Here is a 72,089-nt window from a genome sequence, read left to right on the forward strand (position 1 = left end):
GAGATCAATGTCTCCATCGATGGAGTGAGCCTTGAAATAGTAAACTCCTTCCCTTACTTTGGCAGCATCCTCTCATCTAGCGCAAATATAGATTCGGAAATCCAATTTAGAATCAACCGTGCTGTAGTAGGTATCTTTTGCCAAACTACGATCCCAAGTATTTGACAATCGTGATGTCAATGCTGCAACGAAGATCCTCGTATACAATTCAGTTATAGTTCCCAGCTTACTGCATGAATCTGAATCCTAGACATGCTACAGGCAGCATATTAAGAAGTTGAAACAATATCACCAGCGATGTTTAAGGAGAATTTGCATATTATCTGGCAAGATAGACGCACAAATGTCAGCGTACTTGAAGAGGCACATACCACCAGTATAGAAGCCATGGCTTTAAGACGTCATTTAAAATGGACAGGGCATGTAACACGCATGCCCGACAATTGCATTCCCAAGCAAGTGTTTTACTCTGAGTTAACAGTGGGTAAACGTTGTTTGGAAGGTCAGAGGAAGCGATTTAAGGATGCAATTAAGGCTAACATGAAGATGTGCCACACTGATGTCAACAACTGGGAGACCTTAGCCCTCAATCGCTCATCCTGGAGACCTTTAGTTCATCGCGGCACACCACTTTTCGAAGAAAACCGTAGGCAAATAGTGAACGATAAGAGGCAACGAAGAAAGGAAAAAGAACAAAAAAGGAGAACAATGGCTGCTCCACCTGGGACTATTTGCCAACTCTGCGGAAAATTCTTTGCCTCCTATATTGTGCTGTTCAGTCACTTATGAACTCACAGATGAAGAGGAATTCTGATTAGAAAACCAACCTACTCATTTTTGAGTGTTTGCTATTGATTGATTGAAATTATTTGAAACATTAAATGTCACCTAAAGAATGATAGGAAGAGATCATTTTGAAAGTTTCAAGGTATCATGTTTTGTCTCAGCTAGTAATGATAGGCAAATGTCTTTATGCTAAAAAAGAAAATCAAAATGAAGTCATTTATTTCTTCCTTGCAAACTTTTGTATTATTTCAGACACATGCGGAAAGAGAAGTGTCAGTTAAATCCTTAAGAGAGGCATTCTGTGAAGTAAAATTGTAATTTCACTGATTACTTTCTGAAAAGGTAATTCGTACTTCTCAAATAACTGTAATCCAGCCCAGTTACTTTTTTCTTGTACCTTTCCCATCACTGATTATCATTAACCTTCAGTTAGTCACGAAAAAAAATTATGTAGTTAGTCACGCACAGAAAAACTCCCAGGTTTAAGAAATGGATAGAAAATTTGTTTAAAACAAATTTTATTAGTACAACTGACTACAAAGGTTAATCAAATATAAACGGGACTTTTGTTCCTGAACATCAACAGTTGGTACGACTGGCCCCGCACTTCTGCTATGCATAGGCGGCACCATTAGCAGTGGGGAGAGCGTGCTGTTAGAAATTTCCCGTTGTTTCATCAGTAACGCTCACGATGTCAAAGCATCAGGTGCACTCCTCCACTGCGCAATGCATAATTATAAAATTTCTTGCTCGTGAAGGAGTTGTAGTGGCAGAAATTTGCCAGAGATTGACTTCACAGTTTGGTGATCAAACATTGTCAAGGACGCATGAGTGTGCCTGGCATAAAAAGTTCAAGAAAGGACGAGAACGTACGGAAAATCAGCAGCACGATTGTCGTCCTCGCACCAGCATTACAGACGAAAACATTTGTGCGGTTAAAGACATTATTGACGAAGATCGACATGCATGAGCAACGCACAATCAATGCTGCTTACTACTGCAAACTGTTGAAGGTGAGGGTAGCATATTGCCGCAAAAGAGGAGACCAACCAATTCGACAGATCATCCTCCTCCACGACATTGCGCAACCCCATACTGCAGCTCTAACTGTCTCCAAGCTACAGGAAATGCACTGGATTACACTTGATCATCCTCCTTACAGCCCGGACCTATCGCCATGCGATTTTGATTTCTTTGGACCGCTTAAAGAAGCTCTAGGAGGGCAACGATTTTTATGATGAGGGCATCAAAAAGCTGCCCATATGCTGGGACAAATTAATTTCCAAAGCAGGAAACTATGTAGAAAAATAAATTGTAATTGCCTTGTGTTTTTCAATAAATAGATTTAAATAAAAAATAAAATCCCGTTTATATTTTATCCGCATTTGTATTTTAAACACATTAAAATTCTATAATTATTATTTCTAAGTAAAAAATGTTTTGTACATTGTATATTTGTTTGGAAAAGTAAAATTTAAAATAATATGTAGGTCAGAAACAAATTATAAAAAGTTTTTAACTACAAAACTTAAGGAAAGTATAGTTTAGTTCTACAGTTACAAACCTACTAATATTTACAAAAATAAACCATGAAATAAAAAGAACAAAAAACCTGAAATCAGTCTCTATGCTTCCTCATCACTGCTGTCTTGGTTGCCATCTACCGCACAGTTGGTACAGAGGGAAGTTGTATGCCACTTAGAGATGTATCTTGAGCACTTTGAGCATGTCACAACAGATTTACTGTCTTCCCTTCAAGTACAATATGCACAGCACCCGGCTGCTCCAGCTGCACGTGGTCTTTTCGTATCTTCATCTTCAATATCAATGATTTCTCTTGCTTGTTGTTTCACTTGCCAAGGCAGATTGTCTGATATGATCTATAGACAGATCTTTCACAAGAGTTTTTAAAATGTTTCTACAGACAATACTTACCTGTGTGTTGGCTAAATATATTATGTTAGCATTCACTGCACCAATGTTCATAAGAGCAAAAAACAGAGCCAAGGGCCACCTGTTTGTTTTTCTTCCCACATTGTAGGTTGCCTTCAACTTGTCCAGGGTGTCAACTCCCCCTTCTGTTGTGTTATAATAAGTCAGCATTTCTGGCTTCAATGCACCACCGCTTTGAATGTCAATATTATCTGAATCATGCAATGATGAAAGCAGCAAAACAACTTTTTCTTTGCTTTGTAAGAAAGTAGAGTTTTGTCATAACCATTAAAAAAAAAAACCCTACTATTTACTGGTCAGTTAGTATGCTCTTGTACTATTGGTGGTAATTCAACCTTGTTTTTATGCAAGGTTCCAACGAGAGCTGATGGTCACTTGCTGATTTATCACAGAGCGGTATAGAGCAGAAGTGACTGTCTACAGTCACATTCCTACCTGACTGGTAAATAGGCCGTGTTAATCTAATCACAACATCCTTTGCTCTATTGCTTACATTGAATGGTCCTTGTTGTTGCTTCCCAGAGTAAACTTCCATTTTGCTGGCATAAAATGTCTTAGAATCAGTCAGGGCGTATACTTTTATGCTGGTTTTATGCAGGTTTTATTTTCATGCCCTGCCTAAATGGACACGGGCCTCTAAAGTTCTAACATTTCACCTATAGTGAAGTTTTCTCCAAGGGTGTAGTTGTTGATGCAGTTTTCATTAAAGACTTACATTTCTCGCAGTGGAACAAGTTTATCAAGCTGTCACCTTTCTTGTCTTGTTTTAGCATCGTCGAATCGTAGACTGGTCAAAAGAAACCTCCATCTTTTCAAAAACAATGTAAATCAGAAGAATTCCACACCAGTAAAATCATTTGCATATAAGTCATCCAGATTTAGGTGCGACAATTTCAGGGTTCCCGCCATATACATTAGACCTAACATAGCTTTCATGTTGTTGTTGATTTACAGTAATTCGGTCACTTGTGTAGCGGACAATTGTATCTATCATGGGGTCCGTAAAAAACAAACTCCGACAATCCAAGGCTGTACGAGCTTCTCGAACATCTCTTCGTGGGCCAGGTAGATTCACTCTCGGAATGTTGTGGGATCTATGTCTAGCATTCCTAGAAATAGGTGGGCTACACAAATACCAGCAAGTTAGTTTGTCTTTACCCAAAATAAAGTTTGTGTTTCTATTCACATCAAAAATAGGGATTGGCTGTCAAACTGGATGTACATCTGGCACTGGATCTGGCTGTTCTTCATCATCAGATTGTTCCATGTCCGTGTTGTGGTCAGAAACTTCTAAGTTGTCTCCTACTTCACTACCGTCAGAAAAGATGTCATCTTCCTCTGACATTGGCTCCAGTAACAGAGCATTAATTCTGCTTTCTTCTCTAGGATCCATTATGAAGTAAAACACACCCAAAATGACATACAACTATATGATATTATCTAAAAAAGTATACACCCACCTAGTCGCACACAGGACTTTCTACCGTTCAAATAGTCACGCACGGAAGATTAGACCAGGTCATTTGGCAAATCATTGTTGACAGGCACGCCTCCGGCCGAACACTGACAGAAACAGAAGTGAAAGTTGTGGAAGGGAAGGGGGGAGTGCTGTTAGGTCAGCCACACCGCCTCCACCTCAAACCAGTACAATCTGTGCTAAACAAATAGGACCCGGGAGAAAATCCTGTGACGTGACTAATTGAAGGTTAAGGAAATGGAACAAAATATATCAATGTACTAAGAAGCACAAAACCAAACCCCATGGTGCAACATCCCCGACAGGCCATGGCCTACCAAGCGACCACTGCTCAGGCCGAAAGCCTGCAGATTACAAGATGTGTGGTTGGCACCACAAATCCTCTCGGCCGTTATTCTTGGCTCTTTCTAGATTGGGGTTGCCATCTCACCGTTAGATAGTTCCTCAATTGTGATCATGTAGGCTGAGTGAACCTCAAAACAGCCCTCAGATAAACTAAAAATCCTTGACCTGGCTGGGAATCAAACATGGTGACTCTGGGTAAAAAACAGACAGCTACCCCTTCACAATGGGCCTGGCTTGTACTAAGAAGCACTTAATATAAATGCAGATTTATCTCCCAGACATATTCTAAATTATGACACTATGATTTTTTGCTAGCTCAATTCTTATTGAAATAAACAAAGAGTGAAAAGCATGAGTTTTACATGAATTACCCTGTACAAAATTCAGTGTCAAAACTTCTGCATACAGATCACATTGTTGCATGGACAAAATCCTCAATTCTTCCATGGTAAGCCCTCCATGGACACTCAGGCATTGTATAAGAAGTTAGTACAGTAGACTAAAAATGATGTGCATGTTGAAAAGAGATAGAGTCAGAAATGGTAGTGGATGCAAGAAGAAATTGAAGGAACTTACTAGTAAATTGAATCTAGCAAAGATGTCAACTAAGGATAACATGATGACAAGCATAGCTGGCAGTCATACAAATTTTAGTGAAAAATGGATAGGTATGTACAGGTCCTTTAAGGCAGAAACAGGTTCCAAGAAGGAGATTCCAGGTATCATTAATGAACAAGGGGGGTGTATATGTGAGGATTTACAGAAGGCAGAAGTATTCAGTCAGCAGTAAGTAAAGACTGTTGGTTACAAGCATAATGTTCAGGTAGAGGAGATGACTAATACTAATGAAGTATTGAAATTCTTTCACAATAACAAAGACATTTACAATAAGACAGCAAAAGTTGAAAACTAGAAAAGCAGCTGGAATTGATAAGATATCTTGGGATAAACTAAAGGCAATGGGGTTGGGATATAGTGCCATATTTTAAGTACTTACTTGATTACAGTTTGTTTGAAGGAGCTATATGAAATGAACAGGGAGTTGACTTAGTAGCCCCTGTATATAAAGGAAAGGGTAATAAACATAAAAAGCCAATAATGACAGGCCATTCAAGTTGACAGGTGTTGCATGTAAGCTTTGGGAAAGCATTCTTTCTGATTATATGAGACATGTATGCAAAATAACAAACCAAGTCATTTCAGCAGCTCAACTTGTACGATTCCAGCAAGATAGAGCAGCTATTTTTAGATTCAGGAAGTTGAATAGACTGTATTGCAATTGATCTATCTAAGGCTTCTGAGAAGGTAGATCATGGGAGACTACTGAGAAAAAGGAGTGCTGTTAGACTACACAAAGGAGAGACTGAATGGGTGGCTATATTTCTAGAAAACAGAACTCAGAAAATTTGAGTAGATGAAGCATTTACCTGACCCTGTAATTATTAAGAGAGGAATTTAAAAGAGTATTTTTGGACCTTTCTGTTTTATTATCTATACTAATTTTATAAAGAGGAAAATTTTGTATGTTTGTTTGTAACGAATAGACTCAAAAACTACTGAACCGATTTTAAAAAGTACTTCACCTATGGAAAGCTACATTGCCAGTGAGTAACATGGGTTGTATTATATTTTCAAAACAATTCAAGGTGCGGGGGCACGGGGGTGGGGGGGAGATATAAAAATAATAGGCTAGTATGGGCAAAATATCGAATATGTCGTATAAGGACGAGACAAAGCTCAATTTAATCCTCTTAACGCAAAGAAAATAACTCGATAAGACCTACAGGCCCAAAAACCTTGTTTAAGGCCCTAAAACCAACCATTACAGAGATAATGGCACCACACTATCCCTGCTCTAGGAATCGGATAAAAGAAATGAACTGCTGTAACCATGGCAACTTCAGCTCCAGGATTCTAGAGCAGCAAGATTATGCATGTACATTTGGGCATAGATGCCAACCAAAATATACTGTTGTGTAAGGCACTCATAGGACTCCTTTGGGTGGGGAAGGAAAGGGGGTGAAGTATAAAAATCTTACTATATATAAAAATGGATGTATGTGTGTGTGTGTAAATGACACATCTCCTCCTAAACCACTGGAGAAATTTCAACCAAACTTGGTACACGTATTACTTACTATTGGGAGACGTGCGCTGTGGTGTAAGCCATCCCTAGCACCCTTAAGAGAGGGGGGTTGAGGGAGTTAGTTATAAAAATAATCGAGATTAGTGTCGAATTCATAGTTTTCGGGGTCGCTGAGTTGAAAAGTAATACTCCAGAATTTTTTAAAGTTCAAGTTCAGCCCCCTTTTAGGTGGGGAGTGAAAGGGGGGTTGAGATATACAAATACTTAAAAACAGTTTCGAATACATAGATTTCAGGGTCGCTGGGATGAATAGTAATACTCCGGATTTTTTACAAGTCCAAGTGGCAGGTGAGGGGGTGAGATATAAAAATAATCGAAAAACTATATATAAAAATCGTATCTTCTTCTTACTATATATAAAAATGGATGTATGTGTGTGCGTGTGTGTGTGTAAATGACACATCTCCTCCTAAACCACTGGAGCAATTTCACCAAACTTGGTACACTTATCAATTAGTATCAGGAGACAAACCGCGTGGGGATAAGACACCCCTAGCACCCTTATGGGCAGGGGGTGAAGGGGTGGTATAAAAATAATCTAGAATAGTATAGAATCCATAGTTTTCGTGGTCGCTGAAATGAATAGTGACACTCCGAATTTTGTAAAGTTCATGTTCAGCCCCCTTTGGGGTGAGGGTGAGCGGGGAATGAGATATAAAAATAATCAAAAACAGTGTCAAATCTACAGTTTTTGGGGTCACTGAGATGAATGGTGACAATCCAGAGGGAGAGAGGGGCGAGAGGGAGACAGTCTCATTGACAGCTGAAATCCTGTACATCGTATCTATAGTGCGACGGCTAAATACATTTAGTTATCACTTATTAATTTTTGACAGGATCAGATACTTCCCAGTCGATTTGAGCTTCCATAAGGATGAAGTTTTACTCGAAAATTAAATAATCTAAAACTTGAAATCAAACACATCTAAATAATTCTAAAACTAGATAATAGATCGTAACATATCAATCTGCAAGTCAAAAAGGAATTCTATAAAAATTCACTTCACACATAATTAACTGGTAATGCAAATCTTAAAAGTAAATATACATAAACTATCTGGGCAATGCTGGGTACTACAGCTAGTCTATATATATATATAAAATAAGAATTTTGTCTGTAGGCCTACATTGCTCAGAATTTTTAAAAAAAAAGGTATTTCTGCATTGGTCACGTCCACAGTAACAAGGAAATGCACTTTTTAATTTTCTATAATTTCTGTCTGTCTGGATGGATGGATGGATGTATGTATGCGCATCACAAGAAAACAGCTGAAGAGAATTTAATGAAAATCAGTATGTAAAATTAGGGAATGAGCCACTATAATCTAGGCTATAAATAATTTTATTCACGCTAAGTGAAATGGTAGTGGCAAAAGATCTGCAGAGGTTGACACCATGAACAAATTTCATTCTTGAGAAAAAAGAGTGAAACGGTAGCTTAGGGGAAGGCCTAAAATTTAATTCTCAATTGAATCGTGCAGTCGAGTAAGGAACTAAGTCAAAATCGGCCATTTTCATTTTATTGCCTCATTTACCGCACATATCCAAGCCCTATCGTTTGGTAAAGGAAAGAAATAAGTCAGCCTTCTCCTTGTGGGAGAAACTGTGGATGGACATCAGGCATATTGTGAAGAAACGCACTAAGTCAATGACTTAGTGCGTTTCTTCACCACTTGCTATTCATGACTTAGTTCCATTCTTTGCCGCACGTTGCATGCGATGTAGGTATAACAGGGGATATTTCAATTTACGGCGTTGGTACAACACAAAGGACAACATACTGGAGGGAAACAGAAATCGTACGGTACATGGTAGGTTATAGTGTACAGTATTTCAGTTTGTATCTCGGTGGATGACAAAGTGATCTATGTATTACGTTTGAGAATATGACTCCGAAAAGGAAGGCACAGCCTGAGGGCCATAAACATAGTGTTCTGAAACACGCAAGACTCAGAGGACTGGCATATGTGAATAAACGTGGGAGAGTTGTGGAAGGCAAAGAAACTGGTTCTGACTGCAGGTAAGTAAGGAGCTTGAGAAGTATTACTAGGGATTGTTTAGTAAATAATATTCTAACATGCAACCGAAGTTTCTACTCTTGTTTTAGATAACAATACGTATGGTACAGATTTATACTTAGTATTAATAATATGTTATTCTTCTAGATGCAGAAAGAAGTGCTTTGAGATTATAAACGAAGAGGCTCACATGTCCATTCTTTCCAAGTTTCTTCAACTTCCTAGTAAGGATGCACAAGATTTACACTTGCAGCGCCTCATCGAGAAGAATGAAATTAAGACCAGAAGACCGAGGAATGAAAATTCAAAGCAGCGAGCAGCAAGTTTCACTTACTTTGTTATGGATGGCAACAATAGAAAGAAGGTATGCCGTTCAGCTTTTATGAGCATGCATGCCGTCACTCAGAAAAGAGTATTCCGTATCACAATGCTTCTTCTTCATGGAGAAATTCCCAGGGACAAGAGAGGAACCAATCCAAATACCAGAAAGATACCGGAAGATGTCACTAAACTGATATCCGATCATATTCAATCATTCCCTCTGAAACGGACTCATTACGGAGGGAAAGAAGTGCATTACTTAGATGCCCGCTTAACTATTAAAGAAATGTACAACATGTTTGTCACAAAATACCCGGAGTGTGGAGTCAAGTACAGCTTCTACAGGACTTATTTTGTTGAGAATTACAACTACCGATTCGGACGACCACAGATCGATGTCTGCAGCAAGTGTGAGGAGTTCACAGCTAAACTTAGGAGTCCACATATTTGTGAATCAGCAAAGCGTGCAGCTCAGGCTGAATATGATGTTCATAAAAGAAGAAGCAGGAAATTCTACAGGTCTTTGAAAGAAGTTGCAACACTATGCAGAACAAATGACAAAGTGACAGGCCTTGCCTTTGACTTTATGCAAAATCTGCCCCTGCCACACATACCGGTGCAAGAAATGTTTTACATGAGACAGTTGTGGGTGAATGTGTTTTGTATTCATGATCTTGCAATGGACAAGTGTGTTGTGTATATGTATCATGAAGGCCAAGGAAAGAAGGGTGCGAATGAAGTTGCTTCTTTCCTGAAAGATTATATAGACGAATTTGTGTCAGAAAATGTTGACCAGTTACACGTTTTCTCTGATGGTTCTCCAGGCCAAAATAAGAACCATACGGTCATAAGACTAATGCTAGGCCTGGCAGCTTCAAATCGATTTAAGGAGATTAGACAGTACTTTCCCGAGAGGGGTCATTCATTCCTACCATGCGACAGGGACTTTGGGCTATTTAAGAAAAACATTAAAAAAGTAGACAGAGTTTATACTATCGAAGAGTAAATGGCAATTATTGTAAACAGCAAAGCAAATGTTACAGTTAAGTTAGTAGACTCAAGTGCAGTATTTAATTTTGACAAGTGGTGGCCTGAGTTTTTTAAAAAAGTGACTGTATCAGCTGAAACATCGACAAAGAATACTCCTCGTGCTGGAAAGATTGCATTTTCTCCTTCTTCGTTTAAAGAATACAGATATAGGGCAGAGAAACCAGGAGTTATTGTAGCACTTCCCTTCATAAACAGCATTGTGAAACATACGTTTCATCTTGGGAAAGGTAACTTTTGCACATTTTCCTTCCAACCAATGGCAGCATATCCAGAGGGTGGGGTTCCAATAAAAGCTGAGAAAATAAAGGACTTGCGTAAACTGTTGAAATATGTTGCGAATGAGGATGCTTTGGCATTTTATTTGGACATTATTTCGCAGCCAATGAATTCCCCTTAGGTTAGTAGTCTCGGTTGTAATACTGTAGTTATTTGGCGCTTCAAGGTCATTTGTATTTGTTTTCCCTGTTTTTTTCTGTTGGATAAACTGTAAACAGTGCTTATGTATTGCATTAAGCTATGTTTAATATATAACAAAGGTTGGTGTAGTTTGTATGAGAGATTTATTCCCAAACTCCAAATTTTTTTCGGTATTATTGGAGAAAGGAACTAAGCCAAAAAAGTTTAAACGGTCATAAAATTTATAAATTTTTCTTGAACATTTTCCTGTTACCTCCATTACATATCTATCACTGATCTAAATATTATATACAATAATGGGAACTATTCACTGAAGCGTGTCGAAGAAAATCAGTTTTTTTGCTCTCCTGAAAAGTAGCAAAATCTGACTTAGTTCCTTACTCGACTGCACGATTCAATTATTCATGTTGTTAATGGTCCTATTGATAAACACTACATAACTAAGGTTATACAGAATTTATTTCTTGTACATTTTTACTGTAGGCCTACTGGCTATAACAGAGATATTCATGAATTTCAATTTTTCTTGCTAAGTCCACATCAACTGTGAGGCACAAGAAAATAGGTAAACAGAATTTAATGAATGGAAAATCAGGGAATAGGGAACTACAGTCTAGGCTATAAATAATTTTATTCATGCTGGATGAAACGGTAGTTTAGAGGAAGGCACCTGAAATGTAATTTTTAAATACCAATGTTATTAGTCCTATCGAAAAGTACTACATAAGAAAAGTTATAGAGAATACGGTTTCCGATCATTTATATCTTATTCAGATTTATTGTACCAACTATGATAAGAGTGGAGGTGGTGGTGATTATTGCTTTAACAGGAAGTACAACTAGGCATCCATCCTCTATATAATATAAATCAGAGAGAAAAAATGGAAGGGGTCCGACACTTCAAAAAATGAAGATATCGGTCTAAGAAAGACAAGGACCATGAAGGGCATGAAAATGAAAGACTTCCTGAGTTTCCATATGTAATACTATTGGTGGCAGAAAGGAACAAGAGTCAAGAGTTGACCAACAGAGATCTAAAGGAACGATCGCTTGAAGAATACGATAAGAGGGAGTTATGAAAGAAAGGAGGACACTCTAATATCACAAAGTTGGAAGAAAACTAAATGTGAAGGCCTACAGTATCGAAAGCTCATACAACTGATCAATAATAACATAACATTGACCATTTTTTTTGACACTCCTGTTGCCACCAATCTCTGATAGATAGGATTTCTGCTGCGTACAGAGTATAACAGCCTGTATGAATATTAGCGGGAAGTAGCTGGGGTTTAGACAACTTCCTTCTTTAGCATGCCATTCCTCTGCTTCATAAATTTTAGATACTACTGGTACATCATAGTATTCCAGCTATTGGATCCCTACTCTGAGGCGCTGATTGGAATGAGCAGTGTGCACACTTCAATGAAAGAAAGACAAGGACCATGAAGGGCATGAAAATGAAAGACTTCCTATGTAATGCTGTCGGCATCAGAAAAGAACAAGAGTTGACCAAGAGAGATCATAAAGGAACTCGTCAGCAAATGCCTAGCAGAACTCCTAAAGCTATGTATTTTCCTTCACAATAGATGGTGCTTCAAATTGCTAGCTGCACCAGAATCTGAGGAGTGTTCACGGCTGTCTGCGGCCTGGTGATTCCAGCTCAGGAACTGTAACTGTTAGATCCTTTTTTTTTTTTTTTTTGCTAGGGGCTTTACGTCGCACCGACACAGATAGGTCTTATGGCGACGATGGGATAGGAAAGGCCTAGGAGGTGGAAGGAAGCGGCCGTGGCCTTAATTAAGGTACAGCCCCAGCATTTGCCTGGTGTAAAAATGGGAAACCACGGAAAACCATTTTCAGGGCTGCCGACAGTGGGATTCGAACCTACTATCTCCCGGATGCAAGCTCACAGCCGCGCGCCTCTACGCGCACGGCCAACTCGCCCGGTAACTGTTAGATCAGCAGCATAGTACTGTTCATTAAAAGTGAGAAAATGTGCGGTTTTTCATTGGATCAAGTATTTCATATGACAGCATTGATTTGAAGTGCAACATTTCTACCGATGTCATTGTAATGACCTATGCTGATTTTAGTTGAAAAACCACAAAAACAGTCTTTATGAAGATGTAAAAAGCCACGTGTAGAGTGAGTGTCTGCCATTATAATGAAAACTGCCCAACTTGATTGACTGGCAGTAGGCAAGTGGGCTTGCCATCATAATGACAACTCCCCAACTTAATTGTGGTTAATAGCAGGCAGGAGGGCCTGCCATTACAATGAAAATTCCATGACCCAGTCTTCACACGAGAAAAGACGTATGGTGACTTTCCCATCGCGTTTCTGGAGTAACATTAAGAGCTATGTGATTTAATATAATCTTACTCACAACATGTACACTACTTAACCTAGAATTCTGGACAATGTAGAATTCCGTAGCAAAGCATGGGTACATCAGCTAGTCTATACATAAAATAAGAGTTGTGTGTTCATTGCTCAGAATTAAAAATTAATGGAATTTTTGTATCAGTCATGTCTGCACCAAGAAGGAAATGCAATTTTTAAATTTCTGAGGTCTGACTGTCTGTGTGTTCATCAGCCCATATCGGCAAAGGAAACTATAATGATGACTATCAAAATCAGAAAAAAAAAATGTGAAAGAAGGAATACCATTCCATTGTATCCATTCCTAATATCATAGAGTTGGAAGAAAATTAAAAGTGAAGGGCTGCAATATGAAAAGCCCATAAAATGGATCAACAATTATATTACAATGACTATTGGTTGTAGTGATGTGTTTTGTCTCTTCCACTGCCACTCATTTCTGACATATGACATTACTGCTGTATGCCCAGTAGAACAGCTTGCCTGAATATTGGTGGGAACTAGCTGCGGAGTTACAATAACTTCCTTTTGAAGCTCGCCATTATCCTGGATTATACATGTTCTGATAACTACTGGTACATGAAACAGTGATTCATCATAGTATTCCAGCTATTTGATCCCTACTATTAGGCACTGATAGGAATGAGGGAGAGTGTACACTCTACAGAAAATGATGGACCAATGTTCACAGCTGTCTGTGGTGAGGTCATTTCAGCTCTTGAACTTGGCACTGTTAGAACACCAGCGTAGAGGTTATGAAACGTGAGAAACTATGCCGTTTCTCATTTCATTGAACATTTCATATGACAGTATTATTTTTAAATGAGACATTGTAGCTGGTTAATATTGTATTCTGACAAGAATACTGACGTCATTGTAATGGCCTATGTCGGGTTCAGTTTTTTTTTCTGTTACAGTATCAGGGAACGTTAGGCTAGGAATATAGTACAGTTTCAATACTGGAGGAGAGTTGAACTGTGCCTTTTGAAGAGAAGCAAAAAGAAAACAAAGAAAAAAATGCAATGTGGATGGATATAATGGAGCCAGGGAAAACTGTCCAGATAGCTTGAACATTGAATTGCAAAAACAAAAATTGTTCAAACGACCTTAGCTTCAACCTGAGGGATCCTCATGTCTCCCATTGGGCCATTTTTTCACAAACAAGTACCACTTCATTAGCTGATCTTCCACCATGAACCAAAGTTGATGTTGAAGTCTTCATACATGGTTACGAATGTCATCACTTACAGTGCCATAATGTTAGAGCCTGCAGGGCCTGCAGTGCAGGTGGGTCTGGGCCTTTAAAGGGGCCCACATGGCAAAATAATTAAAGTAATATACATATTTAGCCTAATGTCACTCTGTGACAATCAGTCGAAATAGTTGTTTGATTTTTACAATTTGTACTTAGAGGAATTGTTACTTGGTTGCATCAGGCAGCAGTTTATTGTGTTGGGTGTAAACCACAGCTGTAAACAGTGCTTGCCTTAGCTGTCTCTCAAAAACATAATATTTTAGTTAGAAGAAGTGTAGTACCTGTTATAGTATTATGCACAAATTTTGCTGAATATTTAACTTTTGCCACACATTTATTCAACAACAGTGTATAATGCCAATAAGATGGTGTAGTAGCTAGCAATCAGTGAACTCAGTTTTGAACAAGCTCTCTCTGCTCAAAGTTAATAGTAAACTAGGCTTATCAGTGTTGCGGTTTGATATATTTCAGTATTGGTTACAGAGTATAGTTCTGTAATCACTGAAAAACGAAACATATTAAAGTTAAGTACAAACATCTAAGTGGTGCATGGTTGGCAGCTAAACACCTTAGCGTACCATGGGGGCAGTCAAATAAAACCTATTAAACATGATTTGTTAATAATCTTACAATAGCGAATAAACCCTTTCTTTATATAACTTGACAATATTTTGCATTACTTCCACCTGCTGTAATTTGATTTATGTTAGTTATGCAAGTATGAAGAATGAGATTTCCACGTAATCAATACTTTATTACAAAATGTTTAAAGTTATCTACATTGAAACAGTACCGGTTTCGACCTGTAAAAAGGTCATCATCAGCTGTTGGTGAACCTGCTTAATAGCGATTGTACGTAAAACATCGCATTCATTATGTCCCTAGTTGTTGCCCTTCAAAATATTTAACTGTGTTGTGAAGAACATAAATAAATTTTACAATGGTGTCAGTGAATACCGGAGAAGTTTCAACAGGTTTCTGTAAAATAAATATATGCTGATAGCAACACCAAAGGCAAATTCAACAACCCTTCTACAATAGCTTTTAACATCATCATCATCAACAATTCTCCACTCTGTCCACCTCCATTGCATAACAGTTAGCACTATTAGATGCCATCCTCGGAGATCCGGGTTCAATTTCGGGTACTGCCAGAAGTTTGAGAACAACGTATGGTTAAAATGGTACATGCAGGTTACCTCCACTGGTGGTGTACCTGAACACAACTTCACCACCCTCAAGACAAGGACATGAGTTTACATTCTCCACTTCAGCTGGCCAGCTGTGGGAATGAACAAGCCTCTCCACAAACTTCTAACTTGCCACTTCTTTTCCAGTATCTTCTCTCATTTTTGGCTCAACCTGACCAGGTTGCTTGATTCAGTCTGAGGCTTGATCAATTATTGCTGAAAGCAGTTCAACTGTATCCTCTTCTGCTGACTTGTTAGTCTAACACACTCAAGAATTTTTCTGTCAGGGAGAGGTCTCTTAGCCTTTCATAGTCTACAAGGCAGCAGGCGGAGAACTGGAATGCCTCATCTGCCAACTGCTCCATTCCAAAGGTCCCTTCCTCCACCAAAATGGCCATTAAGAACTTCACCATAACCCAAGCAAAGAACCTTTAAAAGGTGCTGCCAGCTGGGCTAGCTGGACCGAAGGTTTTTAGAGAGGTTTTACTCCTCTATTTCTTTTAACATGATAACGTCTTATAAGTTGGTTTGCACCAAGCAACTTGGCTACACGGTTCAAGTCACACAGCTGTGAGCTTGCCTTTGGGAAACAGTGGGTTCAAATTTCAGAGTCAGCAACCCTGAAGATGGTCCTCTGTGGTTTTCCATTTTTACACAAGGCAAATGCTGGGGCTGTACCTTAAGTAAGGCCATAGATGGTCCCTTCCCAGACCTAGCCCTTCTCTATCTCACCATCACCAAAAAGCTGAACTGAGTTAGTGTGATATTAAAACATTACCAAAAAAGAAAAATAGTTTAATCTGTCAGTAGGGGTGTAGGCTAAAAAGTTGACGTAACAAACCTTGGTCAGATTCTGAAGCCTTTGAACAATAGGAAGTTGCAGTTGGATTTCATTTAATTAGGCATCAATGTGTGGGATATATCCTCCACTACACAACTAGGTGTGCCAAGTGGAAGAGGTTTAGCACACGAGGTGTGGAGGCACGGTTAGCTCAAGGAAAATTTCAGGTGTACCAGTAAATTCAAATTCAAGAATAAGTCATGGATGTAGGTTATTTTGAAGAGATGCTACATAGCACACCATGCAGTGTTGTTTATACAAAAGAAGTAAAATAAGTCAGCAGAATGATCTGGCACTTAAAAACACATACTGTCACTGAAAGAGAATCGTCACAGGGAACACCCCTGGCCTGACTTGCATCACAAGAAGCTATCCTGTCGACAACAAATGCGAGGTATATAGGTAGGTGTACATCCTATCTACAGTTATTCACAAATTATGCAGGGTTAGTCAGCTAAGATGTCCACCTCAAATAACTTGGGAACCATTTAAGATACTGACATTCTATTTTCACTTCCATTAATGGTATTAAGGGGCTCAGAGTTGAATATGCAGTACTTTTCTAGGCTTTTGACAAAATACACTGACTGACAGAGCAAATGCAACACCAAGAAGGAGTGGTTCGAAAGGGATGAAATTTGGGGAAAAAACAGAGACGGCACGGACGAATAATTGATGTTTATTTCAAACCGATATGCAGGTTACACAATGCGCACGGCATCGACTCAGTAGGATGTAGGACCACCGCGAGCGGCGATGCACGCAGAAACACGTCGAGGTACAGAGTCAATAAGAGTGCGGATGGTGTCCTGAGGGATGGTTCTCCATTCTCTGTCAACCATTTGCCACAGTTGATCGTCCGTACGAGGCTGGGGCAGAGTTTGCAAACGGCGTCCAATGAGATCCCACACGTGTTCGATTGGTGAGAGATCCGGAGAGTACGCTGGCCACGGAAGCATCTGTACACCTCGGAGAGCCTGTTGGGAGATGCGATCAGTGTGTGGGCGGGCATTATCCTGCTGAAACAGAGCATTGGGCAGCCCCTGAAGGTACGGGAGTGCCACCGGCCGCAGCACATGCTGCACGTAGCGGTGGGCATTTAACGTGCCTAGAGGTGACGTGGAATCATACGCAATAGCGCCCCAAACCATGATGCCGCGTTGTCTAGCGGTAGGGCACTCCACAGTTACTGCCGGATTTGACCTTTCTCCACGCCGACGCCACACTCATCTGCGGTGACTATCACTGACAGAACAGAAGCGTGACTCATCGGAGAACACGATGTTCCGCCATTCCCTCATCCAAGTCGCTCTAGCCCGGCACCATGCCAGGCGTGCACGTCTATGCTGTGGAGTCAATGGTAGTCTTCTGAGCGGACGCCGGGAGTGCAGGCCTCCTTCAACCAATCGACGGGAAATTGTTCTGGTCGATATTGGAACAGCCAGGGTGTCTTGCACATGGTGAAGAATGGCGGTTGACGTGGCGTGCGGGGCTGCCACCGCTTGGCGGCGGATGCGCCGATCCTCGCGTGCTGACGTCACTCGGGCTGCGCCTGGACCCCTCGCACGTGCCACATGTCCCTGCGCCAACCATCTTCGCCACAGGCGCTGCACCGTGGACACATCCCTATGGGTATCGGCTGCGATTTGACGAAGCGACCAACCTGCCCTTCTCAGCCCGTAAAGTCGTCTGTCTGCTGGAAATGCCTCCGTTGACGGCGGCCTGGCATTCTTAGCTATACACGTGTCCTGTGGCACACGATAACACGTTCTACAATGACCGTCGGCTGAGAAATCACGGTACGAAGTGGGCCATTCGCCAACGCCGTGTCCCATTTATCATTCGCTACGTGCGCAGCACAGCGGCGCATTTCACATCATGAGCATACCTCAGTGACATCAGTCTACCCTGCAATTGGCATAAAGTTCTGACCACTCCTTCTTGGTGTTGCATTTGCTCTGTCAGTCAGTGTATATAGGCACACAAGTTTCCATATAAGAACTGCTGATGATATACTAATAAGCTTACGCTCGTAGTTACTGGGATGTCACACACATTGCAGCAAAGGAAAATCAGTCTCGAGTATTTTCCCATCACTACCCTGTCGAAAAAATCAGAGCAAACTCTGGCATTTTAGATTCACGTTCCACTCTTGTATAATTGTGGTTGCACATGCAGCAAGGCACACCTTGCCACATCTGAAGTTCAAATAATGCACGCCTCTCGTATCCAGGTAGGTATACATCCTATCTACAGTTATTCACAAATTATGCAGGATTATTCAGCTAAGACGTCCACTGACATTGTTTTCACTTTTGTGAATGGTATTCAGGGATTCATAGATGAACATGCAGTACTTTTCCAGGTTTTTGACAATTGGCACACGTTTCCACAGGACATTATTTCACGCAATAACTGCTTATGATATACAGTGAGTTTCTCTCATCGGCAGGCACACCCAGCTTATCTTCCTCCTGTTGACTCATCACTTCCTGTTACACAGTGCAGTGACAGCATGGGAATGCCCGCACTTCGCAGTTCAAGTCCGTGTTTAGAACGTGTATTAAGTGTTGATCTGTCGCTCCAACTGTTCTCGAGTTGTGAAGTGTTACTTCGGAGTATAATTTTCATAATACCTCCACATGTGTACATGGTAGAGGAAAGGGTATTTAGGCCTATGTATGATAATTATGTGAAAACAGAATCTTGCAGGGAAGTAATTAAGCAATTTGTAGCACAATTTCCAGGTGCATGCCCTCCACAGAGAGACTGTACAGAAACTCATAAACAAACTGAGAGGAACTTGTTCTTTACTCGATAAGAAGCAAAGCTTTAAAAAAAGTATAGTTAATGAGGAAAAAGTAAATGAAACTGCAGAAAGATTAGAGCATACGCCTATAAAATCCCTAAGATGACTTGGACAAGAAGCTGGTATTTCTAAGAGCTCAGCATGGAGGGCTAAAAAGAATGTTAAAATTAAAACCATACAAAGTAACTGTAGTACATGAACTGCATCCACGTGATCATGATAAGCGGGTATATTTTTGTAATTGGATGTGATGAAATGTTCATAATGAAATAATTGAGCCACATTTAATATTTTTGTCTGATGAAGCATGGTTCCATTGACATTGGTATGTTTTGATGCAGAATAACAGATACTGCAGTACAGAAACTTCCATCGCATATACAAAATTCCTCTACATGACATCTGGATCGGAATATGGTGCGCAGTGAATGGATACAGAATTATAGGACCTATCTTTGTTTCAGGACACAATTAATGCCCTAAGATACAGGGATAATGTACTCAAACCATTTTTTGACAAACTTACACTGACTGTCAAAATGGATATTTTCTCCCACTGCACATGCAGCTAATGACACATTAAACTTAATTGAGGAAATTTTTGAAGACCGTGTTATCAGTACAGACTTATGGCCATCACAGTTCCCAGACCATAATTGTGACTTTTATTTATGAGGGAGCTTAAAAAATAAAGTGTATCCAAGAAAGCCTCAAGTTGGACGAGCTGAAAGAACATATCCAGAGAGAAATAGCCTCCATTACAGAAGACAAACTTATGCGTGTGAGTCGGAGTTTCCTAAGAGGATGCCAGAAATATGTGATGCAGGAGTACTTTTCCAACATCTCCTGTCATAAGGTACGAGCTTATTCTCTTAATTTTAATTGTTATCTCATGTCACGCACGAATAAAGTGAGCGAAGTGTTGTCCTTACCGCTATGTTGTGAAGCGGGGGTGATGATTCAACAGGAAGCAGATATGCTGGGTGCGCCTGCCGGCCAACCCATGAGAGAAACTCACTGTACGGTCATGCTTACACTCGTAGTTACTGGAATGTCGCACAAACCGCAACACAGGAGAATCAGTCTCGAGACTCTCAGAAGAGTCTATCGAGATCTATGACATCAGTCTTGAGAGACAGCATTGCCCATCACTACTTTAAACCCATCCAACAGGCTGTTTTTATTTACCATTTTCTACCTATCATAATTATTTTCCAAAAACTCCCTCATTCCTCTCTTTTACAACCTTTCTTTCTCTCTCATTTATTTTTAACTATAACTGAAACACCCCTCATGATCAATTCAGTTTCTCTGTATAACCTTATCAGGTTTTATCAGCACCACATCTAGAATGTTCTTTCCTCTGGTTGGTTACATCACTTTCTGGTTCAGCTGTCCTTCCCAGATTAACTTACTTACCATTTATTGGTCATGCTTTCTATCATTTGCATTACATTTCCAGTTAACACTTGGTAAATTGAGTTCATCTGCTACAATCATATTGCTTTGTGTCATAATAAACTAATTCAGCATCAGCATCACCCCTTCCAGGTCTGTATATCATAAAAACATCAAGTTGCCTATCATCTTTAGAGATGAGCCTTAAACCTAGAATTTCATTTTTTTCATCCTAAACATTTTCATAGCTTACAAATTCTTCTTTCACCAGTCTGAATATCCTCCCCCTTTCAGTTCTATCCTCCCTCTAGGATAAATTCTCCAGTTCTGGGAGAATATCTCTACATTCATTATTACAATAACACTGTCCTGCGATGGTTTCATTGCCGCCATCCTGCTTTTTAGGATGAATTCTGCGTCCTGAATCAGGATCCAGTGTTAATTTTTCCCCATCGCATTTTCTCAAAAATCCTATATTACGTTTATTTCATCACATGCACTAATGCACTTCTTATATTGCTAGGAAAAGTCTTGCTTTAATTTAGGTTTCCGTATTCTTTTAATAATTTATTTTATTATTTTATTAATTCGACATCCTCCAGCCATCTCATAGTCCTGTATTATCATGCTCAGTGTAGAGCCGGCACCTATGAACAACATAGCCAGCAACGCACGGTTTTGGCTGAGTGGGTCATCATTCTCTCGTTGTGCTTCGTCCGCGACAGTCTGAGTTGTGTTTCGCTTGCTAGCGAAAAGAGATTTTTGTCTTCATAAGCCTTCTATATGTGAGTGACGTACTGTGTTAATATTTTTTATTGAACTTACATCTATCAACATGCCATCTATCTACATACCATGTGGCTGCAAGAACAATCCAGATACATTCTGCTATGTATGTGGAAGTTTCATGCCAATGAGACAGCGGCACAATATAACCGAGTTCGTGAGAAAGGCCTACTATGCCTATTTTGGCTTGAAACTTGGAGACCAAGATAAGCCACATTTGACATTTGACATACCCTGAGTATCTAAGGTCTCAAGGTATGCTGTACAACCATTGGAAACCCATCTACTAAATTAACGTTCACATATCAGACATTACAAAACCCCTAATTTTTTTGAACTGTGTATCATTACAGAGCCTGCACAGAAAGTCATTGGCTATGAGGAAAGGAAGAGAGAAAACTAGTTGGATAACAACAATGAAGAAATCTTGAACCTCATCAAGGCTAAACGGGATGCCTATCTATCAGTTTCTCAAGAACCATCCTCCAGAGAGAAGAAAATGCGTTTTCAAGAACTAAAAGAGAAGTGTCAGTCTGAAATCAGGGAAATAAAGAACAACTGGTGGCAGCAAAAAGTAAAGGAACTTCAGAAATTTTCAGATATTAGGGACTTACACAACATTTACGCAGGAGTGAAAGAGCTGTATTGCCCTGTCCATTCATCATCAGGAACTCTGAAAGCTGTTGATATAATAATTTTGTGTGGCTATTTCTAGCCGAGTGCAGCCCTTGTAAGGCAGACCCTCTGATGAGGGTGGGCGGCATCTGCCATGTATAGGTAACTGCGTGTTACTGTGGTGGAGGATAGTGCTATGTGTGGTGTGTGAGTTGCAGGGATGTTGGGGACAGCACAAATACCCAGCCCCCGGGCCATTGGAATTAACCAATGAAGGTTAGAATCCCCAACCCGGCCGGGAATCAAACCCGGGACCCTCTGAACCGAAGGCCAGTACGCTGACCATTCAGCCAACGAGTCGGACAAGCAGTTGATAATACCACCATTCTTAAAGACAGCCAGGACATGTTGAAATGATGGAAAGAGCACTTCAGCTCACTCATGAACCGTAGTTCTGCTGCTGCTGAAGATTTTCTTCAACATGTTCCTCAACATACTCCCCAACCCTGGATGGACACTCCTCCAATATATATATATATATATATATTTACAACTTGCTTTATGTCGCACCAACACAGATACATCTTACATGTAATAAATATCAACTTGTTCATCACAATCTGTTGCTTTGTCCGTTTTACTTGTAATAGCAGCCTTTTAACGTCAATAATTTTAATACTTTCACCTTTGTAATTCTTCACATTATGAAAACAAAAATTAAAACCAACATTGTTACTTTTAATGTTAATTTTAGTTTAAGTCTCTTCAAGATTTTTAAAATTAATTTCATCTTATTATATGTTTTTTTGCTAGGGGCTTTACGTCGCACCGACACAGATAGGTCTTATGGCGACGATGGGATGGGAAAGGCCTAGGAGTTGGAAGGAAGCGGCCGTGGCCTTAATTAAGGTACAGCCCCAGCATTTGCCTGGTGTGAAAATGGGAAACCACGGAAAACCATTTTCAGGGCTGCCGATAGTGGGATTCGAACCTATATCTCCCGGATGCAAGCTCACAGCCGCACGCCTCTACGCGCACGGCCAACTCGCCCGGTTATTATTATATGTTAATCAAGTGCTTATTTTTATTCCGAGGTTAAGACAATGGCTGATGATGCCTTCATACTAGGCAAAACATGTACCATTTTTAGTTAATAGATCAATGTAAATCATCCAAGACAATGACTTATTGTATTGATTAGGTGATCAATTTAATAAATAACTCACTGTCATTATTCTAAACAGATACATCTTACAGCGACAATGGGATAGGAAAGGGCTAGGAGTGAGAAGGAAGCAGCCATGGCCTTAATGAAGGTACAGCCCCAGCATTTGCCTGGTGTGAAAATGGGAAACCATGGAAAACCATCTTCAGGGCTGCTGACAATGGGATTCAAACCCACTATCTTCCGGATGCAAGCTCACAGCTGCATGCCCCTAACCGCACGGCCAACTCGCCCGGTCAGAATGTAAACAGGGAAGGCTCCAGGATCAGACAACATTCCTCTTGAACTCATTCAAAGTGGAGGCTCACTTCGAAAAAACAGGCTTTTCTATCTGATTCTTCTAATCTGGGAAACCAAATATGTTCCTGCTGCCATGAAAAACTCCAGAATAGTTACAATCTTCAAGAAAGGTGATCACAGTATCTGTGGAAACTACCGTGGTATATCCCTACTCTCCACAGCTAGAAAAATATTTGTTAGAATCTTACTGAATCAATTAAGGTTGCTTCTGAGAGGTTACTACCTGAATCTCAGGGTGGGTTTCATGCCTCTCATGTACAATTGACATAATATTCTGCACAAGATAACTCCACGAGAAGTGCAGAGAACAAATGACACCTCTGTTCTTATTGTTCTGTGACCCTGAAAAGGCCTTTGATACAGTTCCCCGAAATGCTATGTGGATGATTTTGAGGTACTTTGGATGCCCCGAGCATTTTGTTGGTCTGATCCATGCTCTCCATGATGGTACAGTTGGTCAGGTCATAGCAAGTAGAATGCAAAAGTGTGATCTCTTCCCTAGTTCATCAGTTCCTCCGCTAGGCCGCTCTTTCAGCAATAAGAGAGATTGAGCTTACAAGTCAGCATACGAATAAAAGACAATTATTGCATGTAAAATATTATGCTTTTGCTTACCATTCCAGAAGTCAGTTGTCAGGTAGTTTAGATAGCTTCCGGGTAGACTTTGTGGTCTTCGATGATTTCAGTTCCTTTGGCTTTCTCATCTCTCTTGTTACAAAATAAAATCGACACTTCATTGCAACACAAGTTTAGGGGTAATGTCTGCAACATGGTCAGTGCAGCATCCTAATTCTTTCGAATTAATAGTGATACTGAGCAAACTGTCCAAACACTCAAAAAATATATTGCCCCATAGACTATGTTAACAGGTTTCCTCCGGGTACTCCAGTTTTCCCTGTCTTCTTTCATTCCAGCAACTCTCCATTCTCATTTCATAGCATCTATCAGTCATTAATAAATCACTTTGGGAGTGGCGACCCCATCGTACTAATAGCCTATATCTGCTTCATTCATTCCATCCCTGACCCGGTCAACGACTGGGAAACAGGTTGAAGGTTTTCATTTTCAGACTATGTTAACAGGAGAGTTTTTGTTCCATTACACTTTCAACTTGCACGAACACATTATAAACTGCTCTTGAAGGATGGGCGAGGAAAGTGCTGTCAGTACTGTATTTATTTCTATAGTCCCTAATAAATGTGAGGGCTGCGGCAAGTATTTCTTCTGTAGCCTTTCCGTGAAGCAGGCTGACACATTTATGACATTTTGTGACCTTGGATACGTTGCGTATTATATGTTCTCCTAGATAATAAACACTCCTTTATAAGACTGTAGCTATCACTGTTAATTAGGCCTAAATTGCTCTCCCAGTCCGGTAAGAGGTCATCCATGTTCTCAGTGAAGTCTAGTGCTTGCCTTATTTAATTTGTGCATTTTCTAATACAGCCTTATTTGTCTCTCCTGTCTTCTTAGCCAGTGTTGTCATTTGATTGACGAATGAAGTCAGTATCAGTTCAAAAATGCTCACATTTACAACCTGATGACAGGGCAAGTTTGGTTGGAATATAAATAGACTGCAACGTGTAAATTCAGAAAATCCATTGTTGAAGGGTGGTCGTCACAACTTACTGAGCACAGTATACCAAAGTGCCGTTCTAGTGGATCTTGATTAAATTTGGCTGAGCACATATCGGAATCCATTATTCCATAAATAATGGTGCTCTCATTTGTATTCTTAGGGATTCAACAGTTCTTTCTGAAGCAAAAGTATTTTTCTTCCCACTGAGGTTATCTCTCCATTTTATTAAGGTTTGATACCCTATTGAATCTTTATGAAGAGTCCCTTCTAATGTAGAAGTATTTAGTACTATCAGGATATTTAATTCGCTAGCGAACGTTTTTGTCGGTTCACTGTCTTCAAATCTCTCTAAGTTTATCTGTTTTTGTTTGTTTAATTGTTTTGTGAGATATTGTGGCAAATTGGGGAATATACAAGGGACAGCACCAGTTTCCATCTATCTCTATGAATTTCTACCTGTTTGCCTTGTATTGCAAATGAATCTGATTTAACAATCAAATTTGTCAGAAAGATGTGAATCGCACACGTAACACTTATGAGAGCTTTTTGTCTTTTCTGGGAATCGCCTTTTCCCATTTCGAAAATTCTGCTTCATTTTTAGGTGGTTTGAAAAAGTCTTTACATTTCGTAATTTTATAGCCAGACTTACAGCCTGGAATGAAGCAAGTAGGCATTTTTCTCCTCCTAGGTATGTTTGTAAGTTTTATAAACTCAGCACTACATTTACACTAAATAAATGAATAAAAAAGTAAAGCAAAATCATCTCCGTACAGGCCATGAAGGCCCTTGGAGGGGTGGAATGTAAAGACTTCCACTATCCGCAACCTCAGCACTTGATGGGGTAGGGTGGTTAGCTCTACGCCCGGCCGCCTTTGCCCCCAAGAATTAACCTGGTACTCCTTTTTAGTGTAGGCTGAGTGAACCTCAGGGCCATATGCACCTCCGGAAGTGGAAATCTCATTTCTTAAATTTTACGACTTCCTGATGGGGACTCGAACCCACGTCCTTCCGGGCGAACCTTTACCGCCTCGGCCAGGCAGCCCCTAAAGAAAATGAATACCATCACCAAATCACATGCTCTTCACTTTCACTTAACAATAATGCAAGACTCTTAAGTTTTTGCCTTTACAGAGCAACACTACCTAACATAACCATATTACAACTACAGATACCAGCCCTTAGACAGCAACAGTGTTGCCCCTAGTGGATGATTCACCGCAGTCCCTATACTACTAGCAAACAGGAAACAGCTCACATTTTCTTTCACTCATTATGGTCAGGTACTGTATCAGAATGATATCTCAAGAAGAACTTCCATTCACAAATGGACTCAAGCAAGGATGTGTACTTGCACCTACACTTTTCGCCCTGTACCTGGCAGCTATGCTTTATGTGACAACGCCTGCAAACAACACAGGTGTGGCTTTTCAACCAGGCCAGACTTCACTCCAAAAGATTAACCTATTCCATCCGGGTCACAGAACTGCAATATGCAGATGACAATGACTTTCCAGCCCACACACCAGAAAAACTTCAACAATCTGTCATCTGCTTCAACAGAGCTTATGAATGATTCGGCCTGGGTCAACATTCAGAAGACCAAAGTACTTACTCAGCCTGCTCCTGGAACCACCCCCTCCCAGATTTTGATATCACCATATCTGGCACAGCTCTGGAAAGGATGGAACACTTCTCGTACCTTGGGAGTATTATCTCAACACTCTGTACCTCTAAGAAAGATGTGGAAAACAGAATACAGGCTGCCCATGTGGGTTTTGGACGTCTCTCACATCGTGTATTCCAGGATAAGGATCTAAGTATCCGCACAAAAATAATGGTGTACCAAGCTGTTGTTCTTTCTAAGTTACTCTACGGGTGTGAAACCTGGACCCTATATCGCCGGGACATCAAGAAACTGGAATGCTTTCAACAAGAACTTAGATCCATCATGAACATCAAATGGGATGATTGAATAACATAATGTAGCAGTTCTCGAGAAAGCAAAGTTAAACAGTATCGAAGCCACCATCGTTGGTCATCAGGTTAGATGGGCAAGTCATATCCATCGTATGAGTGACAGCAGACTCCCTCGGCAAATCCTGTTTGGTGATCTCAGCACTGGCAAGAGGACTTGTGGTGCTCTTCTGAAGCGATATAAAGACCAACTTAAGCAGACCATGAGAGGAGTAGATATAAACCCAAATACTTGGCATACTCTCACATTGGATCGTCCTCACTGGTGTGCTACCATCTCAGCTGCAGTTGCACAGTTTGAACAGGAACGTCGAAGACAGGAAGAAGAAACTCGCCAGAAAAAGAAGCTACGTCAAACACTGCCACGTACCCCACTTTCCATCGGATGGAACACGTGTGGCTGCATGTTTTATGCAAGAATTGGTCTAATAAGCCATCAGCACCACCATCATCATGTGGACTAAGGATTACGGCGCTGCAGGCGAGAAACGAAAACTCTGATACAAGTATCGGCCACCACCACCGATTTTTTCCTTACAATACTTCTACAATTTTAACACTAACTGCTTTATGCTATCCTTACTCGACTTCTGGCTCCGTGATACTCATCACTATTCCTTAGCACACCTCCTTTTCCTGAATTTACCTCCATATAACACTTCTAAACAACTCCCCTAACTTATATGTACCCATGCTGTTCAAGTGAAGGCAAGCCAAGTGCAGATCACTATCTCCTACTCCCCCATTGGGATCTACAAATCTCATGACGTTTCCCCACATACCCAATCCTGTCTCATTAAAATCCCCATTCACCCTCCAGTCAGTATCCCTACTGCATGGAATCCCACTGATAATCTCTGCTCCCTCAAACTTTTCCCAACCTGCCATAACCAGATCCCACACATCACCCAACTATGCTGGACCTATTCCTGCTTGCCCTGTGTTCCTGGCACTAATGTGAAAAACTACCATCTTCTACTTCCACTTTCCTCAGAATCTGTCTTAACCTAATTTCTGGTCAACACTCTACTCTGGTTCCTTTTCCTCACATGCCTTATAATGCAGTCCCATATGATCAGACTACTTCTGAGGGTTTGTCTGAGGAATAATTATACAGCACAAGGATTTCATGACTGATACTTTCCTTGCTTTATATTCTAAATCTGCTAAACCTATTCGGCTTTATTTGTACATTCCACAGCACCTTATGCTCCACACTCCCACCTGCACCGTCATAGTTTGTCACTCCACTTTTTCCTCGGTATCTTCCTGCAGGGGACAAAATCTATGCTTTTGGAATACATGAAGGGAAAAAGTAAGAAAATCACATAATCAACACAGCAAAGATTCATTTAGAGCAGAGGGTTCCCTGTGAGAGGGAATGAGGCTGCCTCAGGAGAGATGAACAATGATTTGGAATTAGTCAATTTTAATATAAAACTCTCTATGAATTTTTAAAATCTTAACAAGTGATTGTAACATTAGCATGTCAATAAATGTGGTGACTTGCTGATTGGCTTGTCCCTATCCATTGTTCCTCTTCTTGAAAGTGTCTGCTATTGCAGTCAAATCAAAGTGTGCAAGACATTCAAACTATCTGATCAGTAGGGAGCGGATTTTTATGTGCTAAAAATGTGAAAAATATTTTATTTTTTATGTGCTGAAAAACTTCAAAATATGTGATAAAAAATTGAAATGATTTTCCTTTAAATATAACATAACTACTCGCGCTCAAGAAGTAAATACGTATAATGTTTTGTATTAGAATATGGTGCTACCAAACGTGCTCCTTAAGGCAAAATGGTGTGTGTATGGAAACGTGCTGTATGGTATATTAATTTTTGATATGCCAGAGTAGATATTATGAATGGTAATTTTTTTAAAGGTAATGTTTTGTTTAAATATGGCAAAAGCAGCCTATCATCTTTGAAAAAATAGTACAAGTTCGTACTCACCCATCACACGCTGGAATATTAGTTGCTAGAAGTAGTCTCAGAATTGCAGTGAACAACAAAGGTCATCTCCAAATTGTCCAACACAAATGCATGCCGATTATCTCAAAAGAACGCCCTATACTGCGAAAACGATCGCTCCACATCACAGGAAGTCAGACGAGCATAGTTAAAGAGAGGAATGTCACCAACAATAACGCCATCAATTTCGCCAACATGAGCACCCTCCAATACATTAGAAATTTGGCACATTGTTTGAAATCCTTTGTTTTTCCTGAATAAATTTTGATATTTGACCTTTTTTTTTTGCTAGTTGCTTTACGTCGCATCGACACAGATAGGTCTTACGGCGACGATGGGACAGGAAAGGGCTAGGAGTGGGAAGGAAGCGGCCGTGGCCTTAATTAAGGTACAGCCCTAGCATTTGCCTGGTGTGAAAATGGGAAACCACGGAAAACCATTTTCAGGGCTGCTGACAGTGGAGTTCGAACCTACTATCTCCCGAATACTGGATACTGGCCGCACTTAAGCGACTGCAGCTATCGAGCTCGGTTATATTTGACCTTTAACAGTCCCTGTACCTGCGAAGCACGATTTGCTCTGTTCGATTATGTCATGATCACGCCTGTCTTATCTGATTCGATAATGGCACACTGGTGGTAGGTTGAAAGTATCGAAACTATTTTTTATCTTCAATTAATAAATATACACATAATAATGTTACTTGTTTTACGTCCCAATAAGTACATTACGGTTTTTGGAGAAAACGTGCGATTTTTCATTTGATTTATTTCATGTGAAATCATTGCTTTTACTCGCGCCATTCCTCCTGACGTCATTATAATGACCTATGTTCATTTCAGTTGGAAAAATAATGAAGACCGTCTTTCTGAGGATGTAAAAAGGCAGGTGGAGAGTGAGTGTCTGCCATTATAATACAATTCCCCAACGTGATTGTGACTGATGGTAGGCAAGCGGGTTACCATTACAATGAAAATTCCCTAACACAGCCTTCATATGAGAAAAGACGTTTGGGTGATTTCTCCGTCGCATTTCCAGGGTAACGTTGAGAGCTATGCAATTTAATACAGTTTTGCTCACAACGTGTACACTACCTAACCTAGAATTCTGTATACAATGTAGAATTCCATAACGAAGCAAGGAACATCAGCTAGTATATATGTAAAATTATTAGGCATACTCAACCACACAAAATATGACTGTCGCAGAAGATGAAATTTTTCCAAATAGGATGAACATTTTGTACAGATGGAACGATTCTAAGTACCACCACTTCAGCCACAGGCTATCCACAGTTTACGAATACCTTCTGTGTTTTGAGAAGGTATAAACCTTTTATTTGCCAGCCAATCTTTGTGAAGATGAGTGTACATACACTAGGGTAGATAGAATTTACATGTGGATAGCCCACATATTAATAGAAGAGGCAAATTATTAGGAATTTAAAGGCATTGCAGAGGTATTTAAGGAACCTTTTGGTTATCACACAACAGTTACAACAAGCTGAAAGTGGACAGGATTGCACAACTACAGGGAACACCAGGTTGGAGAATGGTACTGTTAAAAGGATGGATTCTAAGAGTGCTTTCATCTGCTGTAGAGAAAGAGTAAGTACACTGTAGTGATGGGCAGTCTGAGACAGGGTCTCGAGATTTCTCGAGGCTAGTCAAAGCCCCGGTTTCTCATGAGAAATGTTGACAGATCTCGAGTCATCTCCGCATACTGTGGCGATCAGCGTCTTAAGGCTTACAGGTAGACGCAGTCAACCACAGGCCTTCTCTATTCCGTAAATACGTGTCAACAAGCAACTAGGCCGTTCATTTCTACCGAGATCTATTATTGACGCAATATTACAGTCATAAAATATACGCATTCCGGCATTGCATGCAGCAGTAAGTACCTGAATGAGTAGGCTAAATACAGAAACTGATGGCTACTGTAGGTGTACCTCATCATCACTCATAATTTATCAGATCCCACATTCAATATCCATTTTACTGGGTGAGTTGGCCGTGCGGTTAGGGGCGCGCAACTGTGATCTCGCATCCGGGAGATAGTGGGTTCGAACCCCACTGTCGGCAGCCCTGAGGATAGTTTTCCGTGGTTTCCCATTTTCACACCAGGCAAACGCTGGGGCTGTACCTTAAATAAGGCCACGGCCGCTTCCTTCCAATTCCTAGGCCTCTCCTGTCCCATCGTCGCCATAAGACCTATCTATGTCGGTGCAACGTAAAGCAAATAGCAAAAAACAAATATCTATTTGACCAGTGCTTGTGTTTACAGACATGATAACAAAGGAAATAATTCCTAACAATGTCATAGAGATTTGCACCAATTTGATACATAGGTATGTGACTGTGCTTGTGCAATTGTGTCTATTTGTACGCGACAACTTTTAAGACTATGTCTGAAAATGTAAGTCGTGGATGTGGGATTATGCTGAAGAGATGTCACAGAGCAGACCACTGTGTTGTTTGTTCAAAAGAAGTGGAATACACCAACAGAAAAACTTCTGGAATGATCTGGCACTTCAAAATGCATATCACTGAAGGGGAATTGTCACACAGAACACCCCAAGCCTAGTCTGTATCACAAGAAGGTATCCTGTTGACGTGACGACTGAGGTAACCAGGTAGGTGTACATCCTATCTACAGTTATTAACAAATTATACAGAGTTATTCAGCTAAGATTACCACCTCAAATAACTCGTGAACCATTTAAGATATTAACATTCTGCTTCACTTTTTGACAAAATTATTGGCACACACGTTTCCATAAGACTTATTTCATGCAATAATAGCTGATATTCTATCAAGCTTACACTCTAAGGCACAGATTGCGGCACAGGAGAATCTGTCTCTAGATTCTCACAAGTCTCGAGATCTGTGACATCGTCTTGAGCGAGAGCATTGCCCATCACTAGAAGACTGTCCAAAAAAGATTCACACCATGGAAAACAACATATTGGTAATTTTTTAAAAAGGAAATATTGCAGAATTTAAAAATAACTTTCTCTCTTCACCATACTTACATTTTATCACTACTGTACTGAGCTCGATAGCTGCAGTTGCTGAAGTGCGGCCAGTATCCAGTAATCGGGAGATAGTGGGTTTGAGTCCCACTGTCAGCAGCCCTCAAGATGGTTTTCCATTTTCACACCAGGCAAATGCTGAGGCCACAGCCGCATCCTTCCCATTCCTAGGCCTTCCCTATCCCATCGTTGCCATAAGACCTGTGTCGGTGCGACGTAAAGCAAATATCTTATTACTACTCTATTTTACTTTCACTTATAACTAATTGAAAACATTATGAAGCACGTTTTAACTCTTTCAGACCCGAATTTTTTCCCACCAACAGAAAAATTCTCAGCCATGGTTACAAGCTGATGTTAATTTACTCCTCTACTTCCATGAGTCGACAATTGGTCTTCGGCTGTAACTCGATCCAAGTACATATAACTTCTTCCTGCATACATCGACCAGTTCAACTCAGTTTATGAATGTTTTTCATGACTAAACAGACCAATCCTGGCATAAAACATACACCCACACAAATCGCACTGAATGGATGGAGGAGGGCGGGGTTGTAATTGACAGAGTTTTCTTGCTTGTCGCTTGATGTCTGCAGCATTCTCTTTCAAACGAGTTGACAGCGCTGGATGTAGTGTTCCACCACAGTGAATGGTACACAGCGCACACTTCCCATTTCTGTATATCTATACCAGATGTGTTTCAGCTGGTCCTTAAAACGCTTAAGAGGGGCTCCATGAGATCTATTGGCGAAGCAAAGGTCACCATAAAGAATTTGGCGGGGAAGCCTAGTATCACCCATGTGGTGAACATGGCCTAACCACCTCAGTTTATGAGCAATGATCGTTGCCCCACTGCTATTTAGCTGCGCTTTGCTGAGCACTGCCGTGTTGGTCACATAGTCCTCCCACTTTAATCTCATTTTCTGTTGGTGGAAGCGCTCAAGCTTTTTGGTATCACGGCGATAGTGTGTCCAAGTTTCACAGCCATACAGCGGCATGGAAATGACAACAGCTTAGTACACCACGAGTTTGGTATGCAGTTTTAGGTTAGACTCTGCATTAACCGTCCGAATGCTGCATTAGCAGCCCCAATTTTTTTATCGTCTTGTTCCCAGGTAAACCATTTAAAGAATATGCTTCCAAAATATGAAAAGTGATCAATCTGTTCCAGTGCTGTGTCTAAGACGGAAATGCTGAATTCAGGAAAAGTTAGTTCTGGGGCAGATTGTGTAAGTACCTTTGCTTTTTCACATTAATGGCAAGACCAAAGTGATCACATGCAGTTTTAAGACTGTTGTAGTTGTGCAGGTGTTAGAGCAAGAGATGCGGGGTCATCGGCATACTACAGTTTTTTCGCACTTTCTGAGCAGCTGATGGTGTCAAAAATTGAACACCGAAACGTTCCGTAATAAATAATGTTGTAAATACCATCCAACAACATTGTATTTTGTATTGAAAAGGTGGAACCCGCTAGATTCTAATTTAATTGTGATACTACAGTTCTGTCACCCGGGTAACCAGAGTACGTCTTTGTGAGCGAAGTCTTGCCAGATTGAAAAGGCCCCTATCAAAACTAAATTTAATCTCCATGTCTAAGTTGTTTGCAGATGATTCATGCAGCATGGCAGCCATGTACAGTGCAAAGAGTGTAGGAGCAAGCACACAGCCTTGTTTCAATCCACGAGTGATTGGGAACGAATCTGATACCGAGTTACCATGAACCAAAAGCAGAAAAGTGCATGAACATGGATAAGCCATTTCAAAAGTTGTAGACTTGAAGCATCAGAAAAAGAATGCAGAAAGCCTACGCCCAGCCACCTTTGCCTCCAGGAATTACCTTGTACTCATTTTTTGTGTAGGCTGAGTGAACCTCAGGGCTATGTGCACCTCCAGAAGTGGAAATATATTTTCTTAAATTTTTCGACGTCTTGAACCCACATCCTTCCAGGTGAACCTAGCGCCATCTTTATAGTCTCAGCTATCCAGACCGTAGGAATTTGGGGAACTCAATATCTCACTGCACTACTGGCCCCAAGGGGCCTTTGGCTTGCAACGCAACCACTGCTCAGCCCGAAGGCCTGCAGACTGAGGTGACGTGTGGTCAGTGCAACAAATACTATTGGTCGTTATTGTTGGCTTTCTAGTCCGGAGCCACCATCTCACTGCCAGATAACTTCTCAATTGTAATCACGTAGCCTTAATAAATCTTGAGCCAGCCCTCAGGTGCAGGTAACAATTCAAGACCTCTGGTTAAGAGGCAGGCAGGCTAACCAGATACTATGAAGCTGGCTTATATTTAATATGATATTAAAGAGTAAAGTGCGTGTGTTAATTTTCCAAAGGGTGTATTAAAATTTTTTAATTAAAACCTGTGGAAGTTCATTTTTTCCAATAAATATGCATATAATTTTGCTTTTATAACATAGGAATATTTTTTTCCCAGTGGTTTGTGCTTCCAGAAGTTCTATTCGCTTACCATTTTTTAAATCAACTACAATAAAGTATTTTTGTCTTCAAAGTGTTCTAGTATGTATAATACTCTATTTTATCCTCTAGGTACACAGTGTTCCCCCTGTTGACCCAAACCACTTTTTGGGCCATAACTTTTACATTTCTTAAATGTAATTTTTTTAATCATTACAAGAATGAGTACATCATTAATCTACCATGTTTTCTCCATCAAAAATAAAAAACTGCAGGGAAGGGTTGAGATTTCCTCCCACTCAGTTTTGAATGACCAAATTTTAATTCTGTTTATATTTTATATACTAATTTTACAGTTGGGGTATTGAAGCAACATCAAGTCTAGTCCAAGTCCAGTTCCTTGGCTGAATTCATAATACCAAAATAAGAAGATTAAGGTTATGAAAGAAAAAATTCCAGAGATACTGTTACATTATTTTACTTGAACAATTCGAGTTTACATTATTTCGGTGTCATGTTGACAATTCAAGGTAAGTGAAGTCATTACAAGGAAAGGGTAACAAGTTGATTCTAAATATTCTAAAAATTAAAACAATGATTCTTTCATATTGATACAGTGCTGAAAAGTGATATACAAAATTTTGAAAAGCCCAATGTAGCTACACAAAAGCTTTACTTGAATATATTCAACACATACGTATACAATCCCCCACCCCACCCTGCAAGGCACGAAATATGAAACTGGTGAGGTCGTAGACTGGTATCATTGATATACAGTGCCATTCTTTACTGTTTTTCCACAACCACACTGCCAAAATAAAACTCTGCCAAGGTCAAAACCAAAAATAACTAGTAAGCATGGAAAGTTTCCTTAAATACAAAAATAGTTCACACACATTACAAAAGTGCAAATATTATTAACCTTAAATAAAAAAATTTGTAACATTTGAATCCTAAGAAATAATTATTCTTTCTCTAAAATCATCAATAGCACTCAGATACATACTACCTTAAGGAAACGACACACATAGCTTCTTCTCTTTGCAAAAATAGGTAGCAGTTGAAATGCCTATGAACAGGAAATCTTATCTTAACAGCATCAAAAATAGAAGCCTAAGGAGGTTATTGCTGGCTATAACTTGACAATGTGAAAGTGGAAACGTGCCCAATTCAGTAACTAATAACTATTAGTGTCCCTCAGTGATCCCACTATGAGATTCCCAAATTGTGGATAATTTAGTGTGTTGACAGGATCATTTGTAGCCGAAACAAGTTTGCTTCTTTCGTCGTAATTTTAGAAGCCGTGAACTTTAAGCTGCTCAGGTTTAGCAAGCCCAGCCTTCGTAAGCCACTGGCAGATGTTTTCTCGCTGGTCGCCCTGCAGTTGGAGCACTTCACCGTACTCAGGATGTTCAATCACAGTGCCATTACAGGCAAACTCCTGGAAAAGAAATCAATTAGCTAAATCAGGGCAATAAAATAGCTAAATGAAGTCACAAAAAACAACTCCCATCATCCAAACAGAAGTGGAAAAGTTACAAAACCTGCTGAAAAATCTGAACATTCTGTTCTCACACTATCTGTCTTTACAGTTTTAAGAAAAACTCAGGAGACAAATTTCATCCCTTGGTAAATCTACATAACAAATTATCTAGGTTACAAACACACACAATAACACTCAAAATACACAGCGTGAATAAAATAATGTACAGTCTAGACTGCAGAGACTTTTTCCTGACTTTACATAAACGATTTTCATTAAATTCTCTTTAGCCATTTCCTTGTTACTGTGGACAAGATTGATACAGAAATACCATTTTTTAAAATTCTGAGCAATGTACAGACTTAACTATTTTATATATATAGATGCAAGTTTACTCAGACCAACAGAAATTTCATTGCAGAGGCAAGGCCAATCCTTCCTAAACCAGAACTTTTTGTTGCCGTTTGTTTAGTAGACCACTAAACACTACAAACAATGTTCAGGAGTGATCCCAAGTTTAGCCATGTAACTGAAATATGCATAATAATGTTATTGGCTTTACGTCCCACTAACTACTTTGGCGGTTTTTAGAGATGCCGAGGTGCCAGAATATAGTCCCGCAGGATTCTTTTATGTGCCAGTAAATTAACACGAGGTGGACGTATTTGAGGAAGGAGCCAGAATCAAACCTGCCAAGTTGAGGCCAGAAGGCCAGCGCCTGAACAGTGAGCCACTCAACCCAGCCTGAAATTTTTAGAAGATAATCCAACCACAATAAGTTTGTAGGCCCGGCAGTGGAATAGGCATATCCCTAGCATTCTTACCACCTCCACTTCCTCTAAAGACCAACTGAACCAATCTTGGGAGTCTTAAAAATGTATCCTATCATTCCATCTCTTCTGACCAAATTTAGCCAAACTGATCTTTCACCAAATTCAGTTTTTCTTCATTCGTGATTCAATCTACCCCACCTTTAGCATTCTTCTGTAACACCACATTTTAAAAGCTACTATTCTTTCTGAGCTAGTTATCATCTATGTTTAATTTCTATAGAATACACGCACGAGTCTTCAAAGATATCTTTCTAAATCAATGTTCGAAGTGAGCAACTTACTTTTCTGAAGGCCTTCCTTGCTTGTGTTAGTCTCTCTACTTCTGCTACCGTTAAATTATTTTACTACCCCCCAAGCAACAATATTCATCCACTTTAAGACTTCTCCCATAACGCCAACCCTTCATCCATGTCATGGGAGGCAGATTGCCAGTAAGGGTGATGTACAGCGGGGACTATGTAGTACACCCCATGACCACTACAGTAGCTATGAAAGCCCTACAGGAACCCTGTGCTATCGAAGCTCAGGTGAAGACCTCAACAGCACCAATAGTGGAGGGGTCTTTTGATACGGCACAGCTGGCGGATGCAGCAGTCTTTTTCTAGGTTAAACAAGGAAGAAACCACTGCCTTGTGGTAAAGTGATCTTTAAAGGCTATATGGGAGATGACCACTACAGAAGATCTCTGGTCTAGCACAGACAAGGCAGTACCTCCACTGGACAAAGACCGACTCCAATCCTCAAACCTTAATGCTACTCTCGATCGTTCAAAGATAGCGAATCGAGTAGTCTGAATTGTTGGAAATGTGGGTTTGTTATCGTATGTAGTCGGTGTAATTTTATCGAAGTTGACGATAAATGTTAGTTTCTTTGTAGAATATAAGTGTGCGAGTGTATTTATATGAGTCAGTGGACACATACGATCTGTAATTATACACAGCAATGTGAAAATGTGCTTGTTTTGATCGTGTTTTTACCCATTAAAGAACATGAGTGCAGTAGGTGGACCGAGTTTTAGTCTATGGCAATGCCTCTCATACAAGTATTCTTAAGTTTTCTGTGAAATAGAACATTAAGAGAAAAATGGATTAGGAATATACATCGTGATTATTTTGAAGTCCATGAAAAAACTAACTTGCATACATCATGTTGAGAGTAAGTCTGAGGTTAGGGGAGCCATTCTCTACTTCCAAACTATTCGAGTTTCTCGAAAAATATTAATTTAGATAGAATATAACTGATATTGTGTTATTCCGTCAGTGTCTATGTGCTTCAAAATGTCGAGTGATTTAGATGCAAGTGTATTTTACAATAATCTGTGCTTTGCCTGCAGCAATGTTTGGCTGGATCTTGGAGTATAACAAAACTTATAAGCGTGACAGATGGAGCAATCTGTATACTGTTACACAAAAGATATAGTGACTTGGATTAGCTTGGTTTGTAACGTAGGATTTTACACTACCAACACTTTCAGATTCATGCTATGGTTCTCTGCTATCAAGCAGACAGCTCCGAACTGAAGCTCGTCCATGTGGTTAAATATCAATGTTTAGTTGAAAACCTATTATATCCTTAGTGTCTGAATATTTCATTACTAAGGTTACTTATTGCGTGTGAAGTGCTGCTATGCCATACATCAACATTGTTAGCATTACCAGAGCCGTTCATTGGGTTAACACAATCATTTCGGGTATACTTGGGCTGAGTGACTCAGACGGTAAAGGCGCTGGCCTTCTGACCCCAAGTTGGCAGATTCGATCCTGGCTCAGTCTGGTGGTATTTGAAGGGGCTCAAATACATCAGCCTTGTGTTGGTAGATTTACTGGCACGTAAAAGAACTACTGCAGACTAAATTTCGGCACTTTAACGTCTCCGAAAACCGTGGGACGTAAAGCTAATAACATTATTATTTTGGGTGCTGAATTCAAGAAATTGTCCACCACTCCAAAACTAAGGTAACAAATTATGTTTCACAGTTCTCATGACAGTGAATAAATCGAGGAATTCCGCACCTTAATTTATTTAGAAACATTCAAAATGATGTTGGAAATATAATTTTAACAGTTTTATCATGTATTTTCATCTATCCAGCGAAGTGAAATCTAAGAGGAAACGTTATTTGACGAATTGAAATTTCTAAATAATCACCTTGTTGAGCTCTTTTCTAGTAGAATATATGTAATTCTAACTGATTTTTTGTGATACGTATGTACATGTTATTTTCGTGTTAGCCAATACCAGCAATCTGGCTACTTCGGCCGCCATGTTTTTTTTAATATTACGGTCTGAGGATTGGAGTCGGTCCTGACTGGCCTAAGGTGCTGTGGGCCAATAACTCATACATCCAAAACAAACTTATTGCAGAATCTAGACAATTTATGCTGGCCAAACTTTTGCATTTAAATACAGGACAAAAACTGGATTTTGTATATAAAAACTCTGTATGAAACTAGTAGGTAGAGAAGTAATGACAAATGAAAAGGAATAAACTGGAGATTGCTTGTGTTGAGCAAAACAAGATGTACAGGCTATGAACAGGTGACGGAGGAGTGGCGTCTTCATTTATCCAGAGGAGCATTCAAGCAGAGTAGGTGTCATACAGGAAGCAAGAAAAAGCATAATGGAATGGACCCCTGTATCATGCAGAATAATGACTGTACATGGGAGAATTAAAGTTAGAACTGTAACCATAGTGCAGTGCTACACACCAACAGAGTTAGCAAAGGAGGAATCTGTGTAGATTCCCCACCAAAAAGCATCACAAATAATGGGTAGAGCCTTTAGTCACTCATCGTTACTGCCGTTTGTTGCCAGGGCAAAGGAATGGGACTTCATTAACACTTAACTTACCCTGAAGTGTAGAAGCCAAAGTTTTAACTAGCATTCCCGTTTTTGTTCTCGCACAACCGTACTTCGAAGCTATTTTCGAATTGGGAAACATTTTCTTGGTTCTTTGGTTACAATGAGAACCCTTTCGCTGACGAGCAAATTTGGGAGCTTAGTTTTTCTGTTATACATATGCATACACTCAACTGCAGCATTTTAACTGAACGTGATTGATCTTCTATATCCATTCCTCGCTAAGTGCAAGAGTAAACTCTTGCAGACATTTGAAGGTGCTGTTGATGTCTTAGTAATAACCCACAACTCCGAATGGTGTAAACAAATGAAGTGAAACATCGTTAGTGCAGTCCTCATCAACACGTTTTCCCGCTTAGCACGTCGTAAATTCGAAGTCCTGATTCTCATAGTATTAAATCTACAGCTGCTGCATGAGAAACAAGTTACAAGGAATGTTTTATCACAGAACTAATAGGTTGTGTGCAAATGTTATTGCGTACTATGATATACTTTCATGAATTTTGTCTATTACTGCTTAGTACAATCACATTTTCCCTATACCTGAAAAATGTTACTGTGTTATCCCTTCCGAAACAAACTGCTTTCCAACGAGTAAGAGCCATAGCCACAGCTGCATGATTACGGGAAAAGGCTTCCCTGAACTTCAATGGATAAGTTGCACTTTCAGGGAGCAAGCCGTTAGACACAGGAATGTTCAGTTTTGCTTGCCGGTTAGCAGCGAGATTGCTGAATAGCAGAGCGAGCCTGTTTGTGCTTGTATTTCGCATCCCATTCATCCCATTATTGTATACTGTGGTACAGTGAAGTATAGCTAATATTTGCCGTGTGATACGGTAGCCTATATATGGATTAGGAACATAATCGTGTGAAATGACTAGCATGGTGCATATCTGTCTTGTAATAGCCTGGTTATGGACAGAAATTGTGACAATTCCATAATAACTTAATGAAGACAAAATTAAAATCTGTCAGAAAGTGGACTGACATACGCACACAGAGGTAGCGAATGACTAGCATCTTTCAGTTTCGACTCGATCAGTCAAGTTGGTCAAAGTTTTGTTTGATTCAAAATGGCAGCATAAATCATTCCTCGCAGTCGCACATGGTAGAATGTAACCTCTTGAGTGTGACCAGAAAATTATGTTTAATAACAGACTGCTCCAAAATAAAAGGCTTCCATTATCATTTGTTTTAGGAGAATAACACTGCTCTCACATGAGGAAAAGTGATGTTAAAAGAGTCATACTGTGAACAGAATAAGCAGTGGCGTTTGTAGTCTCCGCCAAGAACAAGCAGGTTTCAGAGGAAGTCGATCTACCGTGGGTCAGATTAACACAATAAGGTTAATCAATTACAATTTCAACAATCTTTGTACATACATTGTCAACCACAGGAAAATGTGAAGGGCTATGGAAAAGCTTGGAAACCCAAAAAAGATAGTCTGTCTTACTCAAGCGATGTACGATGGATATACTTGCCAAGCAGATCAAAGGAAGCCGTCAACCTTTTGCCATGAAATCTGGAATACAAGCATGTCTCCTGTTGCCAATCCAAACTTTGACCATTGGCCTACACAGTTCTAAATAAATAACCTACCCTACCTGTGAAGTTTCTGCAGAGGACTTGCACAAAACACACCAAAACAATTTCTTAAATAAATTGCTCTCACACACACACACCCTTAACAAAACTTCACCAAAAACTGTCACAAGGAATTAAAATATACAATGCCTAATTAATACACACGAATAGGCCAGCCATGCAGTTCAAACTTAATGGCGACTTAACTACAGCCTCTTCCCATGGGTAGCTAAGTGTGCTCCCATGCTTTCCTCTCACTGAGTTGGTGTTCACAGTTCCAAGCAAGGCTGCCAGATTACTGGTAACGGAATGGGTATCAATCTTTGGCTTGATAAAAACACATAGTATAAAGGCTGGGATAGCTTATCGCTATATATCTTTCATTATAGTGGTTGTGTAGCTCTGCAGATATTATGAAGCTGCACCTGCTTTGAACTGCTGACAATACTTCTGCCTTCTGTTAGTTTTTACATATACATTCTCATTCACAATCCCTGAAATGTCTTTCCTTGAACCCATTTCTGCCTGCCTTGAAGTATAAATACATATCCTTCCATTGCTCCATAAAATCCATATAGCTGCCAATTATGTTAGCCATCAAGTTATCTTGCTGACCTTTTCACTAAATTCAATTTTCTAGTAAGCGCCTTCAATCGCTTACTCCTACAACCATTTCTTACTACTGTACTTCTTTCTAATCTGAACCTCCTCAATCTATTTCCCCATTATAACATAATGGATCCTTACCACTTTTTAGGTTGGCTTTATCAAAATTCCATCTAGGAAAAGGAGATCTAACAATGAGAATTTGCACGTTGATGGTGAAACTAGTTTTTATTAACAAATTTTTGACGGTCTCTTTTGCGGTGATATGCAACCCTCGCCTTGTTCAACAGCTCGCAATAGTAAGCAGCATGGATTGTGACTCGCTCATGCGCAAAAAAACAAAAAAAAAAAAAAAAAAATAAATCGGCAAATTGCCTCGCCGATCGATAAAAAAAACGTTGCAAGAGCTTTGACAGCTGATATTCGAGTCTTTGTTTTCACTGGTGCTGCATTCCCTTTCCTCCGCCACTCCTTACTGGCTTGTTTGGATTCGGGAGTGTAGTGGTGAACCGATGTCAAGTCGCAGGTGGCGATCTGACTCAAAAAATGCACCACCTTCTTCCGCAAACCTTGCTGTAAACCTCTGACAGACCTCCAAAAGCCTCAACTTCAGATTTTTGGTCAAAGGGCGAGGGACCGATCTGGAACACACTTTACGGAACTGTAGATCGTTTGCGACGATTGCTTGATAGCTCCCATAACTAATTCAGACTTTTTCTGCAATTTCTGCTACTCTCACCCATCGAACATTGGCAATAATATCTTTAACCACACAAATGTTTTCGTCTGGAATGCTGGTTCAAGGACGGCAATCGTGTTGCTGATTTTCCACTCGTCCTTCCTTGAATTTTTTATGCCAGGCAAACACGCGTCCTTGACAATGTTTGATCACCGAACTGTGCAGTCAAGCGCAAATTTCCGCCGCTGTAACCTCCTTCAGGGCAAGAAAATTTATAATTAGGTGTTGCGCAGTGGAGGGGTGCACGTTCCAACATCGTGAGCGTTACTGACGAAACAGTGGGAAATATCTAATAGCAAGCTCTCCCCACTCCTAACGGTCCACCGCCTAAGCATAGCAGAAGCCAGTCCTACCAACTCTTGATGTTCAGGAACAAAAATCCTGTTGATATTTGATCAACCTTCGTATATGGCATGCTGGATGTATTTGAATTATCGAATCTCACCTATCCATTATTATTTTCTTATGGTGCCGTAATTACTCGTTATAACAAGTGCCGTAAGATAGCTGCGCTACTATACTTGCTACAATCTGCAACACCTGTGCCTTAAGAGTTACTGTATAGTGCACACACACCCTGCATGGACCGTAACACGCTTCACTCTTACCATGGCTATTACTCAACAGAAGCTTGCTATTTATTTTCAACTTCCATTCTTGAAATCTACCAAAATTTGCAACAAGGATAAATAGTCTCTGTAGATCAGTAGTAAAAAGTGCTAGCCACTGGATTCTAAGATCACATGCTCAAACCAAGCAGAATTAATCAAGATATTTTGGGAGGATGGAAAATAAAATTCCATACAGCACGGAAATTGTCTCTGGGGACATTCCGTGTTTACCCAGCAAAATTAATTAAAACTCAGTCATAGGGTTTCTCAGCCAAGTGATGATGACTGTTGTTTAAAGAGGCCTAACAGAGGCCATCAGCCCCTAATGGTACGAAATGAAATGGCAACAAAAAGTTCAAAAAGTCCACTGACAATTTTTTTAATTCATGAAAAATGAATAGATGGACATGAACCCAAAAAACAAACAAACAAGAAACAAAAAAACAGTGGACACGACTCAAAAAAGGTCAAATAACACTATTACTGACCAAGGGACCACTTATAAAGCACAGTCCTGAATCGAGGGTGCTTGATGTTTCTAAAGCGGTCCAAAAACCAGGTCTAAGGCCCCTCAGAATGGTACATGTCGCGAGTAAAGTAGAACCATGGTATTTGTCATGTTGGGGTACTAATCAAAAGTAGCAAAGATTCACGGTGTTCCACAAAAGACGGTACTATTCATAAGTACTGTACTTCGTATAGGTAACGCAAACCTATGGTGTTTCTCACACAATGGCGCCACTCATAGCCAACGCAAACCGATGAGGTTCCTCACCTAGGTGTACTAACCACAGGGACTCGCACTATTCCGTGGTGTTCCTCACATAGTGGGTACTAATCAAAAGGCAACACAGACCCAGGGTGTCTGCTCGTACAGTTGTACAACTCACAGGCAAAGCCCAGACCCGCGGTGTTGCTCACATGGGTACGACGCATGGGTACTGGAAACCCACAGGAGAACCCCCTCTTGCTGCTACTAATCACAAGCCTATTTCGTACCTAATGTAGTGGTACTACTCGCACGTACAGGCAACCCATGATGTTCCCCGCATGATGGTACGAATCAAAGTAGTTTCATGGTCCTAATTCAATCACCCCCTGGTCGCCCCTTTTAGTTGCCTCTTACGACAGGCAGGGGATACTGCGGGTGTACTCTACATGCGTGTCCCCCACCCGCAGGGGGTAGTGTGTTTGGTCCGTGAGAGGTATTTTATTTCCCTCAAGTCCGCCGGCAAGCCGGTTAGGACCCTACCTATCCGCCACCTGGGACGCGCCATGTGGGAGTAACACCTCTCCCCCTGCTACGCCAGCGTGGTAGGTTCGTGGCTCAGCCAGCCATGTGCAGAGTGAAGCAGAATGAACATGCAGGTGGCCTAAGTGGCATCAAATCAAAACAGCCTAGAAAAAGTTCTTGTAATGTTTGATCAATAAGGCACGGGGATGGATCTTTTTCCAGTGACCCAAATGTCGTCTGTTTCATATGGTAGCTGCAGCCTTACAGAATATTTTCTTAGCTATAAGGACACCCTTAATTTGAGTCAAAATGCAAAATTCTTGAAAAATTATAATTCTTCACTACCGTTGAGCTAAATCTGGCAACGTCGCCGGTTCTGGGCTTCTATGAAATTCTGTCGAAGCACACAGTGCAGCAGGAACTGTAAAAGCTATCCCTTCCTGACCCCAGCACGGCTAGAGTTGTCTTGGCTCCAGACTTGCTTCACAACCCACCCCTACAGCAGCACACCTGTTTGGCTGCTTGACTCGTACTGTGCCTTTCTTCTCGCATACATTCTATCTTAAAGAGGCGTACTGTGACAACTTAGAAGTACTGTTAATCACAAGCATGTTGTGAATTCAAGGTACAGCCTAAACCGATTCAGTATTCGAGTTATCAAAAGGGACAATTTAAGTTAGTGAAGGGCTAAATATTTCTGTGGAGCAAAGGAAGAGAAATTTTTTAAAAAAATGTGAAGAGTGGATTATCAACTTAAAAAATGCTACAATTCAAAGCACACGAGATTGCAAAAGAACCCAGCGATCTCAGCTTTAAAATTTGAGGAGAGCCAAGGCTGAGTAGAACTGTATATGCAACAATGCAAATTTGAGGAAACTTCACATTACCAATGGCTACCAGCTGACTACACAGATTAAAGTGATAGAATTTTTACTGTATGGCAATATTAAGTACAAATATTTAAACTGGCACATGACAAGGTCTTACGGCCTCAGAGCCCTAGGGTTACAGATACTGCAAGCTGAAAATCAGAAGTCTCCTTGATATGCCCTTGTCTTGCATTCAAACAATGTGCATAATAGACTGTATGGGAACACAACAGCCACACTGAGGAGATGGAATTTTGCCCCACTTACAGAGAGATTCAGCACAGATTCAATTACTTGTCTGAATCCTATTTAAAGCAAAGTTTTCCTTGGTAGATAAAAATCAGGTGCAGGTTTGTTATCTTCAAATAGGATCAAATCTCCATTCTTCTCTCCACTGGGAATTTGTATCAAATGACAATCTCGGACATAACTCACTGGTGGATATTTGGACATTGGCCAGTTCCTATTACGATCAGGAACATTCGTGAATAGGCAGACCCGGGTTTCCAATGATCTTGTATTCTTAATTTAGAGCAGCTTTCCTGTGCAGATGAGGCATGTTCTGTTTTGAGAGAGACAGAATTTCATTGTTTAGAAATGACTGTCACTAATTTGCAATGCCGATCAAACTGTTTACTTTGACATGCCATCAAGAATGATATTCACATCAGGTGCATCAAAGCAAATGTAGATGAAGGCAGATTTGGTGAAAGGCTGGCCAAGAACTATATGGGAATGACATACAAGAGCCCTACTTAAAAAAAGTGTGCTTGTATTGGACAGTTTTTGCGGTCACTTAGGTGACAGTATAAAAAAGGGGCATTAAAACCTACCCAGCTATTATCCAAGGACAACTTGCATTAATTTTGCAGCCATTAGACATCTCCATAAACATGTCTCTTAAAGACTGTATGAGCAATGACAGCCTGGGATTTGAATAACAAAAAGGTAGGGCTAATTTCTGTATTTTTATTTCCTAATTTTTTAGGCTTAAATATTTTTCATAAAGCATGAACATACACCAATATTACAAACAAGGATATTCATGTTACAGGTATAGTAGCCATTTTATATTCTAGGCTGCATGCTCTACTTTTTCTAATAGCCACGCCCATCCACTACATTATGAAAAAAGGCTTCAGTCTCCACAGAATTTATTGCTATGTGGGATGTTGGGGGTGAATAGTTTATAAAAGATATTAACTATTTTAATTATCTCATTATGTAGTATTCTGAACACTCCCTTACCATAATGGATTTATATGAAGTTTGTGCCTATAAGAACCCCACCTAATTTTGAAAGTAAAAAAATGAGAAAAGGGGGAACAGTCCTGTACACGAGCAAATACAGTATTATGTTACCCTTCATACTACCACTCAGTACGCGGCAGCTCTAGTCAAACAAGTAAACCTCATATCAGCCCTGTTTAAGAAAATTTTACTCCCCCTCCACACACACACAGCTCAATTATAACTTACCAGGCTCTGGGCAAAGGAATAAAATACGATACAGCTGGGGGGGAAGACTGAGCATCAGCTGTTTTGTTATGAAAAAAAAAAACCTACTGGAAATAAGATAGCAAAATGAACGCCCGATAGCACTATCTCACCATTTAAAAAATCAGTCTAAATATAACATTATGACTTTTACGACAAGTGACTTGCCACCTTTTTTGTGTTGCTATTGGGTGGCTCAGGTCAGCTGATTACAACTCCAGTTTTCTACTGCTCTGATAAACCTGCCATGTGCACCTACATGGCTGTCACATTTGTTGAAAACCCCCATCCCAAGGGTCATGTTACAAGCCGAACAAACCAATCCACACCAATGGTCGTGTTACGCAGGATACAAGAGGCCTGTGGTCTGCTTAGCGGCAGTAAACAGGGGCCTTAGACCCCAGTCCACTGATCCTGTTGCTACTTAGACCTAATCCACTCCAATGGTCTTTTCACTAGTTCCTACAGTTGGCAACCTTTGTACAGCCTGCTGTGACGTCATCAAAGTTGCACCACGTATCATCCATGTTCTAAGCTATCTTTATCAAGAAGATTCGGTGGGTCCAGAAAGCATAAAGGATTGATCTCTCTGCTGCTTTAGATATGATTTCAAATCTCAAATCATTTGTACATGCTTTTCTCATTCAGATACAACCATTCACTAAAGAAAGATAGGTTAGGGATCCAACATGCCATGGCTCTGACAACTACGCAAGTAATAAACAAGGCTTGCATACACCTGTAAAAGTTCAGAATGTGGACAAAACTGAAATTAACTCCTCGTACCTCCTTAAAGTGACAAAAAGTAACAATGACAAGAACACATGGTCTTTTTTATGATGAATATTGGTGTAGATAAGACCATCGGTCTGGGCACGCCCGGACCGAGGGTAACTGAAAGGAGTCTTGAGGTTAGGGTTGAAGCAATCTACAAACCTCTAGAATTCTCTGGAATCCTGCTAAAATGCAACAAAAAGGAAAGCTATGAAGCAAATAACATCCAGTGCACACCACAACTTGTCATTTTCTGATTTTCACCAAATATGGTAGTCAGACACTACGAGATCTCTAACAAGCTTGTCTTCATCACAGCCAGACATTAGCAAAACGGAAAATGTATGCATTTCCCACATTTACAGGCTCCATTTTAATTCCTCCGTGCAAGTACGACTAAATTCTTTGCTTGGTGGACTGTGCATGACTGTTCGGATGCCATCTCTTGCTAGTTACACATGACTGCCAACTTAGGAACTAGTGACAAGATCACTATGTTAAAAGACCAGGCTAATTAAAACACCATTGGTCTGGATAGGTTAGGCTAGTGACAAGACCATTGGGCTGGGGGCAAGCAAAGGGGGTCTGGGGGGGGGGGGGCACAAGCCCCCAGGTTAGATGGTGGTGGTGATTGTTTTAAGATGAAGTACAACTAGGCAACCATCCTCTAACACTAATCAGAGGGAAATAGGGGAAGGGGTCCGACACTTCGAAAAATGAAGATATCGGCCAAAAGAAGACAAGGGCCACGAAGGGCGTGAAAATGAAAGACTCCCCAGCCCTCGCAAACCTAATAGCGTCGGGGTCGGAAAAGAACAAGAGATGACCAAGGGAGGTCGGATAGGATAGATGAAAGTGAGGAGCTTGGCACAAGTAAGTGGAAGCAATGCCAGGACTCAGCTGAGGGCCCCGTGGTTGCCAATCCACGCTCCACAGTTCAGAGCCCCTGAGGCCCCTTTTAGTCGCCTCTTACGACAGGCAGGGGATACCGTGGGTGTTATTCTACCGCCCCCACCCACAGGGGGACCCCAGGTTAGAGCTATGAAGAGGCCCCATGGCCTCTAGTATACCGCATGACACCGCCATTGGTATGCATCGGTCAGGTTCAGCTAGCGACAAAACCACTGGGCTGGAAAGGTTAAGTTTGGCTAGTGACAAAAACTATTGGTCTGGATTGGTTGGGTCTAGCTGGTGACAGGACTGTCAGGCTGGATTGTAAGAAAGCCCTTCAATTTGTGGTCATCTACACACTTTTTGCGACAGAGATGGAATGATCAAAACAGTACCTTTTATAGCGGAGTGTACATTTTCAAAGAATGTGGTAACCCTGTGGCCACTGATATGTGATGTCAGGAAAAGAATTACATTACATCAGGAACATAAGGTATATTGGCATTCTTTCATGCTGCCCGGCTTCTATATATGTAAAAATACTTATGGAGCGGGGTAGTGCATTTTTAGTGAGCACAGAGTATCTCTCTTCTCTGCTACTTCAAGTAAATTAAAACATTACTTTTCAATCATTCTAAGCGATTCCCAACTGTGGCCCCGCCTAATGAAGTCACCATAAGATTACTTCTAGGAGGTTGATAAAGACAGACTACTAAAGGTCAACAGAAGCGTAACGATCTTTCCTAAACATGCACCGCCGTTAATGAAGTGCTACCCACTCACTTCTGTGCACTGCAGTTAGAATGACATTTTGGAGGGTAAATCATAAATCTATCATTTTATTATTTGTATGAGAGTGATGTGTTCAAAGTGAAGGCTGGAGACCGACCAACCCACACCTAAAAATATATTTTCTTTAATGTAACGTATCATAAAAAGTGCAACATTTCCCACACTACTCACATGAACAGGCAAGTCTATTGGCTAAAATGTATAAAATATGGTACCACTCACAGATGCAGTACTAACAGCAGCACAATATAGGCAACAAGGCACTAGTTGAAATTATATGTATCCTCAATTGCCAAGGAAGGCTCTTTGCAACAGTTCGTACAGTGATGAAGCAACTATCAAGCATCCTGCAAATGTCTGCAGGTTACAACAATGGAGCCACTAGGAACTCACCTGAAGTCCACAGGAGGCATTTTCTACCAATTATTTCCAACATTATACAACAAAATAAGAATTATTCAAAGAGGAGTAGCTCTATCAACTTTTATGAATAATAAACCATTCTTAATATGTAACTTTCACTACAATTCAGAAGAAACAAAAATATGTAAGCATCTAATACAAAAGCCTATCAGCATACAAAATACTGTCCCATAAAATTTACCTGCCATTCAAGTGTCTCTTAAAAGTCTTCAGCCCAGAAGCTGCTTAGATCCTTTGTTCAAAAAACCAAAAAGAGCAATGATTCTAAGCTTTTAATGCTGTTAACACAATACTTCCTTCAACAAAAATAGTTGCGCAACCTACATCAATGAACACGGGGGAAATCCAAAGTCCTATGCATATGTTTTTTTTAAAGGTTCATATGCACCCAGCAGCAATATTCATCACAAGCATCTTGGGACAAGGTTAAATATTTCAATTTAGGACTGGTTTGTCCATGAATTTTCCTGCAGTGAAATCTGTTGGGTCAAATTTTAGACCACTTCAATCACCACAAAAACAGCATACCAGGAAAACTTTAAATATGGTCTATTACGATGTACGTCCTAAAAGCAAAGATCAACCAAATTATTAGCATTAGGCCTACTCAAGAAAACAGAAGAGCAAATTAGATGCAACTGAATGCTGCACGTTGAGTTTTAACCTGCAGTGACATGTCCAGGCAGAGCAACATGTGCTTTTCTAACCACACATTTACAATAATGTTGGCATTTTTAACATGTAAGAATCAGTAAAATAACAATGAAGACCAGCCCATATGAAGTGATCAAGTTCCAGGATTTATGCAACATTAGAATAGTGAAAACAACATGCCAGAGTCTAGTTTGTCATAATGTTTTTTGTGTCTGATATCTCATACAAATGTATAAGATTACACAGAAACAAAATTTGATTTAGCACAACTCCGACACCTAGCCAACCATGTAAGGTAAAACTAGGCTCTAATGTGTGCAATGAAAAGTTGTTCAGATCCGAGGAGAAATCTGCAAGGTAGTTCATTGACAGGAACCATGACCTACTTCTGCAGACATTTTGCGGCCATACCACTTACCTTTTTACATGCTCGGACAATTTTCTTCAGGTCATACTCTGAAGATAGACCTTGCACAGTAGTTAGAGTCTTGCGACCATTGCGTTGCTGAATTCTTATATGCACGAGACCGTCTTGGACATCATCATCTGAACCCTTGATTGCATCTGCAAAGGGGTCTGCAACAAGAATTACATTATCACAGAACTTACTTTAACTAACTCTGCACTTAGAAATGACTTCACCTGCACAGAAACAAACCAACACGAAAGATACAAATAAAGGAAATTCAAAATACTGCGCAATCATTAAGCACCAGAAAATTCTCGTATTTAGACTCCAGTAAACAAGGGTCAAAACATTATCAGTAACGAATAAACAGTAAACAAAAACTTAACATGCTTCGCGATATTAAAATAAACGTCCCATATAAGAAGATTGCACAATCATTATTAATGAAACTTACTACATCCTGCTCCTACTCTGCCATTTTGATTGATGCCATGACCTATTTTGTACTAAAAATAACGATCATAATTTTAAACTTACCGAATGTGTTGAGATTCTGGATGGACATACGACACACAAAAGATTTCACTTGTCAATATACACCTGCAAAATGCAATTAGGTATTTGGATGTTCCTGGATAGAGAATTTGACCAGACGAAGCAGCAAACAACTTTACTCGCGTCCTGTCGTGCCCTGAATTCTTAACCGGATACGCAATTGCCAAATTTCCATGACGTCATTGGGTACGTTCTAGACAACATATACATTCCTTCCATAACTTTGTGCTACACAACACATCTGGCGGCACGGAATGAATGTACATACAAGACACAGACAAAATACCGTTTAATTTAGAATAAATAAATAAATAAATTGACTTTGTGAAAGACAAGGTAGATACAAATACACAATGAATACCTGTATATTATCTTATTCACTACTGTTTAATATCTACAGCGTACTTCTTCTAATGCCGTTATTTGTTCCGGATGCAGCCTTTCATCATGGTGATCGTCTTGTTGTCCCCGGAAAAATTCAAAGGCATTCCAAACCATTCGCTGTGATACTGTAGCCTAGAAATCGGCATCTTCCTGGGCTTCGTCTGTCGAAGATATTCCCTTACGTGACAAGTTTTAAGGGTACGGTATACGGCATTTCCCTTCATATCTTATAACGTGACAAAAATATTCCAGCCCCCTCTGCTTAAAGTTTTGAGAAAATCTTTCCTCTAGCAACACGACGTAATACTTCAATGCAAATCACGTGGTCGTCCCATGAAATTAGTCATAACCTTCGACAGACCAACATTTCAAAAGCTTCGATTATCTTCCCAGATGCTTAGGTTAACGTCCCAGCTTCGGCTCCAAACATATGCACCGGAAACACGTAAAACCTGGGCCTAATCATTCGGATCTTCGTGTCGAAAAAAAAAGTCACGTCAGCACAGATGACGCATTTCAGAAAAAACATAATTCTGTATTCAATCAGTCTCTTGTATAACTGCCTTCAGACATCCTTACAGGTGTCCAACTTTTCATAAATCTAAGGTCAATCATTAATCTTCATTTAGACGACACAGATTCTCTATCAATCATTTACCTAGTCTTTCTTAATAACAAATGGGTAACTTAGGGCATGCAGTACGTACAATGAATATTTGTTTATGTCATTATGATGTTTAAGGACTGTAGTAAGGATGGAAAGGAGATAGCATAAAAGTCTCTGGTGAGACCCCAATTAGAGTAGGCCTATGTGATCCACACCAGGATTACTTGATTAGAGAAATGGAGAAGATTCAAAGGAAACACGATGTGTTCTGGTTGATATTTGTCAAAAGAGTAGTCTATTGTTACAAAAATATTGCAAAATTTGGGCAGTAAGATTTGGGAGTAAAGAAATGAGCTGCTCAACTAAGTAATATATTCCGAGATGTCCGTGGAGAGATGGTGTGGAATGACATTAGTAGACGAATAAGCTCAAGTGGAGCTTTTAAAGGTTGGATGTTGTTGTATGTTGAGTATTAAGCCCGAAAGTTGGTCCGATCACCAACAGCTCCACCATCAGCCGTCGTAGACAAGCTAGGCATCACTGAAGAGGTGTACTGAGGAGTGAGGTATGGTCACCGGACAAAAAATGAGTCACCTCTGAAAAAATCATTATAAGCATCATTTAATATTTAATACCATATAACTCCACCTCTGGATTCGGTTAGGAAGTGAGTGCAAAAGGTTGTGCACGTACGTCGTATCCAGGTTAAGCCACTCACTGAGGATTAGATCGTGCAATTCTACCAAATTGCAGGGGTGTGGAATTCGGCGATTTACCCACTGTTCCGACATATCCCACCGATTTTCAGTGGAGTTCAAGTCAAGTGATTTTGCAGGACAATAGAGATGTAATAGGGTGGGGCAGTGTTTATAAAACCTGCCACATATTCGTCCAGCGAAATTAACTTTGCTATTGTCATCTTGAAAAATGTTTAAATAAACATGCTGGTTCATGTTAGTGGTCATCTCAGTGAACCGGCTCCAACCATGGTACGAAAATCTCCCCCAGAACATCACAGACCCACCTCCGGCTTGAACCTGAACGTGCACACATTAAGGATGAAATGGTTCATTTGGCCTTCGATGCACTTAACAACGTGAATCATTGAAATACAGGGAAATACGTAATTTGTCAGACCACATTACGTTCCGCCAGTCAGTTACTGTCCACGTTCGACGATTTCTAGCCCCAAGAAGACGCGCAGGCGCAGCTTGATGTACCTGTGTGAGCAATGGCCTCTTGCGAGTTGAAAGACTCCGTGTTTCCATCGCAATGTTTTCTCGCTAACAGATTGGGATGGACTTTCATTCACCGAAAGCAGCAATTCCTGTCGGATTTGGATCTGATTTTGATGCACAAGCCATGAAATGCATCTCTGGTCCCTCTCAGTCAGGATCTTTTTCGGACCACAATTCTGACGTCATGCTTCGTGGCCACGTGTAGTACACCACAGCTTGTAGACACGTTGAACAGTGCGCTGTTTTAAACACCAACAAATCCAGCAACTTCATGCACCGTATGGCCATGAGCATAGCCAAACACAGTTGCCCCTTTTTGCTACTCTGTCACATCCTTACAACTTCCCATGTTGACTTACAGTGTCCGCTTGAAACATCAATGTCTCACTGATCGCCGCGCCATCTCTACAGGCTTAATAATCTATCTGTGCGTGCACACTAGGGTAACTATCTTTTTGACCGGTCAGTTTAATTTCCTGTTGCTTTCCTCACCGAGCCAGAAGTTGTTATTTCATATCAGTCTGCCAAGCCTACCGGTACTGAAATGGATGTACCAACTGATCCTGTGAGCGACATTTTCACACCATTCATATCGGACTGACTGCATAAGGAATGGCATTACCGGTACTAGCATCGCTCATACCTCCTGTCAGACGGAAACAGGTAGTTCAATGAAAGTACCGCAACAAATTTGATGTAGTCCATACCAGAATACATAGTGCACTGTAAATACTAGGTCTCGCCAGGAAAGACATTTAAAATTAGGAAAGGTAACAATATGAAGATACCGCCGAGTTGGCCGTGCGGTTAGAGTCGCGCAGCTGTGAGCTTTCATCCGAACGATAGTGGGTTCGAACCCCACTGTCGGCAGCCCTGAAAATGCTTTTCCGTGGTTTCCCATTTTCACACCAGGCAAATGCTGGGCCTATACCACAATTAAGGCCACGGCCGCTTCCTTCCCACTCCTAGGCTTTCCTGCACCACAGTCGACATAATACCTATCCGTGTCGGTGCCACATAGGGTAAAGCAAACTAGCAAAAAAATGAAGATGAAGATCAAACTGGAGCAAATATTCATTTATAGGAAGTCGATTTAAAGATTGGAATAATTTATAATGGGGGGATGTTCGATAAATTTCGATGTTCTTTGAAATCATTTAATATATTTCTTACATAATTTTACCATTGTATACAGAGTTTTCAGGTTAGACTGCAACGAAGCATAAAAAAGTCGGACAAGTTAGTATATGGACAACATGCACTTCACCAGCAAGGTACCTCTGAAAGCCTTGGGGAAACTTGTATTGAATCTTACATTGTATAGGGTCCTACGTAAGTTACTCCGCACGCAGTGAGTAAGATTATGTTACATTGCAGGTCTCTTAGCGCTATCCGAGAAACAAAACGGGGAAGATCCCATACATTACTTCTTATGTAAGGAGCACGTTCGGGAAATTTAGATGATAATTGCTGGCCACATTTCCCACTGCCATTCACAATCGAGTTTGGGAGTTTCTACAATAACAGCAGGCTCACGTGTCAGCTGTCATTCACAGGAGAGATGGATGTTTTCATTATGATGACAGGCCCCCTTTCCTAATGCCAGTTGCAATCAAGTTGCAGAGATTTGATTGTAACCGAGAAATCTAAAGTATAAATAATCGAGATACGACAATAAGGCATAGGACCAAAGTTGAAGATCCCTCCAAATTGAGCAGCGATTGTGTAATCTGCTTTGTGAAATGACTTACCGTTTAGAAAGTAGTTATTACCACAAAGCGAAAGTCTGCACTGTCATTGAAGTTGCCTCCATATTTCAACATTTTCCAGGGATTAAAAGTAATACATTTGAACAGTCTGCAATATTCCTTCAAAGGAAAGAGTGTTCAGTGAGCAAGCAAAATTATGTACATAACGAAACGACGTAACGTATAAGGGAGGTTTAGCATTTTACAGAATACAAATACAGTAGAGTCCCACCAATCCGAACCCCGCTATTCCGAAAATCCGCCTAATCCGAACAGGGCTAGTAAAAAATATTTACCAGATTAGTTTTGAATTTTAGAACAGGAAAGAATAAAAATTAAGATAACATTTGTTTTTCCACGGAAAAACAAATTTATTAGCACAGGAAAACATAAAATAAGTGGTACAGGAGAAAAAAGTGAATCTATCTGCTATCTTATACACAAAAACTAAAAAACGGAAGGACTGCACCTACTAACAATGTGCATAACGCAGTTTGAATGCATTTTATTTACGTTAACGACAAAACAAACGGAAAAAGGAAATCAACACTTAACAAGTGAAGTAAGTGATATTCTTTTGACGCAACGCACTGAAACGACTTCAAGAGGCAATATTTCGCCAATGTCGCATTAACATTACATCACTAGGAATTGCAGCGGCATGCTGCTAGACGTAGCGTAGGGCGAGGTCAAGGGCAGTGTGTGAAACAACATCGGTATGGGAGTGCCCACGTCCTCACTATCATCTGTGTTGATCTCAGCTGACGTTCCCTGCACCACCACTACAAGTCTTCATCTGCATAGTATTCCTCATGATCACTGACGTCGATAGCCATCCACTCTTGACGAATTTTTCCTCTACAGTTTCGCAACCCGGAATTTTCTTTACAAGTGAAAGAAGTTCACATTCTTCTGCCGGGGAAAATACTGTTTGAATAAACTCCAGAACAGGTCAGCGATTTTCCCACGATTTCCGCAGTGCCACTTCGTTTGTGTTCTCCCAAACTTCTGCCACCCAGTAAATTACATCTTTATGGTAATTTTCTTGAGTTTTTTCACGCATGTAAGTTCTTCATTCTCTTCAAGTAGGCTTCGAAGAAGCAATATTCTGCAATTTTTTTATCGCTTACAACACTCCTTGGTCGACTGGCTGCAAAATCGAAGTGACGTTGGGTGGAAGAAAAATGGCTGTAATGTCACCGCAAACAAGTTTCTTCTCGATGCGACGGAGCACTTTCTATCAGTCACCAGGGATGGACACTGGAACAATGGCGTGACGTGATATGGTGGGACGAATCACGATTTCAACCGCAGTATGCCGATGGGAGGCACCGTGTATGGCGCAGACCACATGAAGCGATGGATCCCGCCTACCTCGAAGGGGTGGTCCAGGGCACTGGTGTCCCTGTTATGGTCTGGGGTGCACTTTCCTGGTATGGAATGGTCCCCCTAGTTGCTCTGGAAGAGACTTTGAATAGTACGCGGTATGTTGATCTGTTAGGAGTCCATCTCCACCCATTTTTGGCCTTCCAGTGCCTAGACGGTTCTGCGGTGTTTCAAGATGATAACGCGCCGCCACATCGCTCCCACGTCACCCGGGAATGGTTCCAGGAACATGCAGCAGAGGTCCAACGACTGCCATGGCCACCCAGGAGCCTCGATATGAACCCTATCGACCATATCTGGGATGTCTTGGAACGCAGGCTCCGTGCCACGGATCTTGCACCCACGAACAGACCAGCATTGGCGGCCGCTCTGCAAACGATTTGGTGTCAGCTGCGTCCAGAGGACTACCAAGGACTTGTCGACTCACTTCCACGGCGTCTCACTGCAGTTCGCAGGGCCAGAGGATTCCCCACACGCTATTAGGCGATTAGCCCATGACATTTGCTAAGTCAGTGTAAAAACAAATGAACAAACACACATCTGTTATTAAAATCTGGGATGAACTATGTGTAAAATTTGAACAATAAATTAGGCTCTAAATTCTTAGCATCTGGAGTATGCTCATCATCCAGACTCTTTCTCGCATTAATATTCATAGAACTTTTAGTTCCATCACTGCTAATCATTACAATTTCAATTGCAAAACGGGAAATGGTAAATGTTGATTCTGTAGTCAGATCATCATTCACCAAAACTACTTGAGTGGTGTTAGCAGTATGCAAACCACTGGACGCCACTGTGAGTAACCACCAGTGGACGCAGAACTGCTTGGTGGTGTTTCCACATCAACCAACGTAATAAAATGTTCCCGTAGTGCTTGTTAAAATCATGCTGAAATACTGTTGGACATTTTGTCAGGACGGCACGTGAAGATATGGTTAAAACTGACATATTCTTAATTTGTGGCTGGAATAAATTCGCAATTCATTGCGGTGTCCATGAATTTAATCTGAATGACAGATAAAATTAGATAAAATTAATGTACAGAAGGAGAGAGCGTGTTAGTTAAGTGGCATCTTCTATATAAATAAAATCGTAACGACCGTGTGTCTGTACATTGATTATTTTGGCGAAATTTCCGTACAGTTATCCGTTTCAGGTGTAATAATGACCATCTGCATAATTTTTAGCGTTGGTGTCTGTTTGTTTGTCTGTCCTTTTATAACTTGAAAACTACTGGATATATTTCCACCAAACTTCATATTTAGAATCCACCTGTCTTTGGGCAGGTTTTAGCGCAAATACCTTTCTAAATCCCTGAACTGAGTGGGGATTTTTACGAAACCGAAACCATGATTTTGCACTCCCTCAAAGTATACACAACCGAACTTGATGGAAATCTACCTGCCTTAATGAAAATTAATTTCTAAACCTTTTTTCTCATGAGCATCATGTCGATAACAGGATTTAATAAGGGAGATATCATTAACGGACCGTTTTTCGGTACAAATCCCAGCGGACTTATCACAAGAGCGGGTGCGTGTAAAGCGTATTTCTTACAACTTCAAAACTACAGAAGATATTTGAACCAAACTTTATATATAGCATCCATCTGTCCAAGGGTAGATTTCCTTGGTGTCTGTTAGTTAGTTTGTTTGTCTTTCTATAACTTGAAAACTACTGGATATATTTCCACCAAAATTCATATTTAGAATCCATCTGTCCTTGGGTAGGTTTTAGGGCAAATATTGTTTCTAAATCCCTGAACTAATTGGGGGTTTATACGAAACCGAAACCGTGATTTTGCACTCCCTCAAAATATACACAACCAATTTAATGGAAATCTACCTGCCTTAATGGAAATTAATTTCTAAACCTTTTTTCTCATGTGCATCATTTCCATACCAGGGGCCTATTCCACGAACGAACTTTGCAACTTTTCACTTTGCACTTTGCACTTTTCAGTTCAGATTTTGTTCCACCATCGCTTTTCAGATTTAGCTTGCAAAGTGTAAAGTGAAAAGTTAGAAATCTTTTCACTTTTCAAGCCTGTTATGTTCCTCCAATGGTACAGAAATGCAAAGTGCAAAGAAGTGAAGTGAAAAGTTTTCATAAATCTTGCAAAGAGATGATTCCCTTTTCATATGTTAATTACAAGTATGTACATTAGTTTCACGGCGTAGAATTTGGTTTAGTGATATAAACACGTTACGACGTGAGCTTTTGTTAGCATCAAGTGAGGACAGTGATGAAGAATCCAATAATAGAACGTACAAAGACAGGATTAATTTTCATAACCTCACTTCGACGTAATATCGCGAGTGATTTCGTATTATCCCAACAGAGGCTGACTATATTCTTGAAATGATCGGTCATTTATTGAAAAATAAAGAAGTAAATTCCTTTCCGAAAAAGAACAAATTCTTATGTTTACATTTTTTTTAAGTAAATGGTGCCCAGCTGTACTGTGTAACAGCAATACATGGGACATCAAAATCAATTATTTGCAGAACTGTTACCAAAGTCGTAGATGTTATAGTAAATATAATATTTCCTAACCGTACGTTGGCCTGATAATCCACTTAATATAGCGACGGGATTTCTCATGTCTTTCTGTGTGTATATGTGTTGACGGTACTCTCGTTAACATTGATGTGTGTCATCATTTGAACGGTTATCTTTAAATTTGTCAGAAAAGGATGTCACGTTTCTCCTTGACAACTTCCAGCACAGCCAGCTTCTTATAATAACCTTTCTTTCCCATGATAAGAACTTTAACGGCACCTACGACAATTATATCGCCAAGTTCGCCGCGAAAAGTAAAGCATTAAAATCATGGAGTATTAGGCCTATGCAGTTTGCTCATGGAATAAACTCGATCGGATCACTCATTCGCAAAGACTTTTCACTTTGCGAAGAAATTGAAAAGTAGAGCCTAGTTCATGGTGGAACAGAAAGACTTTGCACTTTGCAAGAATTGAAAAGTGAAAAGTGCAAAGTTGAAAAGTTGCAAAGTTCGTTCGTGGAACAGGCCCCAGGATTAATAACGGAGATATCATTAACGGACCGTTTTTCGGTACAAGTCCCACCGGACTTAACGCAAAAGCGGGTGCGCGTAAAGCGTATTTCTTACAACTTGAAAACTACTGAGATATTTGAACCAATCTTTATATTTAGCATCCACCCCTCCAAGGGTAGGTTTTAAGGTTTATACCATTTCAAATTCCAGGAATGGACTGGGGTTTTATAGGGGACCGAAATGGTGACTTTACTCTCCCACAATATATAAAGTACAAGACCAACCTGACAGGAAATCGATTAAACTGTTTGGAAATCCAATTCTAATTTCTTTTTCTCATGTGCATTTTTCAACGGCAGGATTAATATGAGAGATAACATGAAAGGTCGATTTTCAGGATAAGTCTAGCGGACATAGCCCAAAAGGTGTTATACGTGGAGCTGATTCCTTATCTATCTAGATAAATCATATCGTAACGACCGTGTGTCTGTGCATTGACTATTTTGGCGACATTTTCGTACAGCTTTCCGTTTTAGGGGTAATAATGACCACCTGCATATTTTTAGCTATAGTTTCCTGGTAGTCCTAAGTTTTATCCCCCCCCCCCAAAATCAAGATTGCCTCACAATCTGCCACACGAGCTGAAAAATTGAAATTAAGCAAATTTATACGTTTTAGCCGGTAACCTACGGAAAACTTCCACGATCTTTAAATATTTCACTTTTTATACCGAATAATATCGAAATATAGGCAATTTAATGACGGTGCAGACCTTCGTTTCGAGGTATTTCGCGGCTAAACGGTAAGTCCTATCAGAAAACGGATGGCACGATCTCCGTTCAATTTCGAGTGATCTACAACTTTGGTCCTGTGATATTTTGTCGTCTCTCTCTCTCCCTTATAGGGTAGATTTGGCTGTATATTTCGATGGTTCGTAAATTTTGTGCTTTTTACACGTGTATTACTTAGTTTGACACGCTTATAGGAAAGGTATAGTCATCGAATTTGGCACGCACATTGACACGACCAATGGCTATATGCGAACCCAATCTCATGATTCTAGCTTCCACATAAGTATGTGCAAAATAATGTAAAATGATGAAAATGTACCCAAATTTCACCCCATTCAAATATCATAACTCAATCGAACCTATAAATATGTGAGATACGAGAACATGTTTTAAAACTAAACATGTAGAGCGGTAAAAGGGACGCCTGAGGGTGCAAACCGTTTGTTGGTATGATGTACCGTTTAGGAGCAGTAAATCTCGAAATGAAGGTTTGCACTTTCAAACGTGCCCACGCTTATCTGTCATCTATATAAATATAATCGCAACGACCGTCTGTCTATACATTGGCTATTTTGGCGGAATTTCCCTACAGTTATCCGTTTCAGTTGTAATAATGACCATCTGCATATTTCTTAACTTTGGTGTCTGTCGGTTTGATTGTATGAGTTTTTATAACTTGAAAACTACTGAATATATTTCTACCGGTACCAAACTCGATATTTAGAATCCACATGTCCTTGTGTAGGATTTAGGGCCAATATTATTTCTAAATGCCTAAATTTACTGGTGTTTTATCCGAAACCGGAACCATGATTTTGCATTTCCTCAAAATATGCACATCCGAAATTAATCGAAATTTACAATCCTTAATGGAAATCCATTTCTAAGACTTTTGTTCCCAAGTGAATTTTTCGACAGGAGGATTAATAAGCGAGATATCATGAACGGTTGGTTTTGCAGGTCAAGTCCAGCGGACGTAGGCAAAATGTGTTGTACGCGGAGCAGATTCCTTATCTATCTATGTAAATAAAATCATAACGACTGTGTGTGCCTGTACATTGACTATTTTGGTTAAATTTTTGTACAGATACCCGTTTGAGGGGTAATAATGATCGTGTGCATATTTTTTGGTTTAATTTCCCGAAAGTCATAATTTTTACCCCCTCACCCAAAATCCAGATTGGAGCATAATCTGCCAGACAAGCAAGAAAATTGAAATTTGGAAAAATTATACGTTTCAGCCTGTAACGAACGAAAAACTTTACAGATCATTATTTTTTTCATTTTTTATCCCTGGAGAATATCGAAATATGGAACCAATTTTAATGATGGTGCAGACCTTCGTTTCGAGGTATTTCGTGGGATAAACGGGAAGTCCTATCACATAATGGATGGCACAATCTTCGTTGAATTAGGAGTGATCTTCAACCTTGGTCTTATGACTTTGTCGTATCTGTATCGCTTATACATCAGATTCGTCTCTACTTCTCGATTTTAAGTAAATTTGAACTCTTTACCTATATAATTCATACTTTCAATCACTTACTGGAAAGATAGTATGATCAAACTCTACACGTAAATTGGCCCACCCAGTACCCATATGTGAGCCAAATGCTATGTCACATAATTATCCGAAAAGTAATGCAATGTAAGATAATCTTACACAAATTTCAACCTATTCTACGTTTCTGACTCAATCTGACCCATGAATAGATAAGATGCGCGAAAATATCATAGGACCAGCCATTTAGATCGCTAAATACTGCGCATTACGGTACAATCCTTTGTCAATATGATGTACCGTTTAGCAGTAGTTAATCTGTAAATGAAGGTCTGCAATATTGTAAAAATGCATATACTTTCGTATGTCCATCTATATATATTCATTGATGTCGATTTGCAGCGATCGAGAAAGGGTGGGTGTACTATTGTAATCAATACTCCCTACACCGACTTTGACTGCTGGCAGTAGGAATGGGGTCCTTTTCCAACTCCTGTGTAACTGGCATTAGTAAGGAGGGCCTACCATTTTAATGAATAATTCACTTCTCGAATTGTCTTGCAGAAGGCATGCAGTTTTGTTCGAAAGTCCCCTACCCTATTGTGTTTGGCTCCAGGCCAGGGTGCCCGCCATTATAAACAAATGTTCCAATCTAAAATTTGACTAGCATTAGGCATAGTGCGTGGTATATTCATGGATACTCACTAATTCTGTGTGACTAGCAGTAAGCTGGCTGTCAGCAGTAAAAAAGGGTCTGTCATTGCAATGATAACTGCACAACTCAATTTTGACTGGTGGTAGGGAAGTTGCCTGTTATTATAATAAAAACTCCTCAACTGTAATATGTCTGAAAGTAGAAAATGGGTCTGCCATTGTAATTAAAACTCCCCAAATCGATTGTGACCGCGCAGTAGGCAGTGGGGCCTGCGGTTATAATGTAAACTTGCCAACTCGATTGTAAATGGCAGTAGGCAAGTTAGCCTCCCGTTATCATCACAACTCCGCAACCCTCACTTTGTATTGGAAACAACGTATGGGGACCTCTCGATGCTATGTCTCGGATAAGGCTAAGAGGCATGCAATTTTAAAACAATCTCATTTATTGCACGCACAGTCTTTACGTCGATATCCGTATACAATGTAGAATACCGTAGCGAAGCACGGGTACATTTGCTAGTAGGTAATATGAGACTTACCTCTCGTTGCAGCATGTGGTGCGTGGCCTATTGTTGTGTGCCTCATACTAACGGTTAAGAGATTCAAACGAAAAGTAAGGGGATGGGCAAGGAGAAAGAGGCGTGGCAAGGGGAGAGGTCGATGAAATGAGAGGGCTGGAGGGGAGGGGGGGATTAAGGCGGGGCCGAAGGATGTGGGAAAAAAGATGGCTGCTGAGGAAAGGTGCTGTGAATATTACGAAAGACTGAATTATGACTTGTTGGTTTGACGTTTCTAAAATGGGAATTAGAAGCTCAAATAGTATATTTGGCTTTTCTGAAATATCATTAAGATTATGATTCAGATTAAAATACTGATCTATGTGTATGAAGCAGGTTTCAGTAATGTTAAGGAGGGGTCCTCTGTTGATGATTTTAAGAATTTCCATAACTTGCTTTATGTCTGCGAATTTGTGATTATAATCATGCATATGCTGTCCTACAGTTGAAAATGTATTGTACCGGTATTTCAGGGCTTTGACATGTTCCTAGTACCTTAGATTAAAATTCCTCCCGGCCTGTCCGACGTAAGAAGAATAACAACTCTAGCAAATAATCCTGTATACTCCTGATTTTGAAAAACCTTTGAACTTGTTTATGGATATTATATATTATATAAGACTAGTGCATTCCTATTTTTGGTTTTGAAAACTACTTTTAGATCGTGCTTTTTAAAGAAATTAGTGACTTTGTAAATTTGTTCGTTGAACGTAAAGATAGAAAGGTGATAGAGGGGCAATATTTATATTTATTATTTTTTCAATAAAGAAACTGTTGTATCCATATTTTTTTCTATATTACGAATGGTGTTCAACTCATTTTTGAGGTCTCTTTTAGACATTGGAACACTGACGGCTCGATACACCACGCTGTTGCACGCTAATCGTTTGTAAATTTGGGGGTGTGAAGAATCTTCACGGATTTTAGTGACTGTTTGGTTGGACTTTCTGAAAATCTTATACCTTATTAGATTGGGTGCCTGATACTATTTTAGTCTAAAAAATTAATTCTCCGTTCAATTTCGGATTCAAGTGTGAATTTTCTATGCGGGTCAATGTTATTTATATTAATGAGAGTGGTAGCAGCGTCTGTGATGCTCTCATCCATAATTATTATGGTGTCAGCAGCGTCTGTGATGCTCTCATCCATAATTATTATGGTGTCATCTACATATCTTGCCCAGAAAAGGATGTTGTCAAAGTTATTATAATTATCAATTTTGGTGTGTTCCAAAATATTCAAGCAAATCTCGGCTACAATGTGTGGATAGGCAGGAAATAGAGTTTAAAATATTACAATATACACTTAAACTGTAACATGATACTTTTTTACTTTAACAAACGTGGTATCCCTATTCTTAACCGAAATAACTGGAAAATTAAGACATAATAAAAAAGACATTTATCAAAAACAATATAAAAAGTAATGTGACAAAAAAAGTTATGGATTATATGATATACCATTATCAGTACTGGTCTAAAACCTTAATACTAAAATCACTGTACACAATTACAGCACTGTAGGCATCAAATAACGGCATAAACGTGAATGGAGTATGTGTTTATTATTTGTGAGGAACATTCCTACAGTACTTTCATTCGTAGTTTGCTTTACAGTACATACCAATAATCTTCTCCAAATTTTCCACGGTCAGGCTGTGTCTTTTGTCTGTTAAAATCATTTTGAAAGCAGAAAAAGTGCGCTCCACACTCACAGATGTTAGAGGGGCATAGGAAAATTTATCTACATTTTTCAATTCAATTTCACTTGGTAAGTCTACCTTTTCCCCATCCATTACCTGATGTACCCTTTTCAGCACTGAATAACCTGAGTTCTTCTGCAGTACACTAGACCACTTGTCTCTTATTTTGTCCCCTACCTTGCCCCTAGCACTTTGTATGTTATTCTCAGCTTCCTCAATTACAGAAAATTACTGTTTGAGACTGTTTCCTTTTTCCTCCATTTTTGTAATGGTGACTGGAAGAAATGAAAAATTTGCCTGAATATACACAATGTCTCTCTGAACACTGGAACAATCATTTAACAGCTCTTTGACAGATGACACACATGCAGAGTTGTCCGTTAAAGGCAAATTGTCTATCACAGTCTTGATTTCCTCAAGATGTTCTGCATAATACAGGGCAGCTTCCATCCAGGAACCCCAACGGGTGATGATTGGCTGTGGTGGAAGGGGAATAGAGGGGAGTTTCTCTCGAAAGATGGCTATTCTTGATGGAGCCTTACAGAACACTTTCTTCATTGTTGAAATGAGAGTATTTACTGCAGGAAACTCGGCCCTAACTGTTTCTGCGAGTCTATGCAAGGCATGGGCCATGCAAGTAACATGAATTAAAGAAGGATAGAAAGTTTTGAGGAGAGGTGCAGTGGCAATCATGTAGGAAGCAGCATCGGAGACAAGGAGAAGGACTTTAGAATCATCAACACTCCCAGGATACAACAATTGCAACCCCTTGTTGATGAAGTATGCAATGCTTTGGACTATTGACTTTCTCAAGCTGTTTAGAGCAAAGAAGGTGAGCGGTAGATGCCTGATTGGGTTCCAGTTTTCCTACTATAAGGTTAGCAATGTACCTGCACACAGAGTCGGTGGATTCGTCCACACACAACCATATGCAAGACTCCCCAATATCCTCCCTGATTGACAAAATGACCTCATTGTAACAAATATCTAAGTAGTTCTTCTTTAATGTAGATGCTGATGGGATGTGCTGCTTGGTGTATTTCTCTATAAAATCTCTGAAAACCGGATTATGCACAGCATTCCAGGGGATATTTGCTGCAACTATGGGTTGTAGGAGATATAGTTTGTGTGAGCAGAGTCTGTCTAATGTTACTTTTCATGGCTGCTTTCGCTTTGTGACTGGCAGTATCTGCATGCTGCTGAAGGTGGCATTTTTTCTCATGTGAAATCTAAAACACAATAAAGTGATGTCAATTAGAGACTAAGATGAGGAACAGAAAAGGTGAGCTATTGAATAAAATTTGTAATTTTGTACTATTTAAATTAAAGCCATTATTACTCTAAAGTTAATTAAGAACAAGAACACTGCAGTCCCCGAAGGGCCTTGGCTTTCAATAATGGTTGCTGCCCAGCTCATGGCCTGCAGATAATGGGTGGAGTGTGGTCAGCACGATACATCCCTCAGCCGTATTGCCTTGCCTCCGTGACCCCTGCCCACTGTAGCTTCTCAATTGTCCTCACGATGCTGGGTCAACACCGTTCCAGACCTCATAGATTTCTAAATTACTGCCGGTACTAGAAATCGAACCCAGGTCGTCTGGACTAGGTCTCTACAATTAATTAGAGGAGCCAATATCAAAACCTTAGTTTTAGATTAATATGAAATTTACGATATATGCACATACCTGTTTATTGCAGTACTGGCAGAAAATAATCTTGCCATCAAAAGTCATCCCTGGAAATTGTACAAGCCATTGTTGTATAAGTGCACTCTTAGATGATTTTGTTTTAGGCATGATGAACTATATTCACTTAAACAAATGTTCTTTCACTGGAGGCTTGACACAGAATGTCCCTTCTTACTACCTGCCTTGTTCTTCCTAGATAATCTCTCCCCCCCCCCCCCCCCCCCCCCCTCACCCCGTCACTCGACACAGTAGTCCTTTACTACCTGCTCGTTGTTCTTCTGAGCTAATCCTCCACCTCCACCCTTCACTCAGCATTCCTTTGGTGACAGTAGTCTGGGAAGAGCACATTTCTGTGAAAAACCCACCCTCTCCTGTTCTGCTCGTTCCAGGATGTCCATTGTGTGATTGTAAAAATTATAGTTGAATTTTATTTTAAATGTAGAAAATAGGCATTTTTAGGCACTAAAATAGTAAAATAGGCATTTTAGGGCACTATAAAACTCTGTTAATGTAAGGTATTTATCATGAAACGTCAACATATTTTTTAAAAATCATGTTATTTCGTAAGGAACGAAGTAGGCATTTGCCTTAAAATCCCAGGTCTAGTTATAACTAATTTAAGCATAGACATGAAATCCTTTTCTAATATACTTAGGCCACTGTATTTGCTTAAATTGTTTTGGACGATGGGGTATACCTTGGAGATTTGTATGCTAGGATACATGTTTACAATATCGAATGAGTGGAGAGAATGATTGGATTGAATTTTTAATTTACCGATCAACTTTTTAGTGTTTTTGACGGATGTGTTCGACAAAATGATAGTCGCTTCTTAAAAATCTTTGAATCAATTGTGATGCTTTATATAACCAAATACAGTACATTAGAGAGTAGAGTACAGTAGTCTCTACTGTATTTGATATAACGGACTGGCTCTATAGTTAATGATCGAGCGAATGGGACCCCAGTTTTGTGTATCTTGGGAAGGGCTTTGGCGGTGGGTAAACCTGGGTTCATATTAATTCATTTAGTTTTTCCTGATCTGTCAAAAGATACCTTTCAGTATTAAGTTGAGCGGTTAGCTAATAATCAAGTTCCTACATCCCAAACATTGCAATTCAAGTCCTTGGCGTAGTTGGGACAGAAAGAGTTTTGAGAAATTATTGTAAACAACCTCATATTTTTCAGCATTTAAGGACACTTTTATTCTTTTTTTTTTTTTGCTAGTTGTTTTACGTCGCACCGACACAGATAGGTCTTACGGCGACGATGGGACAGGAAAGGGCTAGGAGTGGGAAGGAAGTGGCCGTGGCCTTAATTAAGGTCTGGTGTGAAAATGGGAAACCATTTTCCGGGCTGCCGACAGTGGGGTTCGAACCTACTATCTCCCGAATACTGGATACTGGCCGCACTTAAGCGACTGCAGCTATCGAGCTCGGTCACTTTTATTCTCCGTCCCGCGGAGTAGTGAATATAATAGTAATCCACCATCTGTAATAATCACATTTCAGTTGAGAATTGTAGTGTAGACACGGTGTGTTAGATACACTGAAGAAAATGGAAATTGCAACATACAGGAGTGGTGCTACACTGCTGCAATTGAACATGCAGGACGAGTGTTCGGTTGTGATTCGAAGATTAAACTTTCAGGTCCCTCTGACCGCAAGTTTGGACAACAATCAATACAGGATTTGCCCACCACGAGCTGCAATACATTGATGAATTCGTCGAGGTATGGAGTCAATAAGGTCCTGGATCGTTTCCTGAGGAATTGTGGCCCATGTTTGCTGCACTGCACGGGTCAGTTGTTCCAGAGTTGTGGGTGGCTGAGGACGGTTGGCCAGTTGTCGACCCATCTCCTACACATGCTCAATAGGACTGAGGTCGGGGGATCTGGCGGGCCATTCTAAGGTTGTGATGTCGTGGAGAAATTCTCTGGAGATGCGTGCAGTGTGAACCCGCGCATTGTCCTGCTGAAACATCCCATTAGGAATGTTTGCCATCACAGGGACAACCACTGGATTGAGTACCCTATTAACGTACTGTCGAGCAGTCATAGTGCCCTCAACAAGCACTAATTGTGATTTCACATTAAAGCCAATACCTCCCCAGACCATAATGCTTGGTGTTGGCCTTGTGTGCCTCTCGACAATAACATCTGGGCGGCCCCTCTCCCCGGTACGTCGGCGAACACGATTCCGGCGATCACTGCGGGCAAGACAGAAGCGCGATTCGTCACTAAAGATGACCCTATGCCATTCGTCGACCCACGTCGATCTTTCTCGACACCAGGCCAGCCTTACACGTCGCTGTTGTGGGGTCAATGGAACACCTTCTGCAGGGACATGGGCTCGTAAATGAGCTGCACGCAGGCGATTACCAACTGTTTGTTGTGTAACGTGGGGTGTCACAGCTGCTCGAATTTGCACTGCTGTTCATGGGGTTCCATCCGGGCCATCCGAATGATGCGGCGATCCTTTCTCACAGTTGTCTGTCGCGCTGGGCCTGTGTCAGGTCTACGAGTGTGGGGTACCTTCATTTGACCACTGCTGCCATACACGTTGTACCGTAGATGCCTGTTGGCCAACACGTGCAGCGACAGTCCTTAGCGATAATCCAGCCTCACACAGCCCAATTATCTGAGCCCTCTCAAACGGTGACAGTTGTTGATAGCGTGCTCTACTCTGTCGTTGGGGCATGTTTGATGGGGAACACTTCACTGCACAGACTGCAAGTCAACTACGCTACACCAGAGTCCGTACACTGGAGATGATTCCTCCACGACCAATCATGTGGGGAGACATGTAGCAACAATCCAATGGGTCTGAAACTTTGATTGTTTACATACCTACATGGCATCATTCCATATCTTGAAAATCAACACAAACGACCAATGCCTTCATGGTGTTGCAATTTCCATTTTCTTAAGTGTAGTATCTTGCCTGTTATATTCCTGTGTATTTCTGTGCAAACGGCAGGTTTCATTTCTATTACAGCATTGTAGGACAAAGTAGTACTAAATCTGTCTACGTGTTTAACTTTGTTGGTAATCTTTGAGTACCGTACCAGTAATTCTTGCAAATATCTAATTTCGGCCTAATTGGAATTTTAATTTCTATTAGTGCTTAGTAATAACCTATTGTAATTAGGATCCGTCTGAACGTAGTTTAAACATTATTGTAGTGTAGTATAGTAACTTATTAGAAATTAGATTGCCTATTCTATTACTTTGAGTAGTTTTGCAATTTTCTATTCTGTTTTTAATTGGTAATAACCTGTTGTAATTAGAATAAGTCTGAACGTAGTTTAAAATTATTGTAGTGTATTGTAGTATCTGAACTTAGTCTGAACATATTTTAAAATTATTGTAGCGTATTATAATATCTTATTAGAAAATAGTGTGTTTATTCTATTACTGTGAAATATCTGTGTAGTATAGTACCGTATCTGTGGTATCTGTATTAACTCCCTTACTAGAATTCTGTTGTAGTAATTAGTGTAGACATAACTGCAATTAAGGATTGTGTAATTCTTGTGTATTATTCTCTGTCTCCAGTAATTAACAGCAATTTTCATCCTGTTAGGGTGTAGTAGGAATTAAAAATCATACAATTAAGTAGTATTGTAGTAGCCTATATTAATTAACTTATTGTCGTGTGATCTTTGTGAACTACCCTAGACAATATTTCTTTCCTTTCATTTTTATTTTGCACAGAATAAGTTATCTTATTTTTTCCACAGGTAAGGGGATGAATTGTAGAAGACAGGTGGTCTAATGTTTTAAGGGGAAGGAGATTGCAGGCTAAGGGCTCCATTCAGGATCAGAATTCAGGACAGGTGTCTGTGAGAAATCGGTACGACTCACTGCAGGTAGAACAACCGAGGGAAGATGAGGAACGGGGAACTGTTGCTGAGATGTGTGGAAGTAGGATAAAGGGAAGATGTAGGAAAGGGAAATGTGGAGTAGTGAATAGGAAAAGACAGGTTAAACAGCGTCATTGGATGGAAAAAAGGGACGAGAAAGTAAATTCTGCAGCTGTCAGGGAAGATAGTGCTAACCAGGAGGGGAGGGGATCAAATGAGATAGGTAGGGTTGAGCTTCTGGTCATGGGGGATCCTATCGTTAGACATGTCGGGAAAGTGTGTGGAGGAAAAGGTACCAGGGTAGTGTGTTATCCAGGAATTCGGTTAAGGCAGATGTTGAGTAAAGTAGAAGAGAAGGAGGAGGAAAAGGAGAAGGTGGTAGTGTTTCACATTAGTACTAACAACATAAGACAAGCAGGTATAAGTACCAACATAGTTGGGGATGTATGGGACCTGGTAAATGCAGCACAGGTGAAGTTTAAGGAAACGGAGATTGTTATCAGTGGAATACTGTGTAGGAGGGATACTGACTGGAAGGTGATTGGGGATTTAAATGAGACTATGGAGTGGGTACCGGTATGTGAGAAACTGGGAGTGAGATTTCTAGATCCTAATGGGGGGGGGGTGGAGATAGGGATCTGCGCTCAGATGGGCTTCACTTAAACTGCCGTGGTACATATAAGTTACGAAATTTGTTTAGAAGGGTAATAGGGAGGTACATTCAGGGAAACGGGGTGGCCTAGGGAGCAGTGTTAACGAAAAGGGAACTGGAAATCAAGTAGGGATGGCATAAAAATGTTAGTGCTCAACTGTAGAAGAATTGTAAAGAAAGGGATAAAATTAAGTAATTTAACAGATATATACTTACCGGATATTGTAATAGGAATTGAATCATAGCTGAGAAATGATATAATGGATGCAGAAATTTTCTCACGGAACTGGAGGGTGTTATCGTAGAGCTAGGATAGGAATGGTACGAGGGAGAGTATTCATTCTGGTGAAGGAAGAATTTGTAAGCTACGAAAAAGTTAAAGATGACAAACACGAAATTCTAAGGGTAAGGCTCATATCTAAAGATAATAGGCAACTTGATGTCTTTGGAGTGTACAGACCAGGAAAGGGTAGTGCAGACGCTGATTCAGAATTATTTGATAAGATAATCAGTTATGTGGGAAACGATAAGGAAAGGAAGGTGACTGTAACGGGTGATTTCAGTTTACCAAATGTCAATTGGGAAGGTAATGCGAACAACAGGAAGTATGACCAACAAATGGTAGATAAGTTAATATGGGAAGGGCATCTGATTCAGAAAGTGATGGAACCAACTAGAGGGTAGAATATTCTGAATGTGGTGTTGGTAAAACCACATTAGCTCTATAGAGAAACCGAAGTAATAGATGGTATTAGTGATCACAAAGCTGTTTTTGTGGTAGTTAAAAATAAATGTGAAAGAAAGAAAGATATTAAAATTAGGACTATTAGGCAATAACATATGGCTGATAAAACAGGCATGAGGGAGTTTAAAAAGTAACTATGATCGGTGGAAAACTGTAAATAAAAATGTAAACAGACTCGGGGATAGTCTCAAAGCAATTGTTGAGGAATGTGAAAATATTTTTTTACCTTTAAAGGTGGTAAGGAATGGTAAAGATCCACTATGTTATAACAGAGAAGTAAAGAGACTAAGAAGTAGGTGCAGACTGGAAAGAAATAAGAGTTAGAAATGGCTGTGGAAGTAAGGAGAAATTGAAGGAACCTACTAGGAAATTGAATATAGCAAAGAAGTCAGCTAAGGATAACATGATGGCAAGCATAATTGGTGGCCATACAAATTTTAG

At 40.2% G+C, this 72,089-nt stretch overlaps 1 protein-coding gene across 1 annotated transcript; it reads right to left on the minus strand.

The window, feature by feature from the left end:
- Positions 1-34,758: 34,758 nt before the first annotated feature.
- On the minus strand, positions 34,759-51,269 carry eIF1 (eukaryotic translation initiation factor eIF1). Its single transcript, XM_067147310.2, has 3 exons — positions 51,092-51,269; positions 50,564-50,721; positions 34,759-35,737 (listed from the first exon to the last, which is right to left on the minus strand). The coding sequence occupies exons 1-3, from the start codon at positions 51,117-51,119 to the stop codon at positions 35,591-35,593; spliced, it is 333 nt and encodes a 110-aa protein (XP_067003411.1). The 5' UTR covers positions 51,120-51,269; the 3' UTR covers positions 34,759-35,590.
- Between the last annotated feature and the right edge of the window lie 20,820 nt (positions 51,270-72,089).

This window comes from Anabrus simplex, chromosome 5, assembly GCF_040414725.1.
Source record: "Anabrus simplex isolate iqAnaSimp1 chromosome 5, ASM4041472v1, whole genome shotgun sequence".
NCBI classification, from domain to species: domain Eukaryota; kingdom Metazoa; phylum Arthropoda; class Insecta; order Orthoptera; family Tettigoniidae; genus Anabrus; species Anabrus simplex.

Coding starts and splice junctions, on each gene's coding strand:
- eIF1 (XM_067147310.2), bottom strand. CDS start 51,119: ATGTCCATCCAGAATCTCAACACATTCG. Junction 50,722..51,091: donor CCAGAATCTCAACACATTCG/GTAAGTTTAAAA, acceptor TTCTTGTTGCAG/ACCCCTTTGCAGATGCAATC. Junction 35,738..50,563: donor TTGTCCGAGCATGTAAAAAG/GTAAGTGGTATG, acceptor TTTCTTTTCCAG/GAGTTTGCCTGTAATGGCAC.